This window comes from Lissotriton helveticus, chromosome 9, assembly GCF_964261635.1.
Source record: "Lissotriton helveticus chromosome 9, aLisHel1.1, whole genome shotgun sequence".
Lineage (NCBI taxonomy): Eukaryota > Metazoa > Chordata > Amphibia > Caudata > Salamandridae > Lissotriton > Lissotriton helveticus.
In genome coordinates this window covers 312369772-312441860 of record NC_136070.1, presented here as the reverse complement: position 1 = coordinate 312441860, position 72089 = coordinate 312369772, and positions in this window count along the sequence as shown.

Below are 72089 nucleotides of genomic sequence, written 5' to 3'. Positions count from 1 at the left end.
AATTGTGTTGTATCTCCAAATTTACCAACCAAAACTGGCAGTTGGGATACATTTAGCTTTCTCTCTGTCAAGAAGAATCTTTATCAGCTTTTGCCCCAAACCATGAAAAATCCCGTAGGCTAAAGATAGCTCTGTTAAAAATTACTGTGTTTCTCTTTATCAAAGAATGCCAACGAAGGCCTGAATCTAATAAAATTCCAGTTAGAAATTGGGGTCTCTCGTTGGCAAGGGATAGCACTGTAGTGTAGTTCCTATATTCCCAATAGGCTCTGCGCATCCTATAAATTTGACGTAGGACTTAGGTCGACTATGGTCTCTTTCGAATATATTAGACTTAATTGTGAGTGTCAGCTAGCTCAGAGGTCACTAGAAACTTTCTCGAATACACAAGAAGGGATTCGTTTCTGACAACCGCATAAACATGACAACTTTGTTTCCCCAAGAATAAAACTGATCTTCAGAGTCGTGGAAACAATAGATAGATATTTTACTCAGTCATTCGTGCATGCTTCGTTTCATCGGAGGTGCAGAGAAATAGAGAGACGGGCATTTTTAATAAAAGGATTTATTGAACAGTCTTCTTTCTCATGCAAAAGAAATGTACTGCTACAATCGTAATACAGGTTGCAAAGTATAATGCGTACAGTAAGAAGAGTATTATAAAATAATACTGTAAAAGCATAGTAGGGTTTCTAAACCATAGATAAATACATACACAAATAACAAAGGCTAAAACGTACTCAACTGGTGCTTCTAAAATACGCCTACCCCGATGTACCTAACCTAAGTCTAGTACGAGGGAAGAAGTAAGTGAGGTGTAGCTTTGGTTTAGTTTGTCATTGCCAAGAATCTAACCAAGATTTCTCTTAGGGTCTAATCAGCTCCGTACCTTGGTTTTAGAATGAAGGAGGTCTGGTATCTCTGTCTCTAGACTCGATTTCCCAACACCCCGCAAGGGGAACTTGGAAACACTGGAGCTGGATTCTCCATGAGAGAAAGGACAGCTTCTCTGTCAGTGCATCAGCTGGAGGGTCGGCTTCCTTCGGCACTTGCTGTAGCGAGCTGCGTCAGGCAAGTAGATAGTCGAGCTGCTCCAAACCACCGTGTGTTTGGTAGGGCAAGTGTAGGCATATTTATACCTTGAAGGTTCCTAGTTTGACGTAAAGTCGGACATAATAACGTCACCAAAGAACCCCAAGGGAATGGTAGTTCTTTGAAAACGCCATGATTTCTAGGACAAATCAATATTCAAGTAAGGGGATGTCCCTGACTGCTGAAGCCGAGTTTTCCAAGAAATCGTTGTGGCTTTTTGGAACTAGTAGAAGGAGCCATGCCTGTATTTGGACTGGATGGGTTATGTCTAAATATGGGTATGGTTTCTATGCCTATATAAGGGCAATGTGAATTATACCTGTATAAGGGCATGAATCGGTAAATTACGCTTGATTCTAAAATGCTTCACAAAACCCACTCCACTTTATTATGTTCAATATTACTAAATTCTAAGCTATTTTAAACATATCTAAAGCAAGATGTGTGAAAAATCCCTCCCAAAATACATAGAATGCATTTGAAATGGTTGTACATGAAAGATGAGCATTTGTGCTGTACGCATTTTTAAAAGGCAATATTTTCATTCAAAGCATGTAGTGTGTCATGGAAAATACTTATCAGAACGAATCACAAAATTACATTTATGAAATGGCTCTTAAGTACAGAAGAAAAAAAGTTGAGACCATTATATGACAGAATATACTGTTTAGGTTGTGGACAAGGTTAAATATTGTCTCTTGGAAGTGTTTCAAAGAATTCTTGTTCTCTGAGAATAGTTCTACTTTAAGCAAAAAACGTTGTGCCCAAAAAAGTTTAATTTTGGAAAAGTCAAATCGTAGAAAAAAAAGAGTTCTTAAAGTTGGAAGGTTTGTTTTGAAAAGTGAAGGTCGAATACAGAGTCCCATAGAACGCTGTGTGCTAACTTCAAAAATCATTCGCGTTGTTAAGAGAAAACATCAAATCTTCTAAGCTGGCAAAGAAATCGTCTACCACAGTAGGTGAAAGTTGGACCACTTCAGTAAGTAAACCGAAAGCATAAAAATGTGAAGCATCGCGATCAGCGTTAATCGCATTAGCAATGTTTGTCGGAGATGGAGATGAAGGTGGTACCTGTGTGCCTGTCGATCCACGTATCTCACGTCAGCAGATGGTGTCTGTGAGATCTCAATGAATGCCATCATCAGGATTGGTAGCCGCTGGGGACAACACGATGCATGGGCCGTTACCGAACCAAGCAGGGTATCAACATCCGTTGGCAGTGCTGATGGAAGTGTTAGACAGACATCCAACACGCATTCTTCTCCACATATCAGGCAGCGTAGAACAGGTAAGATGCAATCTTGCCAGATTTTTTCGGAATGATAGGAACCACATGGTATTCAGGTCTCTTAACCTAGCCAGGCCCAGGATCTGTATCATGCGCTCACGACACTTCACTGCCAGGAGAGTGTTCTCAATGGTAATCTGGGTGTCGTTGCTGACCAGACTTGCTATATCGGAGCCCTAGAAACAAGAATAGTATTCCTGCTACGAGTCCCAAAATGAGAGGCAGGCCGCCGAACAAAGAGTGCATGAAGTTTGGAAAAATGCAGAGGACTGCTTCAAAAGGTGCTAACAGTCCCGAAAAAACTGTCTTAAATAAATGTACTATACCACTGGTATCAACATGTTTAAGATACGACCTAACATTTCTACGATATATATTGGACAGTTTGTGGCTAAAAGGGCATGTATCTCTGCAGAGGACCTTGCAACTTGTAGTTCATACGTGCCTTTGGACGAGGTCAGTGGCACAGTTTTTTGTAAAAGAATGGCTTTCATTCTGCTTAAAGTATCAATCCGAATAGAAGAGATGTTCAGTGAAGGCCATAGCGGCGACTCCCCGTCTGTCTTAGCTTTAAGAAACAATACTTAGGCTATTCCTGGCATCATTCCACAACAGCTGTGATCATTCAACATTATATAGTTCCCGTTAGAAATCTGCCTAAAAATTGGATCTATCACTGCTGCTGGAGAACCTTGCAGGTGGCAGGATAAGTTATTTGAAGAACCTTCACAGGCCCATGTAAATTAATACCCTGACATAAGAGTGTACCACTTAGTGCACTTTTGCTTTGTGTACCACTAAGAAATACCTCTTTTCCCTCACTCCAACATCTGTGTATGTATGGTAATTCCCAGGTTGACTTTATGTATTCCTTACCCAACCTTTCATACATGGCAACTGGTATATGTTTCAAACAGTATTGAAAGTTGAAAATTGTGACAGGCAGAGTGATTATCCTGTGTATTATCCATTCTGTTGCAGGCTTTTCTGAAACAGTTAATGGTAATCTTTCCAGTTTTTCAATGCTCAGCACCGTATAGTCTGCTCCTTTCTGTGTCAAGCTGATTTGTTTATCTGTAAGGTTAAATACTGAAAACAGTGATGTGGTGTTGATTAGACGCCATGGCATATATCCAGAACGAAGATTTTGTAACGTCCAGCCTAATAGCATTATAGAACGTAATTGCGACTGTCCATGCTGTAGCATAAGCAAGTCCTGTTCCATTATGTCAATGGCAGAGGATACAATGCTGTCCGAAGAACACATTCTGGATGACAGGGTCGTTAGCCCATTGTCAACTATGGAAAGTGCTTTCTCTAAATTAATACAATCAATTTCTTGTATTCTTTCTGCAGTCTCTGCCTGTGTTTCTTTACAAGCTTCGTTATAAATGGCAGATATACCTGCGTATATGAAACGTTAATGACGTTGTTTTGCCGGACCTTGTAAGAAGTCCTTTAAATCAACGCCTTCTTTAAGTAAAGATTAGTGTTTATTAACCTCTGTAAGTGTAGATTTTTGTAGACATTCAAGGCAGAGTTTCCCTACACTGTATGTTGCTACTATCCCTGGATGTTGTCTCTGGACATATCTTGGATCTGCCCTAGTTACTGTAAACCCTTGTGTCTTGTTCAGGAATCTTGACAGTTATTCGTGTCTCTGGGCCAGATTAACCATTTTTTCCAATCAGGATCAGTTCTGTTTTTAAGTAAAATAGGTTTTATGTCCATCCCTCCTTCTGAAGTGTTTTGACTATTAGATGTAGATGTAGGTATGGATGGTTTGTTTAAGTCTTTTATCTTGGCCAGGCCAAGGCAGGATGTCTGTTGAACAGTGTCATTCAAAAACATTATTTGTTCCGGGTTAATGCAGGCTCGAAATAAAGCTTCTATTCCCTGTACTTGCCAGTCTTTTGAGCCCCAGACAGTTTTTGGTTCTATGTTGTCACTCCAAAAGTCAAAGCCTAATGAGGACAGCTGGGCATAAAAGGCTGCTGAATAAATGTGCTTTGTATTTGTTAACACACTTTTCATTCCTGTCGTATTAACATTTTTAAAGTAAAATGTTTCTGTATAAGAGGTAATAAAACCTGAACAGTCTTCTTTCTCGTGCAAAAGAAATGAACTGCTACAATCGTAATACTGGTTGCAAAGTATAATGAGTACAGTAAGAAGAGTATTATAAAATAATACTGTAAAAGTATTGTATGGTTACTAAACCATAGATAAATACATACATAAATAACAAAGGCTAAAACGTACTCAATTGGTGCTTCTAAAATACGCCTACCCCGAAGTACCTAATCTAAGTCTAGTACGAGGGAAGAAGTAAGTGAGGTGTAGCATAGGTTTAGTTTGTCTTTGCCAAGAATCTAACCAACATTTCTCCTAGGGTCTAATCAGCTCCGTACCTTGGTTTTAGAATGAAGGAGGTCTGGTATCTCTGTCTCGGGACTCGATTTCCCAACACCCCGCGAGGGGAGCTTGGAAACACTGGAGCTGGATTCTCCGCGAGAGAAAGGATAGCTTTTCTGTCTGTGCGTCAGCTGGAGGGTCGGCTTTCTTCGGCACTTGCTGTAGCGAGCTGCGTCGGGCAAGTAGATAGTCGAGCTGCTCCAAACCACTGTGTGTTTGCTAGGGCAAGTGACGGCATATTTATACCTTGAAGGTGCCTAGTTTAACGTAAAGTCGGACATAATAACGTCACCAAAGAACGCCAAGGGAATGGTAGTTCTTTGAAAATGCCACGATTTCTAGGACAAATCAATATTCAAGTAAGGGGATGTCCCTGACTGCTGAAGCCGAGTTTTCCAAGAAATCATTGTGGCTTTTGGGAACTAATGGAAGTAGCCATGCCTGTATTTGGACTTGATGGGTTATGTCTAAATATGGGTATGATTTCTATGCCTATATAATGGCAATGTAAATTTTACCTATCTAAGGGCATGAATTGTTAAATTACGCTAGATTCTAAAATGCTTCCCAACAGCACCTGTGCGTAAGTAGGGACCCTTCCTTCTAGTCAGGAAAAGGGTTCTACACTCCTTAAAGAACCCCTGCTCACCCCCTTGGTAGCTTGGGACTAGCAGTCAGGCTTATCTTAGATGTAGCGTGTAAAGCATTTGCACATAACCAACAGTAAACAGAGAAAACATTACAAACGGACACCACACCAGTTTTAGAAAAAATATCCAATATTTTATATACGTAAACCAAGACCAAAACGATAAAAATACACAATACAGCACTTAGAAATCTTCATTCGATAGCTCCATCTTGGGTTATCACGGCGTCGTGAACAAATACAAATCCAAACAGTTCTGGCTGACCGTGGCATTGCGGGCCAGCTACGGTGTCGGGAAGACCCGCAATACAGTACCTTGAAAAACGCAGTGCGTCGGCGACCTCATGTTGAGTCCCAAAAGGCTGTTGTCTGCAGCCGTTAGTTCTGGAGGTCAGTGCAGGAGTCATTGGGCCCTTGAAGTCACACGCATTGCAGATCGAACACCTAGTGGTAGAAGTCGGGAGCGCCGGTGTCGGCAGGCATCAGGTGCTGCGGTGCGGAGTGCAGCGGTGCAGCGTGTGGTGTGCAGTGTCCTCAGGTTGCGGTGCAGGCAGTGGCTCGGTGACGGTCGTCCAGGGCCGTCGTGAGACCAGGGTTGTGGTGCGAAGTGATGCAGTGCTCGTTACAGTGCTGGCAGGTCACGGTCGTGGCAGAGGCGGCATCATTGCTGAAGCGCTGTTGTCAGCTGACAAACTTGAGTCTATGGCGCTGGGTCAGTAGGTCAAGGCTGCGGTGTGGGATGAGGACAGTGCGTCATGTAACTTACGAGAGGGGCCCTCGGATCACAGTACAAGCATCTGCATCGATATCAGCGTGGAGAGGTGGCATCGGGAATACCACGGTGATGACGTGAAGCGAGGCGGTGTGGAGTTTGGTGCCCACAGTGGCGTCAGAGTGCAAGCAGTGGCTTGGTGGTGGCGGTGGCGGTGAGACCAGGTTTGCGGTGCGGTTTTGCGGCAGTGCCCTCTGTGGTGCCTTCAGGACACGAAGTCAGCAGCGGCGTCATAGACAGTGTTGCGTTGCTTTTCTTCTGTTGCAGCACAGAAGAACTTGCAGAAGAACTTGAACTCTTTGCTGCTCCTGAGACTTCTTGTACAAGGGTCAAGCTCTACCTCAAGCCCTTGGAGAAACTCACAAAAAGAAATTGCAGAAAGTTCAATCCAGTCCTTTCACTGCCCAAGACAGAATCAGCCACTGCAGGCCATCACAGCAAAGCACACAGCAAAGTGGTAGTCCCTCCTCACAGCTTCTCCAGCTCTTCTTCTTGGCAGTATTCTTGGTTCCAAAAGAGTTCTAAAGGTTAGGGGTTTGGGCCCCTCTTTTTTGTCAGTTTAGCCCTCTCTGGCCCAGCCTCCCAGCAGGAGGCGGAGACAGCATTGTCCAAGGCAGACAGGACCTTATTCAGGTGCAAGGAAAAACTCCTCCCACCACTTTAAATGCAGACCGGGCCTATTCAGGTGCTAGTGACAACTCCTCCCTCTACTGTGAATGCAGCCCAGGTCTAGTCAGCCAGGCCCTGAATCATCCAGACTCTCTGAAGACACTGCACATCCCCAGCCTCTGTCACTCCAAAGTCAGACAGTCAATACACATCCTAGCAGAGGCACACTGGATGGCTAAGCAAGAAAATACCTACTTTCTAAAAGTGGTATTTTCAAACACAGAATGTAAAAATCACCCTCACTAAAAGAAACATTTTAACATTTTGAGTTCAGGCATACTAAACTGTACTTCTCCATCTTGTAAAACTCCGCCAACTGCTGAGTGGTGGGGTTTGTCTCACGCTTGGCTCTCCAACATTAAGTTGGCGAGCGTGAGTGTGAATATGCGTCTCCATCCGTCAGGTTCAGATACTAGAATGCCTCCCAGCAACATTTCTCAATGTGGGCGACCGCGACCTTTTGTGTTTAGAAAGTTGCCACTCGAGTAGGAATTCTACTGGAGCGGCAGAAAAAAAGCAGTTCCCTCTGGCAGGCCTCGTGATGCTGTTCACACTCATTTTAAAGCATAAACAAGTTCCCTTCGCTAAAAATCAGAGTGAGCTGTGCAACGTACTGAATTCCACCTGCTCGCTTAACTCTGCTGAATTTTGTGGAGTTCTTATGTAACTCCGTGGAATTTCATTGAGTGAGATTCCATGAGTTCCACCCACCCCATACAATATTTGTGAAGTAACAGTGCATGCACCTTTTTCCTTTTTTGGCTGTAGTGCACTTATTCGATTTTTCCATACTTTATACATTTCACTTTCACATAGCAACTGTCCACTCACCTTCACTCAAAGCATGTACTTTTCCAACTTTATTTTCATGTCCTTCAAATTATTCTTTTCCAATGCATTTTAATACAAAGTTCGCTTTTCACGTTGAATTCTAAAATCAGTAGCTCCTACAAAGGTCCAAACTGTGCATATGGCAGTGGGAGACTTGTGCGCGCGTTGCTTTACGTAAACGCCCCTGAATTTAAATGTCAAATCGTTTCAGTTAAAACTTGGCAACTTACTGCGTTACAGGCATGTGTGTCTGAACGCAGGAGTCTACTTACCCGTTATTCTTGAATAGGAATCAAAATCAGCTCTCCAAAAAATACCATACCTGCAACCCACTTAAATCAAAGCTCCTGTGCTACGATATACAGTACCAGTAGGGCATGATGTACTTCAATTATTGTACCAGAAAGTAACCTATCAAAAATTCTGTGCAACATAACTAAATAAAACCAGATATGCTTCAGTTGTTTTTCTTGTTGAGCACTCATATACGAGGGTGTATCCAATGTATACATTTGCACATACCTGACATTTCAAGGGTGCTTTTCGCTAGTCCAGCCAATGTTATTAGGGTGATGCTTAAGTATTCTTTGATGCGGATAACAAGATGATTACCAAAGTGAATAATCCATGGTTAAGATGCTCAAGCACGTGCCTGAATAGTGTTCAAAACCAACCTGTCAAGTGTCACTGTTAACGCTCAAACAGGTCCGAGCTGCTAACTACGCCAGGAACCTCTTCACAGTTAATAAAAGTGCCATGAGTGAGTCAGGTGCCTTTTACCTTCAGGATATTATTCTCCCAGGCACACAGCTCAAACAAAGAAAATAATCACGAGTGAAGATTTTGCTGTCGTCCTACTATCCACTTTGCCCCAGGATGGAAGGGACACAGTGCGAGACATTTTTCATATGCATACACTGGGGATGTATTTTAAAATATCGTAATCTGACCTAAATATTGTGAGTACTGTATTCTAAATATCATTGAAATAAATATGCCACTGGTTGTACATTTTCTCATATTAACTTCAATGGGATGACTTTTTAGTAAACAATATTTTGGACACACTTTTTCTGCCAGATCATTGTTTGGATATTATGGTAACACAACACCCACTTACTGCCACATTTCTAAACATGATAGGTATGCGTATTTCTACTTTATCAACGTTATGATAAGCTCCACTCTCATGCCAGTGTACATTCTTTTGCCCATGATACACATTAAGCTGTGCCGATTTCCACACTTCCCACTCCGACCTGGAAAGCACACTTCACCTTCCAGTTTTCAAAATGTTCCTGTATATAAGGAATGCGTTGACATGTCATGTTATGCAAATCCCAAAAGTACTTGCCAACCATAGGCCTCTCTATCTTGTTCCTCTTCAGGCTAAAATCTTAGAAAAATGGGTCAATTCTCAACTGGTCATTATCACTGTAACTTCTGGTGCGCTCCGCCTGGTGCAATCCATATTACCTCCTCGTTAGTCTTCCTCGCCACATGACTTACATAGTGAGCTTCAGCTCCACGACAGAACCCTCCAAAGTAAAAAAAGCCTCCCCTCCCCTCCCAACATGGCCGACCAGTCACCCCTGACCTCTATAAGAGGCGGGCCGGCCCAACCAACACCCTGTTTTTTTTGTTCTGCGCGATTCTCTCCAGAGGCGCTGTGCAGGTAAGTTGGACCTGCTCTAGCTGGTTCATGGGTTTTGGGTTGGAGGTCCTGCCTTAGCGGACCCTGGGGCCTAGGACTTCAATCCCCCCCCCTCTTCCTTCCCCCGGTCCTGTGGGGCCGGTTAGGTGCTGCTTTAGCGTGCCATGGGTGTAAGGGGGGGGGTGGCCGGGATTGTGGGGTTTTGTTTCCCTTAACTGTTCCCAGTCGTTTTTTGTGGACCCTCGCCCTTTCGGGCTCTGGTGCCCGATGCTGGGGGTGCCCCTGATGTTGCTGGGGCTCCAGCTGCTTGCAGGCCCCTTGCGTGGGGCGGCCGCCGTTTTCTTTTTTGGTTGACGGTGAGCGCGGGACCGGCCTCTTTGGTACAAACGCTGTGTGCCGCTTCGCCGTCTTTGCGGCGCGTCCCTGTCTACCGCGTTGGTATGTGTTTACAACTCGATCTATCTGCGGCTGACCTCTGGGGCGCTGTTACAATGCTCCCCTCGGTCACACGTTTCCCGGTGCGGGTGCGTGATTATGTTTTTTGGTGTTCCGGTCTCGAGCTGGCCCCGGGTGTGGGATTTTTTGCACTTACCTTCTGCCGGTCCTGGTGTTTCGTTTCACGGCGCTGGACGTTGCCGCCTGGAACGGGGTTTTCTAGCCTTCAACCCGCTGCTCTGTGCCGCTAGGATTGGCCCTGGGCGCGTCCCGCCCCTTGTGGGTGGAGTTTCGCGCCAGGTGCTGCTTGTTGGTTTATATGCCTTCTGCTGGGTTGTGTGTCACTCTCTCCCTGCTGGCTATTTATTTACGGCGTCCTGGGTGCCCCTGAGTTTCTCCATTTTCTTCTACGAGGTGGTGTTTTGCTCTGGGATGATGGATCAGGATCCTGTCACGGCGGGGTCAGTGGCTGACTCCTTGTCTGCGATGCCTTTTTCTGCACAGTCCCTGCAGTTGATGATACAGTCTGCGGTGGCCGATGCCCTTGCGCTGCGTGATGCCCAGGGCCCTTCCTCGCCGAAGTGTCCTCGCAGGGACCCCACTCCTGTGTCTGACGCGGAGGGGGAGGAGGACGATCTCCATGGCCGTTGCATCCAGGGTCAGGAGCTTCGTGGGGTTCTTTCCCACATCAAGGATATCTTGGCTTTCCCTCCTCCTGCGGCGGAGGATGTTTCCGAAGTTTCTTTGTCCGGTATCAGCGCATGGCTCCGGATTCCCTTCCTCCGCATGCGTCCGTCAAGAATGTCTTTGAGGGGGAGTGGTTGGATGTGGCTAAGCAGTCCTTCCCACGGTATCTGTCTAAGCGTTACGCTATTGTTGAGTTCACTAATGTTTCCCTCCGGCGGTGAAGGTGGACTCTCTGGTGGTGGGACTGTCTTCCCAGGGTTCGATCATCTCGGAGGACGCCTCCCCGTCTGACCCTGTGGACAAGCACGTGGAGGCGGCTGCTAAACGGTCCTATGCTGCGGCAAATTTCACCATCAGGGCCTCGGCCTATTTGTCTTGCACGGTGCAGTCTTTGTTGAAGGGCTTCCAGTCCCTGGGTGGGCTCCTGGATCGGGGGGCTGATGTAGTCCCGACCCTTGCCTTGATGGTTCAACAGACGCGCCTTTTGTCGGACATCTGTCGCGGCCCGTTCTTCGTTAAATCCCGGTCTCGGCCTGCTGCTGCCGCTTCCTCTTCCACCCCTTATTCCTGACTGTTGGCCGTCTCCCTCCCGGGTGTTCCCTGTGGGGGGCCATCTCTGCCATTTCGTCCCGGCCTGGGAGGAGTCTGTCTCAGGCCTTTGGGCTCTTCGGATTGTGAGGGAGGGATTTTCCATCACCTTCTCCTCCCCTCATCCGGATTTTTTTCCTCGCTACACCCCTGCCTTCTTCCCTGGTCAAGAGACGGGCCTTGCTGGTCGGCGTCCAGGACTTGCTTGCCAAGCGGGCCATCCGCCCGGTCCCTCCTTCGGGCATCTACTCCGTCCTTTTTCTGGTATGGATGGATTCTGGGGATTTTCGGCCTGTTTTGGATTTGAAGTGGTTGGATTCTTACATTCCACATACTGAATTCAAGATGATCTCTCTGCAGGAAATTCGGCCTCTTCTGGTTCAGGGTGAGGTGGTGGCTTCTCTGGATCTCCTCGACGCCTACCTCCATGTCCCGGTCCATCCGGTTTCTCAGTCCTTCCTCCGGTTCTGTGTTGGGGGTTCCCACTGTCAGTTCCAGGTACTTCCATTTGGCTTGTCATCAGCCCCGAGGGTGTTTACTAAAGTCCTGGCTCCCCTGGTGGGTATTCTTCACCGGGAGGGGATCAGGGTTTTTTCCTTACCTGGACGATTGGTTAATCTCTGCCTCTTCTTTTTCCAAGGGGATGCTGCACGTCGGACGGGTCTGCAAAGTACTCTCCACCCACGGCTTCCTGTTCAACGAGCGGAAGTCCCTTCTGTCCCCCACTCAGGACTTGAACTTCATTGGGGGTCGGCTGGACATGGTGCTGGGGAAAGTGTTCTTGCCTCTGGGTCGCCGGGACACTTTGTGGCGGGATCTGGGGTCCCTTCTGGCTCAGGGATCCACTCCTGTTCGCCTTTGGCTGATGGTTCAGGGCCTGATGTCGGCGACCATCAATGTTCTCCCCTGGGCTCGCCTCCACCTTTATCCCTTGGTCAACCATCTGCTTTCCCTCTGGGATCCCCGCTCGGAGGATTATGTATTCCTGGTCCCGGTCTCCCCTCAGCTTCATTCGGAGTTGGGTTGGTGGTTGGTGGAGTCTCACCTCTCCGAGGGTCTTCCCTTCTTGATTTCCCCTTCCCGGGTGGTCACAACCGATGCCAGTCTCCTCGACTGGGGGGCTGCCTTGGGCTCGGGGTCGGTTCGGGGTCGTTGGGATCTCCTCCAGTCATGCTGCTCCTCGAACTGTCGGGAGTTGATGGCGGTCATCCTGGCCTGCCTTCATTTTGCTCCTTCTCTCCGGGGTCGCCATGTCTTGGTCAGGACGGACGACCAGGTTGTGAGGAGCTGTGTCGACCACCAGGGGGGGAGCAGGGTTCGCTCCCTTTGGTTGCTGACTCAGGAGTTGTTGTCTTGGGCGGAGTCGTCGGTCCTGTCCCTTCGGGCTATCTATCTCCCGGGGTCCGACAATGTGGAGGCGGTTCGTCTGAGTCGGTTCTTTCCGTCTTTGTCATGTCTCTCCCTGACTCCGGTGGTGTTTCACCGCCTGGTGTCTCGCTTCGGTCTGCCTCTGGTGGATCTGTTCGCGGACGGGGAGTCGGCACTCCTGCCCGGGTTCTACTCTCTCCTCCCGGTTCCGGGGGTGTGTGGATGCCCTGTCATTCCCTTGGCCCTCCGGTCTCCTGCACGCGTTTCCCCCCATCCCCCTGATCCCTCACGTCCTCTGCAAAATTCGCATGGACCGGGCCAGGGTGCTTCTGGTGGTTCCCGGCTGGGTTCGCCAACCCTGGTACCCTCTCCTTTGCGAGTTGGCGGTTCAGGCCTGCTGGCCGATCCCGGTTCTTGCTTTTGCATTGAGGGGCCCCCCGCTCCCAGGGTCGGTGTTGCGCCGGCTCCATCTACAGGCCTGGCTCTTGAGCGGGTGACGTTGCTCTCCCGTGGTTGCTCTTTGGGGGTGGTGGATTTGCTACAGGGCTCTGGCGGGTCTTCCACCTTGTCTTCCTATGCCCGGCACTGGTCTTCCTTCTCACGTTGGTGCGGTCTGCAGGGTGCTTAGCACGCCTCCGTGGATCCCTTGCGGTTCTTGGATTTTCTTGCTGTGGGGTTTTTCCTTGGGTTTGGCCTCTTCATCCCTGTGGGCCCAGTGGGCGGCCTTGCGGGCCTTCCGCAGTCCGGATTTCGTCGGGCTGGATTCCCTGGTGGCTCGTTTGCTCCTGAGTTGTTTTCTCCGTCGCCCCGGACGCTCTGCCTGTCTCCCCCTTGGGATCTCCCCCTCGTTCTGCGGGCCCTTCAGGGTCCCCCCTTTGAACCCCTGGCCTTGGTGGCTCTGAGGTTTCTCACTTTTAATGTGATTTTCCTGGTGGCCATTGTGTCTGCCGGTCGGATGGGCGAGCTGGGTTCGTTCCTCCGCTCTCCTCCCTTCTTGCGGGTTTTGCCTGACCGGCTGGTTGTCCGTCATGACCCCTGTTTTCTTCCCAAGGTTCCTTCCTTGGTGAACCGGTCTCAGAGGTGTCGTTGCCTTCTTTCCCTCCCGACGCGGATCCTTCCCTGTCCTTGCTGGATGTCCGGCGTGCTGTTTTGGTTTACCTTGAGCGCACGTCTTCCCTTTCCCGGTGTGATAGCCTGTTCGTGGCATTCGGTCCCGTTCTTCTGGCCGCAAGCCCTCTCTTTCCACCTTGAGTCGCTGGCTTACGCTGGCTGTCCTCCTTGCCTATGCTTCACTGGGTTCAGTTGTTCCGGTGGGGGTCCAGGGTCGTTCCACTGGGAGTGTGTCTGTGTCCTGGGCCTCCTTCTAGGGTGTCTCAACTGAGGAGATTTGTCGGGCGGCGACGTGGTCATCCCCCCACATGTTCATGGAGCATTATCGTGTTATCCTGGGTGGTTCTGTTCCTGGGGATTTTGCTGGGGCCGTACTGTGTGCTGGAGCAGTAGCTCCTTGATGGCCCTTTGTTTTCTTGATTCAGGTTTGCTGATATTCCTGTTTTCTTTCTTTTGTACTGAATAAACCTTGTGTGGTTTTTCTACTTCGCCGTGTGGTGTTGTTTTCCTTGTGGTCAATGAAGCCTTTTGGCTTGGGTATTTGCTCACTATGTAAGTCATGTGGCGAGGAAGACTAACGAGGAGGTAATGCCCCGGTTACTTACCGGTAATCTTCATTACTCCGAGTATAGTCTTCCTCGCCACATGATTTCCCTCCCCCCTCCCTGTCTGGCTATCGGCTTCATTGTTTGCTTGGTGGTTCAGGCTGTTGGTTGGGCCGGCCCGCCTCTTATAGAGGTCAGGGGTGACTGGTTGGCCATGTTGGGAGGGGAGGGGAGGCTTTTTTTACTTTGGAGGGTTCTGTCGTGGAGCTGAAGCTCACTATGTAAGTCATGTGGCGAGGAAGACTATACTCGGAGTAATGAAGATTACCGGTAAGTAACCGGGGCATTAACAGCATAGCATGGCAGACACATTGTCACCCTGTCTGCTCTCCATAATGCTCCTACCATCTTTAATGAGATCAACATGACTGCCATGATCCTCCTAAATTACTCTGCATCTTTTGATACTGTTGACCATGATAGTCACATTGACAGTACTCATTAGAGGTCTGATGTATTATTCCCATTTGCCAACCAGGGATGTATAGTTGGCACACCGACTAGCTTGAAAAGCAGAATGCAATTTGTGATACAGCCTATGTCCATTCACATGACGTCTCAAAACAACCTGCCTAATGAATAACATTAATCAAGCAGTTGTAATTTTCAACCCCCCATGATTGACTGTGAATGCACGAATAGGGGCTTGCAAAGGACAGCAGACCTTCGTTCCTGGATTTGCATTCACAAAGAAGTACTATGAAGTTTCAAAAAACAGCCAGTTTCATTTCAAAGGGCAGTTGATGCTGTTAAAAATAAAGTATTTTGCATTTGAGCTAACATCGGGGGAAAGGGAAGGGTAAAATGCGATGCAGCGCGTGTTATAAAATTCGTTTTATTTATTTAATTGTTTACTTACCTCCAATTATCCATATTCCGGTGTTTACTACCCCCAACCCTTCCCTCCCCCAGCCCGCCTTCCTGCCCCACGGAACTCCCTCCACGGGCCGCAACTGCCTAGAAGCATAACTTGATACAGTCAGTCAGTCAGTCAGTCAGTCAGCCTTCACTCCAGTGCGCCAGATAAAAATGTCTGGCCATGCTACTGATCCTTAAAATATGTAATGCTGCCTCCGCCACTCTAATTGTCAAACTCAGAGACAGGGACAGAAGTCCTCTGTTTCTAATGACGATATGCTTGGTGTCACCCCTCCAGGTCACAGGACAATTCCAGGCCTATCATAGTCAGATACAAGCATTAGTCTTTGCGCATGCACACAGAAAAATAGTTTTTAATTTACTTTGTTTGGGTGAAAGTTTTTCAAAGCTGAAAGGAAAGCACGTTTTAGTCAGTTGTTAATCAGTTATGTTGTCAGAACGATTGAAATAGTTTATACTTTTTAATTGAAATTTCCTCAGATATATCCGCTGTGATATTTTACATATTCTTTATTTTAAAACTTGACATAGTACACTTTGGAAAACAAAGAAGGCCATTTGCAGCCTTTCATTGTGATGCTATAGAGTGGATTTCTTAAAGAGAGTTTGTTCGGGGTTTCAATATTATCATAACATGTTTATTTTGTACTGTAAATTAATTTACACAAACTATAAAACTATCAAACATAAAATGTATGCTACACTCTTTTTGCTGTGCAAAAATACGATTCAGCAGACTTAATCTCTATAAAGGCAATACCAATACTGGTGTTACTACTTCAGAGTTGCGTTATGGTACACAGCTACTATGAAATTAGCAGTTTTATGCACAAAAGAATGGGAAAATAATCAAAAAATTAAGGCATTCGAAACTAACTCTTTAATCATTTTTGGATTGCTTCTTTCTATGCACACAGACATGCAAGTCAGTCCACTGAATCTAGGTTACACAATTTAAATGTATATTGTTATGAAGAAATACGCCACTTGCCTTACTTACGACGACATTCAAAGCTGAATAAATATAACAGACTATTTGGTTAGATCACATACAAATTGTAATTGTAATTGTAATTGTAAAGGCATTTGTAGAGCGCATGGCTCCCCTGAGGCCTCCCAGCGCTGTGGACTCTGGACTGTGAATGCTTCATTTAGCTCGATAGAAATAGCATTGTTTTCAATAGTTTGTGGAAAGCCAGGTTGTCGTCCACCAGTCGTATGTGGTCTGGGAGGGTGTTCCAACTTCGGACGCCTCATAGGAGAAGCGCTGGCCTCCACTTCTAGTTTTCAAGATTTGTGAATTGTTGCAAGACGTTTGTTGCCAGATCGAAGAGCTCTATTAGGATGGTAAGGTACAATCGTTGCCTGAAGTATTGGAGGGCTTGTTCAAAAATTGAACATAGCTTTGGAAAATCTAAATAGTATTGTTTAGGGTTGCTGGATTTCGCTGTTAAAGATGAAATCAGTTAAAGACTGAAAAGCTTCCAAATTCATATTTCAATTTGGGTAGCCTATGGTCAAGATCAATCAGGGCTCCCACTCCCGACATTTAGGAACATCTCAACAATTGACTACATATTTATTAGCGACCTGCTAGCACTAGACTTCTGCAACTTTGATATTGATGACCAAGAAGAGAGTGACCACAGACCCCTTAGAGCGTCCTTTAGACTCTCTACAAAAGCAGCACAAAAGCTCATCTCAATTGAAAGTCCTGCGGGGGAGGAATATGATAAAGTATTACGTAGAATGGTCCACAAAGCTAATTGCCCTAAACTAACCGCTTGGATAACTATCAATGAAAAACTAAGTCTAACAAAGAGCCCTGAGGTCCTACTAGAGGATTGGTCCGATCTCCTAGCCAACCTACATCCGGCATTGATGGGAACTCTGGATGCCCCATCACGGCAAGGGAAAACTCAAATTAGAGGCCCCTGTATTATGAAGTAACAGAGACATTGGCAAGTAAGCAGAAGCTTTGAATGGCCCTAAAGGTAAAACGGAGAGGCAGCAACGCATCCCAGTGCCCAGCTCTCATAGTCCTTTGAGCCACTTACAAGGAAAATGTTTGGGAGCAACAAACTAAATGGATAGAAGTAGAATGGCTAAAAATATTTTCCCTCCTCAAAGAACAAAATGTATCCCTCTTCTGGAAGTACATCAACCAACTCAGCCACCATGGTCAAAACGGAGTAGCATTATGCATATGGGTTAACTATGTTAAACAGCCCTACAGCAGAGAGACGGGTGAGACTCAAGCAAATTACCCCACACTGTCATCAAATCTCCCGGACATGCAGGACTTAACAATCCCAGAAGCTGAAGTAATTAAAACAATTAAACAAATGAGAAATGACAGAGCACCGGGACCCACTGGAATACCAGCAGCAGTGTTAAAATCAGCCCAAATATTTTGGGCCAGTCTCCTAACGCCGCTTTTTAATTACGCCTTCCTCACAGCCACAATTCCACTGACATGGCAGGTATCATTCTTACATCCAATCCACAAAAAGGGAGACCTCACATACCTGGCCAAACTACAGACTAATAGTTCTACTGGATATTGAAGCTAAAGCTTATGCTTGTATCTTACTGAACAAACTGGAAACCTGGGTAGCATAAAATAGCATCCTGCCCAGTACCCAGTCACTATTTATACCTGACTCTGCAACAAGTTATAATATATTAGTTAATTCTGGCCTATGTATCGTGGAGAGCCAAACAGGATTAGCAGCCACCTCTATTTTGCTGCTTTGTGGACTACAGTGCGGCCTTTGATAGACTTCACCGGGGAACCTTATAGTACAAATTAAATTCTTGGGGGATTCTCCCCAAACTCCTCACAGCAATAATGTCACTGCATCAGGGGACATGGGTTAGGATCAAAACCAGTGCCACAACAGTTTCTGCAAAAATTCCATCAAATAACGACATTTCAAACTTTACACCACTGATTTGCCTAACTTTCCGGAAGGTGCAAGTCTAATTATGCCAAGATTAGGGAGCTTACGCCTACACATTCTGCAATATGCAGATGACATCATCATCACAGACAAAACAAGAACGGGTATACAAAGAGCCCTCAATGCCCTCAACACGTACAGTACGAGGAACAAACTCCTAGTGAACCAGTCTAAAACCAAAGTAATGGTCATCGGCAAACATCTCCAAAAGAAATCCATGTAATGGCAGATAGGTGAACAATAAAAATCCACCTGTACCAGCTACAGCTACCTTGGGGTCTGGTTCAATGAAAAGGCAACCTCCGTAGTCCATCTCAAACATCACAGGTCAAAGGTAGCTGGGGTCATACACAGTATGAGATGCTTAAATCGCCAACTACATAGCTCAACAGCCGAGCCAGTACTAAACGTTCTACAAGCCAAGCTAGTGCCAGCACTGTCCCATGGTTATCTTGCCTTTTCAGGGAAATAGGGCTGATGTCTAATGAACTACCCAACAATGGCATACAAAAGAATATTTTCCAATCCCCTGCACCCAAGGAGGACTAGGACGAGTCTAGAGCTGGGTCTGTCAAGCCCAGAACTCCATTGTCTAGGAGATCTAATGAAATATTAAAGACCTCATTACGATGTCAGACAGAAAGCCTCCCTCTGACAGTTGGTTCCCCTAAACGGTGTCAGAACCCTTCCGACTGCCTCAGTCAGTTTACAATCCAACCGACCGATTACGATGTTCCTGGCCAGATTGTAAACCGCACGGTCTTTCCGAATCGGTTCCAACCAGCTCTTGGAGAGTTTCTGTCAGTTGGAGCCGCATCGTACACCTCTAAGGACTGCGTTTCCGACTGAGCGATTACGATGTCGGTTTCCAACAGCGTTTCTGAGTCGGCCTGTCTGACAAGAAAAAGTTGTCCAAAAGTATCTTTGAGAGCCCCTAGCAAGGCCCCCTTCACCCTGCGGCCTCTGTTTGGGGGCTGAGGGGGTATCTAAGGGACCCCTGTAAAACCCTGCACTCTGTCGCAGGCACTATTGGGTGCCTGCGACAGGGTGCAGAGTTTTCCTCACACCCTCATTTTCCCCATAGGAGCCTGTGTTTTGTTGGGCAGAACTCGGGCTCCAATAGAAGTTAATGGGAATCTGACCAAACAGTATTCAGTTGTATCGTAATTGGTCAGATGGAACCACCGACCGATTCGGTCGATCCCGATTCCGAGATGGTGTCGGGCGGAAAGTTTCCCCCGACATCGTATAAGGCCATCCATTCGTACCTTAAGTACCCCGGTCCTATCCCTGAAAGCCCAAACACAAGCCATATTTGCAGGCAAGCACTCCCCATGGCATTTACAGCTTCATCTAGCCATTAGCACTCCGAAGATCAAAACAGCAAATTTGCCTAATCCAACTATTCCCCTGCTAACATTGAAGAAGACAGTAAATACACAAATCACCTAAGCCTCATAGGAAGAAAATATTGAAAGGCTTCAACACAAGCCTCTTTTTACAATTCTGGATACTTCTTACATCAAGGGGAAAGCTCTTCCATACTTCAAATATCCCCTACTTCCCTAGTCTCATAATAAAATCATATACATGAGGCTGCTAGCCATTCCAAGCTTCGATTTTAATCCACTATGGGCTCGTAGGGATGGCCAATCACATTGTAGGTTGTATGATTTTCACCTTGAGTCTTGGCTACACTTGCTGTGTTGCTGTCTCCACTTCTCCAATGATGGACCCCATCTTCTAACTCCTCTTTGCTGAAGTAATGACCTCAGACGCTGCAGAGAAGTATCCGACTTGTGCTTTACCAATAATGCTGCACAAACTCTCTCAAGGTTAGAGAAATTTACCAACATCATCCAAACCGCACTGCATGCAGCCCAGCCCTGTAAGTACAAAACGGGTTGGAATGGTGACATCCCTGGAAAAATTATCCAAGTCTTTATCAACTGACCCTGAGAGATGGCCACAGCAGTTCCAATCCACTAATTCAGCTGACAGAAGCACCAGGATGCACACAACTCAGATCAGTGAGCAGAAAACGAACAAGAACGGTAACATCTTCGGTGAAGAACATCGAAGCACTGAGAATGGAAATCTTCACTGACTGAGACTCATGTGAACTCTTTCCAGCCTTCCGTAATTCGCCTTCATAACAAGATTGCTTCAAAATATCTTCCACCCTGATTAATCTTTGCAGCGGTGTCAAGTCACTGGTTCACTCGAGATCTATGTCCTGATGTACTTTTTCTGTTAAACACCTCTAGCCTTATAATTATTCAGGGACTGCCAGTATGCACTTTGCACTTTCCATCTTATCCCTCTTTTGATCTTAGTTGATTTTTATAGCACAAGCTCAGTCATTTTTTATATTTTTAATTTTACTCTACTATCTTAAAAAATCACTCTTAATTAATGCCAACGGGTGTGACACTTTCTTAAAAATAAATACATCAATGGTAGTTTTTTAAATTTTATAGGAAATTTTTATCATATACATTGGCAATTTGTACCAAAGGGTAACCGTCTAACCCGGCCTCCCACATGTAATGATTTAAATTAATTGGACATGAATAAACAATTATTACTACTACTACTACTACTACTACTACCACCACATGTCAATTAGACACATAAGATGATAGTTCATTTACTACCACTTTCACAATGATAAACGCTTCAGAGTAGTTGACAATAGTATATATAACAAGATATAAACAATCCAATAACCACATCCTGTTCTCATAATTTCTAGTTGTAACGAACCCACACAACTGTGAATGTGCAGTTGATTGTGGTGCCATGTATATTGGCACACATATTTTACCATAAGACTCAGCCTTCTCCATAGGAAAGTACATGTTTCGACAGATGGTACGCCTTCCATGCACAGAGCTAGCATCTAAGCCAACAATCGATAACCTACTAATTACTTAATTTCAGACAGGGTCATCACTCAGCATAATCTATAAAGTTCTGGTAAACTCTGCCATGTTATTACTGATCAACAAGCAGCTCGATAAACTAAGGTGTACATAACTTAGATGACACACAACTCAGGATCCTCTTTCTGGACAGCCAGTTTTGCTGGAGTGACTAGTAAATGAATAACATTCTGATCATCATAAGACTTTCTTACAAAGGTAAACTATCCAGATATCTTGTAGTGGGGAAGGAGTAGTGACTGAGCACTTCCGTTTTCAGTTTGACCTTTTTCTTCATGTTTATTCCTATGTTTTCATTCAGATGTGTCACAATGAGTACAATACCATATCAAGACATTTGTATCTTCAAGTGCATTTTCGTCAGATCATGACTAATGGGGACAAATGTTCCATTTAGCGCTAACAATGAGCTAAACTGCACTAGATTTCAATGTGATCAGTGTGTATGAACAATATGCATTAAAGAATAAATGAACATTTTTGGGTTTCTTTTAATTCTATATGGTAAGCTGATTTCCAGTTCTTTTATTCTCCAATGTGTGCACTCTTTATCCTGAAACCCTGGGCATTGTGTCTGTGAGAGTGAATCATCAACAGCCACCCTGTTTGAAGGAGAAGAGGGGTATGATTTCCAGCATTTTATTGGTTGACACGGGTAATTATCAGTCAGGAGTGAGCATCTCTTGATCATTCCCATCTCTTCTTACAGTAAAGAAATTTCAATGGTGATAAATCTCCCATCGGTCAATGCAGTGCAACATGAGAATGAATTAAGAATATTTGAAGATACTTACCGGATTTCCAGGAAATGAAGACGTCTCCTCTTCAAATGATCATCCACTACCAGAGCAGGTAAAATGCCATCAATACTTTAAAGTGTCAGTGCCACATTTGCTAACAGTCTCTAGATATTTGGCCTGTGCTCATGGTGACTTCTCTTTTCTGAATACTCTCCTTTTTCACCCCCTGGCACCCTTCACTTTTAGCTAAGCTTTGGGTTCTGAACCTGTTTAACAGAGAATGAGGTTTTGGGTCCTACCAGTTGATTGACGACGTGGTTCAGTGGAGATTTGTCATAGTGCCAAGTTGGGAATCAAACACTGGACCTCAACTGGGTACAGGGACATTGTAGAGCAACTAACTGGGTAATTGAGAGTAGTGGAAAACATTGTATCATGTTGTGTATTCAATATCTCGCAGATATACGCAATGTTGGGTTTGAATTTGGCAGAAGCATTATCAAATTGCCTGTTTTAGAAACAAATTAGCCACTGTCTCATCACTGTCTGTAAAGCTACCCTATGCCAGGCTCATCTAGTCCTCTTTGTATCTCTGTCTGTTGGTATTGTTTATCCTCCATTTGTAACTGTTACAGTAGACTGTAAGTACAGATCGCAACGGTAAACACACACAATTGGATTGTGATCTAGATCCCACCCCTAAGGGTACAAATTTGATGCAGATCACAACAGAAAAACTAAATATGGCAGGGGTTTGGAACCATGCTACCAACAATGGGAAATTATTTAGAGTTTATAGAGGTTTGGAAAAGAATTTCTAAAATAGTAAAAAGAAAGAATAATAGACTTGGATTTATTACTGTTAAGACACCACTCACCTGAAAATCAGATTGTTCATTTTGAGAGTTGAGACGCTAGTGAAATGAAAATAAAATGAAATTCAGTTTTATAAAGCGCACTTCTACCCTGAGGCCTCGTAGCGCTTAGGACGGGAGGGCAAGGCCAGCAATCGGGCTGTGCAATTTAGTGGAAAAGAAAGGTTTTCAAAAGTTTGCAAAACTTTTGTAGATCAGATTCGCTGCGCATGGTGGGGGGCAGGGCGTTCCAGTAGTAGTAATAAGTAAGTATACTTGTAAAGCGCACTGTTACCCCATCTCGGGGTGTCCTGGCGCTGTATACTGCTGGGGAACCTGTCCTGGCTTTCCCTGTGAGATGGTCCCTCCAGGGCACCTCCAAGGTTAAGCCAGGCATCCCCGACGCTGATGGGGCCGTTGTGGAGATTAAGCAAGCTATTGCCCAGAGTTGCAGAGTGGGACCCATGGTTAGCGTAGGCACCTCGGCGAGAATTATCGAGTCCGCGGACATTGACCCAAGACCCTGCCGTGTCGGAAATTGAACCCTGGTCCAGGGCCGATCTCTGCTTCAGGGTCTGCCGCTTCTAACCAGTGAGCCATACTTCTCCACAAGAAGGAGGCAGCATTCCAGGAAAAGGAGCGACCTCCCCATCTAGCTCGTTGCACTTTCCGTGAGACTGCAAGAAAAGATCTACAGATTTCTGGAAGGTTGATAGGGGGTCACTAAGGAGTGAATCATAGCCGGCTATACACATCGCCTTAAATCAAATCCTAGCCTGGATAGGCAGCCAGTGAAGTTTTTTCAAAGCAGCTGACCCTAAGTATCTCCGAGGCCCCTTCAAAAGTAGGCGTGCCGCCCAGTTTTGAGTCACCTGAAGTTTTTTGATGGTGGTCATCGGAGCACCCAGGTACAAGGCGTTCCCGTAGTCTAGACCCCATTAAAAAATAATCTAAATACTATAGAACCATTTATTACACAGTCCTGAGTTGGAAATTAAATCTTACCAGTACTTAAATTGTAAACACAATATCTGTGGATCCTGTGGGGAAGTGAGCTAAAGAACGATGATGGATTTAACCCATCATCGTTCTATAGCTCACTTCCCCACCCCAGTTCATACACAGCTATATGCAAATCAGTCTTTACCCTGTACCTCATGGGAACAGTCCAACCCAAACTGCCAAGCCATGTCTTCCCTCGATCGGAAACAAGCATTCTGGGACCAAATTCGGGCTAACAGCCCTCATCAGCCAAACTAGCTTGAATCCAGTGGCAAAGTGAGCAAGGGACCCATGTCTGGGCATATCCTGCCAACTTAGGGCAAACAAAGAAAACACAAGGAGATGATGGACGGAGTGCTGAAACTTTTCAGACACTCACCCCCAGTCACAGATCTGGGTTAAATCCATCACCATTCATATGGCTGGGTTCAAACTGGAATTGTGGGTTCAAACTGGAATGGAATGGGGAGTACAACAACGATGGATTTAGGCCTGAATCTTTGTACTGGGGTGAATGTATGACATTGGTCTGCATTCTGTCCATTCATTGTTTTTTTTGCATTTGTCACCCCGAGTGGGACAGGTATGCCCAGACTTGGGTCACGTGCTCTCCATGCCCTGGAGTCAAGCTATCCTTGCTGAAGAGGGGTGAAACCCCGAAACTGGTCCTAGGATGCTTGTTTCCACTCCAGGGAGGACCTGGCCTGGCCTGGCAGATCAGACTGGGCTGTTCCCTTCGGGTGCAGGGTCAAGACTGATTTGTATATGGCTTGGTTCAAAATGGAATGACATGGGGAGTAAATAAATGATGGATTTAGGCCCAGATCTTTGTATTGAGGTGAATGTATAACATTGTACTGCATTCTGTCCATCAATTGTTCTTTTTGCATTTGTAACCCCGAAGCGGACTAGTATGCCCAGACGTGGGTCCCGTGTTCTCCATGCCACTGGAGTCAAGCTATCCTGGCTGAAGAGGGGTGACACCCCGAAACTGGTCCTAGGATGCTTGGTTCCAGTCCAGGGAGGACCTGGCCTGGCATTTCGGGTTGGACTGTTCCCAGTGGGTGCAGGGTCAATGCTGATTTACATATGGCTGCGCTCAAACTGGAATGGCATGTAAAAAAAAATAAAACAATGGATTTAGGCCCAGATCTTTGTACTGGGGTGAATGTATGACATTGTTCTGCATTCTGTCCATCAATTGCTCTTTTTGCATTACTTAAATTCGGTAATCACCCTTCAACATTATAAAAAAAATTCTGTCTCTTTAACACACTTTCCCCCAATACTTTCTTAGTTCAGTGTACCAAGAAACCCAGTGGAACCAGTAGGTCGCAAGTGCACAGTACATTCTAGAAGGAAGATGCTGCTTCCAAATAACATACAGCAGTTGTGCTTTATTCCACAGAGTCAAAAGCATATGCATGTCTGTATTACATTTCTTTTTCAAACAACAACCAATATTAAGACTTCTTGCTCAGGCATCCAACACACTACCTAATTTTATTCACTTTCAATCCAATGAAATATATATATTTTTTTTAAACACCTCCATTTTAACTGCTTTTCCTTTGGAAAACTCCCTCATTCAGCTCCAGACTTCTCCTGACTACTATTGTCCCTTCACTTCAAATATTGTTTGTTTGATTGTGGGCCACAGTTATATCTATTGGGCTAAAGAAGCTGTACAAAAGAGAGGTATTGACAGGGACTTGGTTTTGCCAGAGAGGGTTAAAGTTTCATCAGTTGCTGGCTTTGGCTAAATCCATTGTGGATTCCAAAGCTCCTCATCACATGATTGTGCACTGTTGTGTCAATGACTTAATTTTCAAAGACAACGGTCCTTAGACAGTAGGGGGATTTTTGGAAAAATAAATATAGACCAAATGGAACTATATTATTACAAGAATTGCCCAGCCGGACAATTTATTATCCTGATAGAAACAATCATGAAGCAATAAAACACGGAGTGTGATAGAAGCAGGACACCAGCCGATGTCTGACTACCACACTAGAGAACCACAAACAAGGGAAAAACTTTTTAAACAGGCAAAAAATAGGTCATCTGAATATTGTAAATCATACAACAGACAATCCACAGTAATACACATATGCATGTAAAATTAGTGTCAGCTATGCATTTAGTGCATTTCAGGGCGACGACGTTTCGAACCGTAAACAATATTGGTTCATCCTCAGGACAAGAATAATTGCCTAAAGAGTTAGCAATCAAAGATTTTTTCACAGGGGAGTGGGGCTGTTAAGAATTGAAGCACAGACCACAAGATAGGGCTGTCTTCGGTTGGAAGAGTCCAATTCTGCATGCCGCAGATCCGTGAGGAAAATGCCTTCGTTTGGATATCAGGTAATTTCTGGAGCAGGTCCGCAATGGGGTTCCTTGCTAGCGTGCAAAATAAACACGTGTGCACGCTAGCAAGGAACCCCATTGCGGACCTGCTCCAGAAATTACCTGATATCCAAACGAAGGCATTTTCCTCACGGATCTGTGGCATGCAGAATTGGACTCTTCCAACCGAAGACAGCCCTATCTTGTGGTCTGCGCTTCAATTCTTCACAGCCCCACTCCCCTGTAAAAAAATCTTTGATTGCTAACTCTTTAGGCAATTATTTCCTGAGGATGAACCAATATTGTTTACGGTTCGAAACGTCGTCGACCTGAAATGCACTAAATGCATAGCTGACACTAATTTTACATGCATATGTGTATTACTGTGGATTGTCTGTTGTATGATTTACAATATTCAGATGACCTTTTTTTTGCCTGTTTAAAAAGTTTTTCCCTTGTTTGTGGTTCTAGTGTGGTACTCAGACATCGGCTGGTGTCCTGCTTCTATCACACTCCGTGTTTTATTGCTTCATGTTTGTTTCTATCAGGATAATAAATTGTCCGACTGGGCAATTCTTGTAATAATATAGTTCCATTTGGTCTATATTTATTTTTCCAAAAGTCCCCCTACTGTCTAAGGACCGTTGTCTTTGAAAATTAAGTATCCACCCAAGGTCCTTAGCTTATTGCGCCCTGGGTTCCCTTGTTTTGTTCAAATAATAGTGTCAATGACCTAGGCACATTGACTGAAGTAGGGCTGGAAATCCTAATGAAAGACAGCTTTGCTGAACTGATGTCACTTTGTGATGTATTCCTATAGGTTCTGTATCGATCCCCCTATTCCTGACCCTGTTCTGGTTAACAAGTTAACTAGCAGCCATCCCATGATGCAGAAACCGTTATCTGATGAAGCCACACCACGGCACAGGAACGTGTTATCTGATTAGGTCATAACGCTTGCCATCTAATTAGACAAGCAATATTCCTCCAGCCCCTGATAAGGCATACGGAGTTCTCAAAACAAATCAAACCTACGACAACCTGGAAAAAACCCTGCGGCCATTGTTTTGATTTCACCGAGAACTTCAGCAAAAGAATGTGCTAACGACCAGCTCGTATGACATCCTTATTGACATATCTATGTCCATCCTTACGTCAATCTCGGCACCGTACAGGTATAAATATTACCGGTATTCCCTTAAGCAAACACACGCGGTGGTGGTGACGAGATCGGAGCAGCCAGACTTGCCGAAGCCCAGAGCAGAGCAGACCCCGCTGGCGCAGCCCCGCCTTCCTGACGCGCTGAAAACGAGACGCTGCTTTCTCCTGCCGAGAAATCCAGCTCCGGCGCTTCCGGGCAGCCCTCGCAGGCAGCCTGGAATATCGAGACCAGAGACGAGAGATACCATCCCTCATTCATCCTAGATTCCAGGTACAGAACTGAATAACCCCTTGCAGAGAATTCTTGAGTCAGTCACTTGGCAAAACAAACTTAACTTAAACTGCTACTTTCTATTCCCGCCCACGTATTAGGCTTAGGTCAGGTACACTGGGGTAGGCGTAGTTAGAAACACCAGTTGAGTACGATTAGTCAAATGTATATGTATATGTATCTATTTTATCCATTTTAAACCACCTTATGGCTTAGAAACCATATAAATGTTTTTACAGTATTATTTTATACTTCTGCTTTTATTGTATGCACTTTACTTAACCATAAGTATTGCGATAATATCGATCCATTTCTCTTGTATGAGAAAAGAGACTGATCAATAAATACCATCTTTTATTGAACACGCCCGTCTCTTCCTTTTTCTCTACAATCTGTTGAGACTAAGAATGCACGTACTGACTGAGTAAAATAAGTTGTCTTTTGTTTTCACACGACTCTAGAGATACACTCTTGATTAGGGGAGAGCAAAGTTGTCATGTTCTATGGTTGTCAGAAACTAAATCCCTTCTTGTCTATCCAGGGAGGTTCAACTCCTCCTTGCCTATTCGAGAAAGTTTCTAGTGAACTCTGAGCTAGCTGGCAAACCCAAAACTTTAAGTCTAATATCGACAATAGAAGACCTAGTTAACGTCTGGTCTAGGCCTATACTATTGAAGGTATTATTCCAATGCGCAGAGCCTATTGGGATAATAGGAACTACACTACATGGCGCCCAAACGTTTGGAAAGGCGATAAAACTAACGCAAGACATTAGAGTAACTCAGTTGTGCTTTTTCACTCAGACCTCTTTTTTCCCATAATACTCCAAAGACGTCTGGAGTGGGTGAAAGGTCATATCCGCCAAACCTCGCAGGAGGAAACTCCTATGTATGGTTCTTGGTTTAGTCAACGTTGAAGGATACACTGTTCCAAAATATTGTGCATCTAATCTTTGTTTCCATAAGAAACCTGATCTGCAAACAAACGGAAAAACCTTCCTGTCGGTAAAATGGTAGACAGTGATGAAGAAAGAGAGACAGCTAGATTAGCAGCTGAACTCGTAGCAGCTGATAATACTATGCAAGAAGCAGACCGGGATATAATACTCATCCCGGTCAACAAAAGGAAATCTATAACTTTAAAACTTATAGAAAATGGACTGACACCGAGAGGTGGCACAGTCATATTCGTAATAGAGGCACACGAATATCGGCAGACAGAGGTATTCTATTCATGGATACACTTTCCAGCAGCAAATGCTGTAACAAAGGTCTTCCACTATTACAAAACAGAGGAACCTCCTGATGAATACACTCCTTTCGAGGAGGTGGAAGTACCACTTAAATTTCAAGAGCACGTGCTCTTGTTTAATGGCGCCCTAAAACACAATAATCACATCACCAGGCTCGGTCCACTAGGTAGACCAGGAGCAACGTGGCCGGTCCTAGCCGGATACACACCACATCCAGACATCGACGGGATGTCTGCAGCAGATCTTTTAATACAACTAAAACAATTAATAAAAGTACACAGACAATTAGTCCAATATGTAATGCGGACTTCAACAATCCAACCAGCAATTAAAATTCCACAGCTGACCCATCAGGGGAATACAAATAAAATTACACCACAGAACATACAGTCCTGCCTAGGTAAAGTACCAGCTAAACGGGAACAAATACCATTCTGGTTAGCACAAAAAATCACCCAAATTGAGGCGGTGTTTCCAGACACCACCCCGTTAGAAAAACACAGGATTCTGACTATCTGTCTTCCAATGGGAATCGCACCACACGTGGAGGACTGTGACACTTGGGGCACAGTCTTTGCTTCCATCTACACAAAAACGCATGGTGTTCCATCCATCTCGGTAATACCAGATGTGCTAAAACAAATTCAAGATGAATACGGTCCAGAACCCGCTTTAACTCTTGGTATGAAATTACTAAAAGACTTCAAGCAGGTCTCGGCTATATTACTAGCCAATATAAAGGGAGAAGCAGCAAACGTGGCGATCCGCCAAAGGTTAAAAGAAACAGATATAGCAGACCAACCAGCTGAAATTGCCAGAATTATAGAAAAATCCTATGAGGAACTAGGTAGAGATAGTTTAGGTGGAATACCAGTAAAACCCCGACTGATTGAAAGTCCTGAAAAAGTATTTTTTAATAATAATTTAACATCACAAAAAAAGAGCTGGGATGGAAACAAACAATCCAATCCTAAAGAAAAGAAATTCCAGTCCAGAGGAAGGTCTCCTCGGCGGAGAGAAAGATCTCCAAACCAAGGACACAGGTCTCCCCAAAGTGAGTCCTCTGGGAAAAGATACAACCTTAGAAATAGGGATAATATTAAGAAGCCTGATAGATATCAAGAAATTGATACACGCCTCTCTCAATCTTTTCAGACTTCCTCGCAGAAATCGGAAAGAAGAGGATGATCAGAACAAAGAGAAGAGCACGTCAAGTCCAAAGACAAGGAACCTGCTCATCTAAAAAAGAAATTACAATTTCCAAAAAAGAAGGTAGCCAGTATTAAAGTAATTAACAATGCCGAGAATACTGAGGACACAACTGAAAAACGGAGAATGGGCTCAGACAATGCTAGACAGCGCAGCAGAAGTGAGCATAGCTCGCAAAGTCCTTATGAATCATCTGGAGACAGTGGACACGAATGAATACCTTCAAGTGGAAACTGCAGACACCAGAGTTAGCAAACCTCACAAAATATATGAAATAACATTACGTATAGAGGGGGATAAGACTAGAAAAATAAGGGGACTATTTTGGGATAATCTCTCCAAGGGCTATGACATCCTTCTAGCTGAAAAAGACTGGCCACCAGAGTTTGTCAGGGACTGCCCTCATGGTGAAGAAATAATTATGCCTGCCTTCTCAAATCATATCCCAATTCATAAAAAATACACACTTGCTAGAAAGTGGGCAGTAGCTCAAGCTCCTGCTTTATATAAAAATCACGTAGGATGGGATGAGGACTCTCCTCCTCACAAAATCCAGTTAAAAACACAACCTACTGCACAAAGACAGTACCCAATTAAGCAAGAAGCTAAAAAACAGGTAAAAGAAATCCTAGACCAATTAGAATACCAGGGGGTGATTGAAACTTGCACCTCACAAATGAACAACCCTTTGTTTCCTGTCTCCAAACCAGACAATTCATATTGTCTAGTTTTGGATTACACACACCTTAACTCATGTTGCAAAACTTTTGCAGTGCAAAACTCGCATAGTGCTGCACTAATGAATAACATAGTGCGCAAAAAATACAAAACAACATTAGACATCTCTAATGGATTCTTTTGTCAAAACATAGCACCAGAGAGCAGATATTTGTCCGCATTCTCAATAAATGGCGCTCAAAAACAATTCTGTCGGTTACCCCAGGGGTTCAAGAACAGCCCAGGATTATTCTCAGCGAGAGTAACAGAGTTACTACAAACATATGATGATGAAGCATTATCTTATGTCGACGACATATACCTAACAGATGATGACTTGGATACTCACTTGAAGAGAGTGAACACCATAATACTTGGGTTCGCAGCAGAGGGTTACAAATTCAACTTTAAAAAATCTAGAATTGCCCATCTAACAGTCCTGTTCTTAGGATATGAATTATCAAGTGAAGGCAAAAGCCTGGCTGACAATTTCCTAGAGAAATGTGCCGTACTCCAAGCACCTAGAACACTAAAAAACCTACAGTCAATTCTAGGCTTCCTAAATTTCGGAAGAACATACATTGCAAATTACGCAGAAAGGGTCAAGCCCCTTTATGATCTAATAAAACCAGATTTTAAAAGAACCAATTGGACTCAAATACACACAGAAATTCTGAGATCCTTACAAACTGACATGTTAATAAAAACAAAATTAGAAACACGTGATAACACACGCAATCTTGTGATTCGAGTCATCCCAGGAAGATGCGGATTCACATACCTGACCTCTAATGAGGGAGAAAAGGTACCAATTGCATTCAAATCACACTTGTACACAGAGGCTGAAAAGAAGCTCAGTATTAAAGAAAACATTGTTCATGCAGTTCAAACCGCAATAGCTAGAGAAAAAGATAAAGCTGACGGTAAACGTATCACAGTCAGAACAGCAGAATCAGCCTTTGAGGCATTGACAACACCGTGTAATTTACCAACAACAGCATTGAATCCGGAATGGATACAATGGGTGAATTCAATTGCTACAGAGAAAGTATACTACTATTTCGATCCAGAATTACAGGAATTAAAAAACATAGAATATGAGAGAGAATACCCTCTGCCAATCGACATTCTGCCCTTACGACAATACGCCTGTGTAATCTATACAGACGGACATGCTCAACCCTCCGTTTGGGGAGAACAAGCATACAACCCCACATGTGAGATTACAAAAGAAGTGTGGCGCGGAGGTAAACTAAGACCTCTATTAACAAAAACACACTCAGTAGAAACTAATTCAGAACAACAGACTGAAATAATAGCATTGAAAATGGCGCTAGATAATGCAGATCGCGAATTCCCGACACTTATAGTGTCCGATTCATATTACTGCGTCAAATCATATAACAACGATTTGCAGACATGGATTCAAAACGGTTACAAAGATGACACAGGTGCAACAATAAAGCAAAAACTGCTTTGGGAACAAATAGTTCTGTTACAAAAAGAACTACCAAAGACTCACGTGATACATACACTGAGTCATCAATGTGATGGCGTTCACGTTGCAGGGAATTCATTGGCTGAGACAGCCACAGCGGTAGCAACTAAATCGGCTTCCGTAGCTAGAAAAAAGCGTACAGTGAAATACATTGACGGTGAAACAGTGCTGGCGGTGAAAACGTCATCAAAAGGCGACTGCTCAGCGCTACCGATCAACTATCCACTCAATTATACATACATAATCGATGCAAACTCCGTCCCTTTTGCTCGAATCCCTAGAGTGGGGGATAGAGTAATTCCAAACAAGGACAGGAGAACGTTGTTAATAGCAGACGCACATATGGGCGAGGGTCTCAGACACCTCAAACTAAAAGATTCTCTGGAAGAATTACAATCAGTGTACTGGTGGCCAGGCATGAGCCTGCAGCATCACATTTTTTAAAAAAAATGCCCGGACTGCAACAGAAATCGCAGTGGCGAGAGAAACGGTATACTACCGTGGCGTTTCACTCCAGAAAGGATCAACAGTAAAAAGCAAAGCGTCCGATTAACATATACAGGCTAGTTTCCACTTATAATGTAGATCCCCAGCACTCGGCTGACGTCTGGACTGTTATACAAAGATTTACGAGTCTAAATGGCATATACGCTAGGAGCATGCTACGTTTGACCAATGTTTTCACTTTAGCCCTCAAGCCTGTGGGGAAACATGGCTAAATGAGCATAGCACAGCGGGATTCTTCTCACTTCCTTCCTGAGGGATACGGGATGGTGTAAAGAAAAAACCAAGGCATAAAGCTATCTATAACGGAAAGGATATTAGGTTCGGGAGCTGGGTGGGTCAAACATCTAATAAGTGTCCAACGTAGTCTAAACAACCTGCCAAGAAATTCTCTGAAGGGATTCAGTCCGTACGAATTATTGTTTGGAACTAGGATGTTAGTCTTAGATCTTGACAGTCAGACTTCAGTGGTGAAGGAAAAATGCTTTGATATCAAAGATCGTTTGGCTATTTTGCAGGACTTAAACGAAACAAGAAAAGACCTGAGCAACATAAAGTTGAAACAGCAGCCAACAACCACTGAAGAACCACCACCTGTCGCAGCAAGACCTGTCTGGATTCCAAAAGTCGGGGATCTAGTCAGAGAAAAGATCGCGGTAAAGAAGGAATTTGGGCCTTCTTACAGAAAAGCAGTTCCTGTCTTGTCTATCAACGGGACAAGATCAGTAGTACTACCGCCGCTTGCTGGTAAAAAGGAGAACCGAGTTGTATCCATCGACCTGGTAAAACCACAATCATGTGGCCGATAACAAACGGTAGGCCAAGTGGTCTCCCGATAAGTAGCAGAACACCAAGGTTTGCTACCAATACAGAGGTCCTAAATAAGAGGCTAATCACATTCGAAACGCCTACAGAACAACAACAAGGACTATGCAACAATGCAATGGAACTTAAACCTCTGAAAACCCAAATAAAAACATTTAGTAGAGACACACCAACCTACAATGAAGTAACAAACGAATATGCAAGAAATAGTAATCCTGAAACAATTGGAACAATTGACAGAACTGCATCCGGCTACTTCATAAACTTCGATGATTCCTCTGAAGACCTCAGTGAATCAAAAACACAGCCATCAACAAAAACCTTTAAAGACAAAGCTAAAGAACTTTTGAAACATCTGAAAGAAACATATCTAATTTCTCCATGGATTGAATTTTGGGTGGGCTTTGGTGCATCTATCCTCATACCTTGGCTCATCATGGTACTAACTTTGGGACGCTTCATTGAGGGAAAATATGCTAAAATGGACACAGCAAGTCAGAAAATCAACTTGATCCTCAAGCTACACACATCTTCACACGTCGAGAAAAGAGAACTTTCTTCAGTCAACTTCACAGCCAATCCTATACCGGGTGGGGTAGCATGGGACAATACTGACTACGAAATTTATGGTCCGGTTGAAATCCTGAAATATCCACACCAAATCAAGATCTCGTTAAGTGACTTTGTAAAACCAAGCTCATTTGCTGATGATTGGGACTTTGAAAACATAAATGATATGATGTCTGACTTAGTGATGTCTGCTAAATTTACCAAACATGATTATTTGCAGGGTTCGACAAATTATGATAGTATGTACTGTTACAACCACTATGGTAACCATTTTTTACATAAATCGGCACAACCTAGAAATGTTTTAAATTATAATCAATGGGAACATTGTGCAACCCCTCCAAAAGGAAGCTCAAGAACCTTTTACAACAAATATTCATACTTTTCAGGGTTCAACACAAGTAATGCTGAAACATTTTATTTCAAATTGTCAAATAAGACAGGGACAAAGACCATGATAACAAACACGAAATTGATATATTCAGACTCATTTTTTGAACAAATGAATACTTTTGGTTTTGATTATTGGGACAAAAATGTTGAAGTAAAAAGTGTTTGGGGTACAAAAGAATGGCAAGTACAAGGTATAGAATCATTGTTTAGAGCCTGCATGATCCCAGAACAAATTATATTTTTAAATGACACTGTTCAACAAACTACCTGTCTTGGCCTAGTCAAAATCAAAGACTTAAATAAACCGTCTATTCCAAAGCCAACAATGAACAGCAATAGCTCTACAGATGAAGAGATCGACGTAAACTATGTATTAAACCAAAACAGAACACATCCTGATTGGAAACAATGGTTGATCTGGCCCACAGATACTAATAACTGTCAAGATAGATTCCTGAACAAAACACAGGGGTTCACATTGACCAGGCCAGACCCTAGATATTCCCAAAGACAACACCCAGGGATAATCACCACCTACAGTGTGGGCAAACTCTGCCTTCAATGGCTACAAACTTCCACACTGGCAGAAATTAAGCAACACCTAACTTTACTTACTGATGGTGCTGACTTGCGTGATTTCATTATGGGACCACGCAAACAGCGTCAAAAACGCTTCATAGCAGCCTCTATATATGCAGCTTACAACGAGGCCTGGAAGGTGACTCAAATTGAGACAGCAGAAAGTATACGGGAAATTGACCGTATTAATTTGGAAAAATCACTTTCTGTAGTGGACAATGGGTTAATGACTCTGTCCTCCAGAATTTTTTCTTTGGACAGCATTGTGTCTTCAGCAATCGACATATTATCGCAAGACTTACTGTTGTTACAACACGGTCAGTCTCAATTGCGTTCTATTGTACAGCTTGGCTGGACGTTACAAAATCTGCGTTCAGGCTATGTGCCTTGGCGTTTAATCAACACAACGTCACTATTCAATATCTTTAACCTTACTGATAAACAAATCAGTATGGCACAGAAGGGTGCTGATTATACAATCCTGAGCATTGAGAAACTTGAGAGATTACCAGTGACAATGTCAGAACGACCTGTCAGTGAATGAATAATACATGGGATAATTAATATTCCTATATCAACCTTCAGGTTTCAATACTGCCAAAAATATATACAGGCTGGCATGTACGAAAAATTGGGAAAAGGGTACATTAAGACAACATGGAACTTGCCCTATTCACATGCATGTGTCAGTAATAAAGGACAGAAAGTGTTTCTTAGTGGCAATAATTGTGCGATGTCACTAAGCGGTACACTTCTGTGTAATGGAATTAGTTTGCATGGAGCCTGTGAAGGGAACTCAAATAACCTTTCATGTCACCAGCTAGGCACACCTGCAACAGAGATAGAACCATTTTTTCAAAGACTCTATAATGGGAGTTACATTCTAATTGTGGACCGCAGATGTTGTAGTCTTATGCCCGGGACTCCTTATCTCATAACTACGACTGCGAAGGTCAAGTGCTGTGGACGCTTATTGTTCCCCAGCTCCTTTCCAGACAGGGAGGCAAGGGCATGGCCCAACTTGAAAATTACTTCTATTCGAATAGACACTTTAAGCAGAATGAAAACAGTGCTTCTTCAGACGCCGACCAGGCTCACGTCATCAAAAGAAACGTATGATCTCCTAGTCGCAAGGACGACTGCAGAGATTCACTCATTGTTATCAACTAATTCCCCCATACATTTCGCAGAAATCCTGAATGAAATCTTAAATATTTCTGATACCAGTGGAGTCTCAAAAGTATTTAAGACAGTATTTTCGATGGCATTAACACCATTCAAAGCCATACTGGGTATTTTTCCAGATTTCGTCCATTCGATTTTTGGCGGACTTCCCCTCATTTTGGGACTAATTGCAGGAATCCTATTCTTAGTCCTTATATTTCGTTATGGCAAACCGTGTCACAGACAAAACACCTGCGACAAGGGAAGAAACAATCCGAGCCATTGGATACCGGGACCGGATATCAAAAATCCTGGGACTATCCCGCCTTAGAGACCTGAACATGACTTGGTTTCTTTCATTTCGACCAATGTGGCATCGATGTGTTTTACCTGTATTAAGGTGCTTGCTGTGCGGAGAAGAATGCGTGTTGGACACCTGTCTGACGCTACAATCGGATGCGCCTATGGATGCAGAAACATTGTTGGGTCCGATAACGGCTCATGCTTTGTGCTGCCCTCAACGGCTACCAATCCTGATGACGGCATTCGTGGAAACTTCACCACTACGATTAAGGGGTAGTGAAGTCCAAGATGAAAGCAGCATCGATCAGGTACGACCTTCTGTCAGCAATACTAATCGAAGCGTCAGTGGAGACAATCATGCGCACGAATGCATGGTTACACCTTTTTCCGAGTTAGTGGAACTCTCCCAGGAAGCTGTTGACAGCTTTTTCGACAGTCTAAATGATATGATGTTCTCACCAGAGCAGAAATAGAGACTTTTGAGCAAGCTAGCACACGGCGTTCCCAACACCCTGAATTTGGCCTTCAACTTTAATAATAAAGTAGCATGAACAATTTCCCCTCCAGTTCACGGACAGCAATTTTTCAGCAGCCCCAAAATATTTTTACGATTTTTTCGGGACACTTATCATCTGCTTAAAGTAAGAACTATTCTTAGAGAACTAAAATTTCTATTTTTAGAAACTTTATAGACATTAGCTGCCCGCTTGTATGTTCATAATTATTTTATTCTGTGATGGAATGGTCTCGAACATTTTTTCTGTATTAAGAGCCATTTCATGTGTAATTCTCATATTCGATTACTAATAATGTATACATGCGTGATTAATTTAGCATTAGTCTACTGCTTAAGTGCATATAGTACATATGGCTATTTCATTTTCCCGTACATTACATAATTTCGAAATGCATTATATGTATTTTGGGGTGGTAAGGTATACACGATACTCTACAGTATGTTTTACTATGCCTAGATTCGTAAACATGGCCATAGTTAGCGTGGAGTGGGTGTGATGTATTCCTATAGGTTCTGTATCGATCCCCCTATTCCTGACCCTGTTCTGGTTAACAAGTTAACTAGCAGCCATCCCATGATGCAGAAACAGTTATCTGATGAAGCCACACCACGGCACAGGAACGTGTTATCTGATTAGGTCATAACGCTTGCCATCTAATTAGACAAGCAATATTCCTCCAGCCCCTGATAAGGCATACGGAGTTCTCAAAACAAATCAAACCTATGACAACCTGGGAAAAACCCTGCGGCCATTGTTTTGATTTCACCGAGAACTTCAGCAAAAGAATGTGCTAACGACCAGCTCGTATGACATCCTTATTGACGTATCTATGTCCATCCTTACGTCAATCTCGGCACCTTACAGGTATAAATATTACCGGTATTGCCTTAAGCAAACACACGCGGTGGTGACGAGATCGGAGCAGCCAGACTTGCCGAAGCCCAGAGCAGAGCAGACCCCGCTGGCGCAGCCCCGCCTTCCTGACGCGCTGAAAACGAGACGCTGCTTTCTCCTGCCGAGAAATCCAGCTCCGGCGCTTCCGGGCAGCCCTCGCAGGCAGCCTGGAATATCGAGACCAGAGACGAGAGATACCATCCCTCATTCATCCTAGATTCCAGGTACAGAACTGAATAACCCCTTGCAGAGAATTCTTGAGTCAGTCACTTGGCAAAACAAACTTAACTTAAACTGCTACTTTCTATTCCCGCCCACGTATTAGGCTTAGGTCAGGTACACTGGGGTAGGCGTAGTTAGAAACACCAGTTGAGTACGATTAGTCAAATGTATATGTATATGTATCTATCGTTGGTGCGTGCATTCGCTTTTCACGCGAAAACTTCGCAAAATATCCACTGCCAGAAATATTGCTATCATTTTCTTTTTCAATTTTGCAAAAACTACAGAACAGATTTACACCAAATAGGCAAAAGGCACTTCCTTCACCCAACATCTACCTCCCTGCCAGAGTTGATCTAAGTCCATTAAGCAGTTCGGGCTGTAGGTGTGGCTAATGGTTCCTCCGTGAATTAACATTACAAACGGACCCTTATTTCGCACCCCAAATTCTTGGTTCGCGCTGCACGAATCACCCCCAAACTTTCCATGAAAATATATATATACCTGATTTTGTCATTTTTATTAAATTGTTTCTTAATTATAAATTTTTCTATCTACTTTAACTGTTTTCAGTACAGCCTGCACTATGAAAATTAGGACGTTCAGTATGCTATTTCACCATGCAAATCATAACACCTACTATAGGATATCCAGTTCAGAAGTTTAGTGAAAGGGATCTAACAACTTTTTGAAGGACAAAATACTACTGTTTGATTTGCACTCATTTGATGTACCTCGTGGGATTTAATTACGTTATCTGATTTGTCTTATTCATCTCTAATATGTTTGTAATTATTTTTTTAAATAAAAGTTAATGACACTTATGTCCCATTCCCCACTGTCTCACCGCTGCCTCCAGCACAAGAACGCCTGTTTGTCTCTGTGTTCTGCCTCTAGAGGGTATCTTGACCTTTACCTTTCGATGCCCTGATGTCTTAGCGATATCATTTCTCATTAGCGATGATATGCTCACACAAAGCGCTAATTGACAACATCAGATGCTCAAAGGACATCATGTAAATCCAACACTGATAGATCAACCTTCCCGGGAGGAGCGAAGAAAGGCATAGGTTTGAAGCCACCTCATTTGCATACTATACCTTCCTGGATCTTAATCTAATCATTCGTCTTTCCAGGTTCCCTGTCCCTCCATCTCTCCCGCCAAGGTTGCGCGACACAGGCAACCAAGAGCGTGAATCACTGGAACACGGAAAAATATATATTGCAAAGGTCATTCCAGTGCATGTGGCTCTGAATATTAAGCACTCGCAGTTGTCTTCTCAACCTGCCTTGAGTTACACGTGCTTCATCATTTCCTGCAGGGGAAACTAAACGTGATTACCTGCGATGTAATTTTTAAAAACATGCAGAGATGTTGAGGAATTGTTAAGCCGAGCAATGAGCCTGAAGGGTCAATCGCAATATTTCAATGAGAGAAATAAATAGCCTCAGTGGTTGTGACGCTGATAGAGCAGCGCGTACTGCCCTATTTAACCCCTTCAGTGCTAATGACAAGGGTAACTCGTCATGGAGTTTCCATTGATTTCAATGGAAAGTCAATGGGAAGAGGGGGATGTACCTTAGCAGCCAAGTGGTTAACCTAGAGTACTTCTTGGAAGGTAATTGTATGTGAAACAGGAACCAGAGTTCAGTGATTTCACCTCTCAAACCTCATCTCTCCTGATGCCGGAATAAAGTAAAACCTAACAGCCTAATTAGAGAAACTCAGAGCAGAAAATGGGTCATTGTTCAGGAATGTTACACATTTGATGGTAACATTTTGAAGCAATTGATAGACAACTGCGAATAAAATGGAGAACATATGCAGGGTAGCAGCTAATAAAAGGCACATTACTCTGGGAAATGTTGAATTTTGCATCGAATTTGATATTTATTATGCTAGGAAAGTTTGCATATATTGGATAGAAGGTGTGCAATACTTTAAACTTTAAAATTATTAGATATCCACAGCTCTTACAAATAACGATTGCCAATGACAGCAGCAGACCTGTGCAAATCTTGTGCTCAGAGGTTCACGTGGATTTGAAAATCTCGAATACAAATTTGAAACAATCTGCTAATTTTGCAAACCAGGCAGGTTAAATAAAACTCGCTGGAAATTGCGACAGAGTATGAGGAAGATTGAAGGGAAATAGGATTCCCTAAATGTTCAGAAAATGTTGGTTTTTGATACTGGAAAAAAACATAACATGAAATGGAGTGAAGTCACGAGGGAGGTAGAACTAGGAGTGGGCGACAAGTTCTGCCCCATCGTTGAAGTTGGCAAAAATCAGTGTTCTGCTTGGAATGCAGAGTTTTGGCAAAAGTCTGCCAACTGCCAAGTGCCAGAGGTTTTTCTAGCACGCGATTGACCAATGCTAGGTTGGCAAGTAAGAATTTGCTGCCTCTAGCACGATCCACTGGCACTAGAACGCCTCCCATAGAAGATTTCTCAATGGTAGCTGTCGCATTGAGAATGTTGCTGCTCGAGTAGAAAAGCGTTTTGAGAGGCAGAAATAAGCAGCCCCCTCTAGAACGCCACTTGGTTCCATTCGCACTGATTTTCCAGTGTAGGATAAGCTCTTGGTGCGAAAAATCTGTGCGAGTAACGTAAAGTGACAATTTCCGCCAGCTCATGGGAACTACGTGGAATTTCATAGAGTTTTCATGTAAATCAGCGGAATTCCATGGAGAAAAACTCAGGGAGTGCTACCCACCTCTGGTGGGAAATTGAGAAATATGAGTGAAACTGAAAATGTCAATGAGAAGAAGAGCTACAGAAGCAAGCTAGTCTTTGAGTAGCATGTTAAATTGTGCAGTGAAGTAGCACAGTGGCTTAATAATCATGTTTCCAATCAGAAGATAGTTCGTTTTATGAAGGCACAAAAGGTGATGGGATCAATGCATGCAACAAGTCTAAGCTCAGGGGTAGCATTTCATCCCATTGTTCTTATGACCACCATGCCACCTCAGTTTAGACCCAACCATATGGAAATCTGCTCCAAAAGGTCTAGCCCCGAACTGCCAGGCTTAGTCCTCCCTGAAACTGAAAACAAGCAAACCAAAATTGGTTTAAAAAAAATTGGCTTTAACCAACTAAAGCCTTTTATATTTCCAAAGTTGATAAAATAGTACTTTTTCAATACAACTCTTACTATTAAATTGATTTGTTTTTGCCTGTGTAATTTATAAATGATCTGTAATAAAAGGTTTGTAAATGTTATGGTTAACCTCTTATGACTTAAAGAGGTTGCTTTCATCTGCAGTGCTTTTCTGTTTGATACAGCAAAAACAGAATTTTTGCTGACAATTATATTGATTCTAACTTCCTGAAGTGAATCGCTCCCCTTTCTTTCAACTGCTTTCTGTTTGATACACACCCTCACCATTTGTACTTTAAAAAATTACGGAATCTTTGCAGCGCCAAGGGACAGTTTTCATCGAGGAACAATCCACCTACCTCTATAATATTAAAGTGTATGATTCAATCTTGTGCCTTTTATTAAAACATATTTTTATTGGCATTTCGTGTATAACATTACATTTTCAAAGATTACAGTCGTATCTTCTAGTTCCTTATTTGACAGAGCACTAGAAAACATTGTTCTATGTCACTCCTGGTTTACTCTATGTTGATTACCAACTTGAGTTACAATATTTTTTTGGGCTAGAAAGATAGTCTAAAGAGGCAACCCCATACCTGTTGCATAGTTGTTCCGTCTGTACTCGCTTCACATATTATTGGTAACCAGATGGGCAGTCTTCAACAGTTTCCAAGGATACATCAATACTATTCATGTTTAGTGCATATACTGTAATTGCTAAACTAAAACAAAACTTAAACTTGTGTAGAAGGGTGTCATGTACAAAAATCTTGCAAATTACATTAGGAGGATTTCAACGCAAAGGGCTAATAACAGGGCTGGTGGGGTCTCCCCTCATGTGGCCATTCACCTCTCTCCCCTCCACTTGTTCCCAAAAGTTTAACATCTTGGGGCACATGGACTAGTTCAGCTCCATAATCCCTCTGGTAGGAAGGGGCTGTTGTACTCAGCGCCTCTACATCACACTACTCATTCTTCCCCTCCTCACTACTTGTACTTGCTGGTCTTTCCCAGGACACCATAAACTTCTTCCATTGGTCAGCCATGGGGCACTTCTGCATTCCTTTAGTCTCCTCTCAGCTTAGTGCTCTACCCTCCACCCCGGCCCAGACAATCACATCTCGGTTCTGAGATTCTACTTGGGGTCAAGTCGCTGATTTCCATTCCAATGCTATTCTTCATTTGGCAAGTCTATCAGCCTATTCACGACTTTGCGTTTTTGTGGTCAAGGGAAGAGACCGAGCAGGCATACCTGCACCGTTACGGCCAATACCCTTCTCAGTATATTTTTAATCTTGGCCAGGACTGCCTCCCAGTGAGGACGTATGCACTGGCATTCCCAAGTCATATGCATAAAATCTACATCAGTTTGAGTATATCTTGGGCATTTTCACATCTCCCCCATAAGTAACATTAAGGAGGTGGGGCATGTGTATATAGTTGAATTGAATATACTTTAGGCATGTACTGTGGGAGATCTTTTTAGTGGACTGAAATATCTTACCCCATTCAGCTGTGTGCATGCAGCCCACTTGCCGTACGGCATGGACTTTACAGTCTATACTGTGCAGGAAATGTTTTTGGCATTCCCATTGTGGTGCCCAATGACAGAGCTACTTCCATGAGAATGCCAAAAGCAACCCATCAGACACGGCAACACTCGTAATCTGGTGGGCAGCCGACCATGGGTTTTGTGGTCCAGGAGCAGGCCACCAGCATGGCAGTCCGCTACTGCACCCACAAAATCGTAACCAGGCCTTAATTGTGACACACAAGATAATAATATTTGCTCTCTTGATGCTTATTCAGAAATGTCACTGCAGTCATCATATTAAATTGTACAAATATTTTATAGACTTCAGAATTGCTTTCAATGGAGTTAACAGATCCATATTTTAGAATAAGTAAACAAAATTGGGACATTACCGCAAACCTATTTCAGGTGCTTATGATGCTGTACCAAGACACCTGATGGCACGTTTGTAATATCCACTAGAATACCCACACATTTTGAGATGAAACAGGGTCATACATTTGTGTACCCTTTACATTGTTGTTCTTGGGTCAGTTTAAGTGAACTCAAAGTCTTGTCTTCGAAAGCTTGGAATCCATTGCATTTATTCAATGTGTAGATCAGACCCAGATCTCTGTACTGGGGTGAATGTGTGACATTGTTCTGCATTCTGCCCATCAATTGTTCATTTTGCATTTGTTACCCCAAGTGGGATGGGTGTGCCCAGACGCAGGTCCCGTGCTTTCCATGCCACTGGAGTAACTAGCCTGATTTATGAGGGGTGAAAACCAGAAACCAGTCCCTGGATGCTTGTTTCAAGTCAAGGGGGGATCTGGCCTGGCAGTTCGGGCTGGACTGTTCTTAAAGGGAGCAGGGCCAAGACTGATTTGCATATAGCTGGGATCAAACTGGAATGTCATGGGCAGCAACAAAACTATGGATTTAGGCCCAGATCTCTGTACTGGGGCGAATGTATGATGTGTTCCGCATTCTGTCCATCAATTTTTCTTTTTGCAATTGTTACCCCCAGTGGGACGGGTATGCCCAGATGTGGGTCCAGTGCTCTCCATGCCACTGGAGTCCAGCTAGCCTGGCTGATGAGGGGTAAAACCCTGAAACCAGTCCTAGGATGCTTGTTTCCAGTCCAGGGAGGACCTGGCCTGTCAGTTCGGGCCGGACTGTTCCCATAGGGAGCAGAGTCAACACTGATTTACATATGGTTGGGTTCAAACTGGAATGGCATGGGAAGCATAATAACAATGGATTAGGCCCAGATCTCTGTAGTGGGGTGAATGTATGACATTGTTCTGCATTCTGTCCATCAATTTTCTTTTTGCAATGTGTAGATTAAACAGTACTGTTAGAAAGTCAAGTGTGGGACTTGAACGCTTCCAGGTTGAGGTTTACAGCAAAATGGATGCAATTATTGTGATTGCTATCACTGTCAGATCAAATGTACTTGTGTTTGCTTGTAGAATCAACACACAAAAGAAATAGTATATGAATAGCAAGAAATGGAACACGCTGCTTACTATCAATTCTTGGGTGTTCACTTTCACAGAATGAAGGGCATCACTATATTCTGGTTATTTAAGCTTCAAATTATTTTGCCTAAATTCACTTGGCCTAGGAACTGACTTTGCCCTCACTAAAATCAATATTAAGGGTCCGATTAAGATCTGGGTCACAAAGCCTCTGACCTTAGATCGGAGGCTTTCCGACCGAGATCGTTTGTTTCACTTCCGACCAGCTATTTACAATTTAGGCAATTTGAAGTGAAACTGGCCATTCATTTCAGTTGGATTCCTTTTTTTTTTTTTTTTATAAAGAAATTTTTATAATATTTTCTCAAGAAAACCAATAGAAGTTACATCACACTTAAACATTTTAAATCCTTACAGTACTGACATTAGTGTTTGGAGGTAATTACAAAATACAATCATGAAAAACAAAAGAATAACAGTTTGCATACTTTTCAGCTCGTGTCTACGCTGTATATGCCCTAGCGGCAACCTCCCCTTGCTGGTTTATCAACCCCTTTTTCCAATTTAGAACTGGATGCCAAATCTTCCTGCCCAGAGTTCTACCTCTTTTTCCTTTTCTATCATATTTTGCTTTTTCTAAGTTGTAGGTTGACAATAGCCACGCAATCCACATTTGGAAGGTTGGTGGGGCCCTAACAAGCCATAATGTTGCTATGCATATACGATAGACTGCGGATACCATAAACATAAACTCCATGGGAATATCCTCTGTCCCTACCAGTACCCCCAACAGTAATAAGTCGTCAGTAAGCTTAATTTTGAGACCGAGCGATACATCAATACATTTCTCAATATCTTTTTTTAAAGAATACAGTTGTGGGCATTGCGAAAACATGTGAACTATGTCTGCATCGGTCGAATCACACCATGGACATGTTACTCCTGAAGTGCCTCCCCATTGTGCAATCCTGGCCGGGGTATGATAGAGCAAGTACAGTGTCTTATAGTGCTGTGACTGTAGAGTCGCAGAACATAAGACTGTGTGGCCCAAGTCTAGGGATAAGTGGAAACCCTCTGATTGTAGATCAAATTTTTCCGTCCACTTCCTGGCATATTTATCCCTATCGTCACTTTTGTATATACCCAGTTCTGCATATAAGTATTGGATTGTACAGTGAGTACTATGCTCTATATAATCCATTATACGGCAAGTACCAAAACCCAGAGCCCCACCTTGTTTATTTGAGAGATAACTTCTAATCTGGAGATATTTAAAAAAGCTATTGTTTGCTACCTTAAATTTACTTTGGATCTCGTGGAACTGCAGGATTCCACCCTGTTGATTGAAAAGGTTCCCAATCTTCTTGATCCCTTTATTATCCCAGTCCCTCATCACTGAGTCCCTGAAAATATCTCCAGGTAAAGATCTGTTAGTATACAACCGTGTGTAGCTATTTTGTCTTCCCAAGCCTATTTTCTTTGAGATCACCTTCCAGATGGTATAAGCAGCTTGTAACGTTTTAAATCTAGTATGTTTGAAGTAACTGAAATCAATTGTGTTCAGAAATCCGTTTGAAGCTGCATTGCCCAACAGTGCAGTATAGACGTTGGTGAACCCTTGTGTGTCATCTCCCTGTTCTGTGCCGCCACTGCCGATTAATCCCTGGAAATACTGCATAGCTACATTTTGAAGTGAAACTGGCCATTCATTTCAGTTGGATTCCAGTGGGCTTAAGGACCCAGTCAGCCAAACAGAGACCAGTCTGTGTTCCATATGGACGGCGTTTTATGCCGTATGGATTACCAAGCTCAGTTTCCGGCTGGCTTTCAGACATGGAAAACCTGTCGGAGAGCGAGTTTATGGGTCCTAGTGGGCCCCCTTCTGTTTGCCGCACCCGGTTACAGTGCCTCCTTGCTCATCCCTGCACCTTGTGGCAGGCACCCTCAGGTGTCTGCCGAGCAGTGCAGGCATGAACCCAACCTCCCATTTCCCTATGGGAGCTTGTGCTACAGCCAATTTACTGCTGTAGGACATGCTCCCATAGGGACATGTGAGTATGCAATCGCACCATGAGGCCGATTACGATGTCAGGAGGAAACTTTCAGCCTGACACTCTCAGAATTGGGACCGACCAACTCGCACTTGCCAGTTCCGCCCACCCGATTACGATGCAACCAAACACTTTTCGGTCGGAGTCCAATTGTTTCCTATGGGAGCCTGTGTTCCAGCCAACAACCAGCCATTACACAGGCTCCTATGGGGAAATGGGAGGTGTGCAGAAAACCCTGCACCCTGTTGCAGGCCCCCCATTGTGCCAGCCACACAGTGCAGGGTTTTACAGGGGGGTCCCTTAGGTACTCCCTCAGCCCCCAACCGGAGGCCTCAGGATGAAGGGGGCCCTGCTAGGGCCCCACAAAACCAGTTTCTGGCACTCTTTTTTTGTGTCTTACACACACAAAGGAGCTCTGGAGGGAAAACTGATCAGGTCGCCCTCCACTCAAAGCAACCAACAAAAGGAAATAGACCTGATCAAGTAGGGCACTTGGGGCCAGATGTAGGAGGCCATTTACCGACCGGTAAATGGGTATTTGCGATGTAGGGGCATCATTTTACAGATTTGGTAAATTTACAGAATCGGTAAATTTACCGAATCTGTAAAATACCGAATCGGTAATTTTACCGATTCGGTAAATCCAAGATGTAGGTAGCACTGTTTACAGTGCTACAGGCCTTCAGAATTCGGTATTTTACCACACAATCCTATTGTGTGGTAAAATACCGAATTCAGGTGTGCATGCACATCTGTGCATGCACACCTATGCCATGTGGGCATGCCCTTAGGGCATGTCTGTGTGCCACATGGCGCACATGCCTGTATTTGGGGTGCTAGAGGGTGTCACAGTGACACCCCCTGCACCCTTGCTGGAATCGGTATTTACCGAATCGGTAAATACCGATTCGGTATTGCCCATTGATTCCTATGGGCTTCAATGCCCATAGGAATCAATGGGCATTACCGAATCGGTATTTACAGAATCGGTAAATACCGAATCTTAATGATTCAGAAATACCTACATCCCCCCTCTATTTTACCACTTGTTAAATACCGAATCGGTAAAATTCGGTATTTAAGAAGTGGTAAAATAGAATTACCTACATCTAGCCCCTGATTCCTTTGACTTCCTGAGTGGGAGTGGGAGTTCATTTTCTACCCCAACAGCAATCCTTCAAATTTCGAAGGTATTGTCCCTACTCATACTAGCCCTGTCTTTTTATTTAATATAAAACTAACCTTCAAATTAACAGTCACTTTGTTACACACAAATACCCTCCACTTTGACTGGTGTACATAAGACAAAACATTATGAATCAATTTGTGGAAAAATTATGAAAAAAAGAGATAGCACCTCACGTGCGCAGCACCAAGAGAGCTTACTGGTAAATTATTAAAATTGAAATTGGGTGGTATTCATAACGAGCATGGCTACCCGGAGGCATCCCAGCGCTGACAGAAGCAGAGGCAGATGTGTCAGGCCAGGTTTAAGGGAACAATAGAGTCTTTAGGGATCTGCGAAAGGTGAGATGATTGGGTTCAGCTCGGAGATTGTGAGGGAGAGAGTTCCAGAGTTTAGCAGCATTCAGAGAGAATTGTCGACCTCCACTTCTAGCCATTTTAATCCTAGGGACGGAGGCCAGGTTTAGGGATTTGGATCGAAGGCTTTTGTTGGGCTCATAGGGCTGAATGATATTGTTGAGAATGGAAGGGCCTGTATTGAAGAGTGATTTATGGGCGATGCATAATGATTTAAATTGAATTCTTTCCCGTACGGGAAGCCAGTGGAGGGATTTCAGGGCTGGTCTGGCCGATTGCAGTTTGGGAATGTCCAGCAACAGTCGGGCGGCCCGATTCTGGACGGTTTGCAGCCTGGAGATTGTAGCCATCGGTGTCCTCAAATAAAGCGCCTTTGCGTAGTCCAGCCGGGATCAGTCGTACCCACGTGGAGGAAGCAATTTTCCCTCTCTGGTAACTATTTCCTTGTCCTTCTTAAACATGTTCTTCAATTTCTTAAACCATGTAGGTTTTTCTCTTTCTTCTCCATAATGGAACTCCATTTTTTGATTGTTTCCTGACTTTCAAACAATCGCGCACTCTTCCACAAACAGCTTCGCTACACCAACCTATCACAGCGCGATTCACACTATCGCACATATCAGACTAAGATACGTCACAAATCGTTTCAACCAATGCTTACACAGCCTTTACTAGCGCACCAACAGTGCTTACTATGTTCTAGTCACGTGGACCAATCCCAGCGCGACACCTTTACCGTCAGGCCTGCTCCGGCTTCTACAGCTCCGGCCGACTCCTCCTTTACAAAATTTATCGGCACGCTGTATTTACACCTTTTTACATTTAAACCCAGTTAGTAACCACATAAAACATTTCCATTTCCATTCATCTGTTTCGCTAAAACCAAAGTGGCAGTTTACTCAAACTCGCAAGAATTCTGTATTTCCAGTAGACAGAGCTTATCTCTTCTCTACCACAGAATTTTAGTTTCGCCGATAAAGTAGCACTTCTCTCTACCTAACCCTTCTCTCAAGGTCCGGTAACAACTCTGCTACTCTCTTAGGGCTAAGTTTTAATCAGAATACATTTGACTCCTGTGCTTAGAGACAAGATTTTACAGATGTCCTTCGCTATGCATTCTTCACTTTTACACGTAAAATGTCCCTAACTTGAATTCACAACAATATTACTTTTTTGAAACAGACTATGTAATGTGCGACTTACTTGCCACACTTTCCTCTTCCTAGGCAGAGTAACCAGCTTCCTACTTCCCAGTAGCCTCACAATTCCGACTACACATAACGTAATACAGACTCAACATATAATGTTAGTCATGATTTCTGTACATCAAAACTCTATATACACATTACCCTGCTAAATCTATACATTACCTGTCCAAGTTAACCTATAACAACAAGACTCCTGCTGCCAAGAAAAACTGATCCAGCGCTGCTCTAAAACATACCTCCAAACCATCACTATATATCCTAGGAGCTATCACACTTTACTCATTGGTGGGGCCCATAACACCGCGAGTCACTCATTCACACAAATCACCCTGCTCCCAAGATCAGTGAAAACCAGAAGGATGACCTGCTGTAATAGCGGAGTGTCCAACTTCATCTATTTAGTCTAAATTGTACACATTAAGGGGCCGATTAGGATGGAGGATTTTCCGCCTCCTCCGGGCCGGCGGAAGCCACCGCCGGCCCGGAGGAGGCAGAAAATCCTCTGCGGAGTCACCAAAGACCCACCGCCGCATTACGATGGCTGGTGGGTCTTGGTTTCTGTCCGCTGCTTTTCCGACGTGGTCGGATTACAACCGCGGCGGAAAAGCTCTCATTTGGCTGGCAGTGTCTATCAGACACCGCCAGCCAAATTAGGATGCATTAGTAAACATGCTTTTCCGCGGCGGTTTTTCCGCCGTGGAAAAGCATGTGTACTTTTGATTTTGGGGGCCCGTTGCGGGCCCCCAGGGTGTAGGCGGGTGGCGGGTGCACATGGGCGGTACCTATGGTACCCCCCAGTATTTACATGCACAAAGCGGCAGGCACCGCGCGGTGCCTGCCGCTTTGTGCATGTAAATGTAAAACATGCACTTTTAACATTGCGGCGGGTGCTGCTTGAAGCAGCACCCGCCGCAATGTTAAATATCCAGGATGTGACCGCCAGGGTGGCGGTCACATCCTAATTTGCACGGAGGGACCGCCGCAGCCCATGCGGACGGTCCCTCCACCTCTGGGATGGCGGACGGACACAAGTCCGTCCGCCATCCTAATCGGCCCCAATATACATATGCATTTTATTAGATCTTACCATGGTTTTAATTCTCGAGAAAACATTTAAGACACCCCACTGTTTGGTCAATGGATCAGCTAGTAAAAGTTAACTAATGAACAACAAGACCAGCCTAATTCTCCATTTATTTAATTTTTATTTTTAATAAATGTTAAATCTCCTAGCATGACTTTACTTTATAAACCTTTAGTTCGAATTCAATTAAACATTTTTATTAATTCACCTAAAGAAACAGATAATTATTTCAATCTTCTTGGCAATAGAAATCAGGATTAGAACAGCAGAGTTCCCAAATACTAGCCTCTCTATTCTTTCTCGATGTTCACCACCCATCAAGACTCCGCCCCGTCAAAAGTTAAAGTCAGGAAAAAAGTCAGAGTCTTTGCACCAAGGAAAAATCGATCAGTCCGTCAGCATGTCGTGGTGCGAAAAGTAATTCAAAAGCAAGCTTTTTTCTCTCTTCCAAACGACCTCTTTTATACCCTCTTTCCCTAACTATCTAACTACTACTTGAAACTTTTAGGGTCCACATTCAATTCTCATTGGTCCATTCAAGGGGTGGATGAGGATAACCTCATCTCCTTATTGTCCATATTTCCGTCTAGTCATAGTTCTAAGCAAAATAAAGTTCTGATTGTTCTTTATTGCATTCTTTCACCCTTGTCCTTTAACTTGTCACTTTGCAATACTTTCCCAGGCTCACAACACGGACATCTTAACTTGGCACCATTCTGCTCTTCAGGCCACGCTGACCTTGACACCAGCCGCACAGGCACAGACTGCTTGCACATCTCTCGAGCACAGTCGTGCATGCGTAGAAAGACATTGTCTTAGAGTCTCGCAAACCCTCTATGTTTTACTAGGTCGCACGGGCCATAACAGAAACTATCATACAAACAAACACAATTAAACTTTAGATTTTGAAGTAAAACCCTTCTGTTTACCTCCCCCCATTCTAAGTTCACCCTGTTACTGATTACCTAGCTCAAAAGCCACATATATGCGTTGTTTTCTTACCATTCTCCGTCATTTCTGACACAATTATACTTTTAAGAAGCATACATGCATAGCCTTTCATTAGATTATAGCATTTCCGCACTATGGGGCAAATTACGATGGAGGATTTTCCGCATCCTCCGGGCCGGCGGAAGCCACCGCCGGCCCGGCAGATGCGGAAAATCCTCTGCGGACCCACCAAAGACCCACCGCCACATTATGATGGCTGGTGGGTCCTGGTTTCAGTCTGCTGCTTTTCCGCCGCGGTTGGCCTACAACCGCGGCGGAAAAGGCCTAATATGGTGGCGGTGTCTCTCAGACACCGCCAGCCATATTAGGATGTGAGGAGTTCTATGCCTTTACACGGCGGCATTTCCGCCGTGCAAAGGCATACGGATTTTTGTTTGGGGGCCCGTTGCGGGCCCCCCAGGGGTGAAGGGGGAATGGGAGGTGCACATGGGGGGTACCTATGGTACCCCCCTGCATTTACATGCACAGAGCGGCAAGCACCGCTTTGTGCTTGCCGCTTTGTGCATGCAAATGCACAGCTTTCATTTTTAACATTGCGGGGGGTGCTGCTTCAAGCAGCACCCGCCGCAATGTTAAAATTAGAGGAAGTGACCGCCAGGGTGGCGGTCACATCCTAATTGCACATGAGGGAACGCCGCAGCACATGCGGACGTTCCCTCTCCGCGATCGTAATGGGCCCCTTAATTAGGAAGACAGTTTCACATATTTAATGGATTACGGTTTGCAACACGAGCAAATTAATATCCCACATGTATTTGTGTGTGTGCTTTCTATTCTATGTTGGTTCATTTAAAACCACCGGATTAATAAATATTACAGTTATGGGAAGGTGACTTCATGAGGGGTACACAAACACTTTTGTTTTCATCCTCGCTCCATCAGTAGCAATACATGAAAAGCACATTCATGTGGCTCATTTGGCTGAAAAAGTTAGCCACATAGACTTAATACACATCCCTATGAGTCCACACCCTAATTTTCTTGTTTAACAAAGTTATTCAAACTCATGTTGTGACAAACAAGATAAAGCAGTCACAATGCAAAGATCAATAGACTTATCCACACTCCCACAACCCAAAAGTCCTAACACTTGTGGCTGTGCTACTGTTTGCACAGGACACATCATACCAGGACATTTACACACACTCAACATCAAGTGACACACAAACACTCCTTGACAACCCCGTGTTAAAATCTAGATTGTGGCGTAAACATTATCAGCGCCATCTTGTCCCCTTTCCGATCCATGCGTGCGCGTAAGCAGCAGCCATTTTGAATGCCATGACCCCTCTGCCCACTGCCGATAGCCAGCGCGTCTCACCCCCTCACACCCCGGCTTCGCAAGCACACACCCCCCCCCCTTTTCGACAGCCCCGGCCTCTCCTGCTTGGCCCTAAACGCACCTCCAGCGTGACCCTGCCTCCGAGCCACATCCCGCGCTGAACCCCCTCACACCCTTTCATCTCATTCATGAAACAGGCCCCTTTGATAACCTCTTCCTCCTTGCCCGATTGTTCGGCCAGGCCCCAGGCCCTCACTTAGCCCAACAGATGCGGTTTATTGCCTCTACAGTAGGACCTCGCCTCACTTCAAAGGAGCGGGGATTAATCAATGCCCTCACACCCCTAGAACCGATTGATTACCCGCATTTCTGTTCCCAGCGGAATACCCAGCTGCGCGACAGCCAGCATGCTGAGATTAGGGGTGGGGACTCCTACTGTAGATATGTGTGGGAGCGGACCTGAACCGGGGATTCCAAAGACGCCTTTCTCCGGACTTCAAAGCATTACTAAGAATGTGTTGTATGTAATAAAGTAATAAACCAGTGTATAAGAGGCCAGGCCTCAGAGATGTCGAGAGAGCACCTCGAGAAGATACCCTGTTGTCTGATTTGACGTGTTCTGTTCCGTCGGAAATAAACTCCTGTTTCCTGCCTTCCAGTCTCCAGCGCCTGCCTCTTTATTTGGGTAATCGTGAGTTGGGTGAGAAGCGGCGAACGCCGGGCAAACCTAGAAAAGGGGTAAACGACCTGATCTGTCTGAACCCTTTTTCCACAATTGGCGTCCCAAACGTGGGGCCCATCAGCGACACGTGGATCCAGTGGGAGAGGTCCCGACGACGGAGTGAACGACTGCAACGATCAGGAAGAGCTCCTGCCCGATAGACCCTCGTCTGGCAGCCGATCATCCGAACTTCACTGGTTCCGAACAGACCTCTCTCGAGTGATCTACGGTCCTGACTGGGAACCATCAGGAGTGCCACAGCAATTACAGAGAATAGAGGACGATCGGTCGCTGGAAGCGGAAGACGAGAAACTGTCCATACGGTCCGGGTAAGGTCGTGTAACACGACAAACTAGGAAATATTTGATTGTTTGATTGAAAAATACTAGTATTGCTCTCCGAATTGTTGGTTCTCTTGGAGATTCTCTGTCTGCAAACTGAGAGGGATAAAAGTATTCTCTCTTCCTTTGCATGCAGTGAAGGGTAGGTAACGCAGGCTTTTGCCCCCGTTGTAATCCGTCGTGCCTATCTTTTCTCCCCCACTGATTGATTGCTTGCCCGAACATTGCTTGTTCGAGGATTGTTTTTTTCTCGAGAATTCTCTGTCTACAAACGGGGAAGGGTAAAAGTATTCTGTCCTCCTTTGCAGATAGTGAAGAATAGGTAACGCAGGCTTTTGCCCCCGTTGTAACCCGTCGTGCCAATTTCTTTCTCGCCACTGATTGTTTGATTGAACGGACATTAATTGTTCGATATTGGTTCTCTCTTTGGGTATTCCCTATTTTCGAATACTGTAGAATAGAAATATTCTGTCTAGTCTTCGCGAAGTAGTGAAGGATAGGTAGTGCAGACTTTTGTCCCCGTTGTAACCCGTCATGCCTATCTTCTCCCCATTGGTCAGTAGTAAGCATGGGCGTAAAATCCGCTCCGCTCGCGGATTTTTCGGATTTTCGGCAAATCCGCAATCCGCGAACGCTCGCGAATTTGTCGAAAATCCGTGAATCCGCTCGCGGCGGATTTTTTGCTTGGTTGCGGCGCGCGGCGTGGTGCACGGCGTTTACTTTCCGTCATATTAGCGTTTGCCGAGTTGTTTTTCTTTGCGAGTGACGCGCCATTTTAGATCTTGCTGCGTGTTCCCGCGGGAGTTTGTCGCCCGCGAATACGTACTCGCGGCTTGCCACCTTGCACAGCACACCTCGCGAGAGTTCGCAATTGCGAACACGTAGTTGCGGCGGAAAGGAACAATCTCGCACTTGCGAAATAGAGATTTTGCAATTTCGCACAAGAAAATCACCAGCAAACAGGATAAACCTTCAGAAAATTATGATTTTTATCAGAATCACTCCTCAGGTTGACATTTGCATGGCCTTTTTTTTTTGCAAGGAGTCCATTTTGGGGGGGGGAGGAAGGAAGTGCCCCACAGTCTCCAACTTCCTGTTCCTGTCCAGCAGGCTCCTCCCAGTGCTTTGTCCATCTCCTGGTCACTTTCATTTGGATCTGGAGCTGGAAGGATTACTTTTTGTGGGTGCTGCTGGATATTTGGATTTGAGGCCTTTTTGACTGTCTTTGGATCACTTTTGGATTAGAAATCAACTTTCACAAGTAAGTTTGTTTGGGGCATTACAGTTGCTGCAAGTAAAAATTTGGAACTTTTTCAGAACATTAAATAAATTATATTGTGGGTAGCCACAGTATCCAGTAGGACCAGGGTTGGTTAGGGGTGCATGATACAACTGTTTTGTTGAATTTAAACACCATTTAGGCCATGGATGGGCTGGGATTGTGCTGATTTTTGTCTTTTTTTTGGGACTGCTGGTGGGGCCCTTTGCCCAGGGGTGGTGAGTGTTGCATGGGCCTAGTCTTTCTGTGGGGTGTCTTCTTAAATGTAAACATAATTGAGGCCATGGATGGGCTGGGATTGTGCTTATTTTATTGTTTTTTGTCTTTTTTGGGGGGCTGCTGGTGTGGCCTTTTGCCCAGGGGTGGTGGTGCATGGACTGAGTGTGCCTGTGGTGTGGTCTCACTCTCTTTAATGTAAACATCATGGATGGCATTGGATTGTGGTGATTTCTGGCTGTTTTTCTGTTTTTTGGGGGTGTACTGTTGATGTGGACTGGTCATGTGGGTGGTGGTGGTGGCCATCTTGAGTGCTGGCTGGTACAGGCAACATGTGCCTGGGGTGTAAGGGGCCATTTTGAGGAGAGGCAGTGTCTGAGGCCTGCACTTATTTTGCCTACTTTTCATCCATTATGCCCAGGGGTAGTGAGTGTTGCATGGGCCTAGTGTTTCTGAGGGGTGTCTTCTTGAATTTAAACACCATTGAGGCCATGGATGGGCTGGGATTGTGCTGATTTTATTGTTTTTTGTCGTTTTTTTGGGCCTGCTGGTGGGGCCCTTTGCCCAGGGGTGGTGAGTGTTGCATGGGCCTAGTCTTTCTGTGGGGTGTCTTCTTGAATGTAAACATAATTGAGGCCATGGATGGGCTGGGATTGGGCTTATTTTATTGTTTTTTGTCGTTTTTGGGGGGCTGCTGGTGTGGCCTTTTGCCCAGGGGTGGTGGGTGGTGCATGGACTGAGTGTGCCTGTGGTGTGGTCTCACTCTCTTTAATGTAAACATCATGGATGGCGTTGGATTGTGGTGATTTCTGGCTGTTTTTCTGTTTTTTGGGGGTGTACTGTTGATGTGGACTGGCCATGTGGGTGGTGGTGGTGGCCATCTTGAGTGCTGGCTGGTACAGGCAACATGTGCCTGGGGTGTAAGGGGCCATTTTGAGGAGAGGCAGTGTCTGAGGCCTGCACTTATTTTGCCTACTTTTCATCCATTATGCCCAGGGGTAGTGAGTGTTGCATGGGCCTAGTGTTTCTGAGGGGTGTCTTCTTGAATTTAAACACCATTGAGGCCATGGATGGGCTGGGATTGTGCTGATTTTATTGTTTTTTGTCGTTTTTTTGGGCCTGCTGGTGGGGCCCTTTGCCCAGGGGTGGTGAGTGTTGCATGGGCCTAGTCTTTCTGTGGGGTGTCTTCTTGAATGTAAACATAATTGAGGCCATGGATGGGCTGGGATTGGGCTTATTTTATTGTTTTTTGTCGTTTTTGGGGGGCTGCTGGTGTGGCCTTTTGCCCAGGGGTGGTGGGTGGTGCATGGACTGAGTGTGCCTGTGGTGTGGTCTCACTCTCTTTAATGTAAACATCATGGATGGCGTTGGATTGTGGTGATTTCTGGCTGTTTTTCTGTTTTTTGGGGGTGTACTGTTGATGTGGACTGGCCATGTGGGTGGTGGTGGTGGCCATCTTGAGTGCTGGCTGGTACAGGCAACATGTGCCTGGGGTGTAAGGGGCCATTTTGAGGAGAGGCAGTGTCTGAGGCCTGCACTTATTTTGCCTACTTTTCATCCATTATGCCCAGGGGTAGTGAGTGTTGCATGGGCCTAGTGTTTCTGAGGGGTGTCTTCTTGAATTTAAACACCATTGAGGCCATGGATGGGCTGGGATTGTGCTGATTTTATTGTTTTTTGTCGTTTTTTTGGGCCTGCTGGTGGGGCCCTTTGCCCAGGGGTGGTGAGTGTTGCATGGGCCTAGTCTTTCTGTGGGGTGTCTTCTTGAATTTAAACATAATTGAGGCCATGGATGGGCTGGGATTGGGCTTTTTTTATTGTTTTTTGTCGTTTTTGGGGGGCTGCTGGTGTGGCCTTTTGCCCAGGGGTGGTGGGTGGTGCATGGACTGAGTGTGCCTGTGGTGTGGTCTCACTCTCTTTAATGTAAACATCATGGATGGCGTTGGATTGTGGTGATTTCTGGCTGTTTTTCTGTTTTTTGGGGGTGTACTGTTGATGTGGACTGGCCATGTGGGTGGTGGTGGTGGTGGCCATCTTGAGTGCTGGCTGGTACAGGCAACATGTGCCTGGGGTGTAAGGGGCCATTTTGAGGAGAGGCAGTGTCTGAGGCCTGCACTTATTTTGCCTACTTTTCATCCATTATGCCCAGGGGTAGTGAGTGTTGCATACTTGCATGTCCGTAGTCTTTCTGTGGGGTGTCTTCAATGTAAACATCAAGGATGGCATGGGATTGTGCTCATTTTTCTGTGTTTTGTCGAATTTTTGGGGTGTATAACTGAACTGATGTTCCTCTGTCTTCCATTGCTTTTAGGTGCACAAGAAGACTCAAGAGAACCACCAGTGCCAGGAAGAAGTCCTGCAGCGGTGTGTGCAGCATAACGTCACGCGACGTCACGTCTGGACACAGAACCCTCTGCAACTCGTGCAACTGCTGCCTGCTGACCTGCTCTGAAGAGGATGGCCCCAAAAAAAGTAACCCGTAGCTCCTCTAGCAAGAAAGGTGCCAGTAAGGAGCAGAAGAAGCAAGTTACCAAGGAGACTGGTGTGCCGCCCGCCCCTTTTTTTGGGAGTAAAAAAAAAAGTATGCCTGCAGCAGCAGCAGCGGGATCTGCTGGGGACCAAGCTGGCAGCAGCACCCCCGCTCCATTGGGCTCAGTGCCACCACCACCACCACGCCAACTTAAGTCCAAGCCCTTGAGTGCTGCAGAGGCAGCCAGTATAGTTGTTCAATCACCATCGACCAGTGATGTTGGCTCATCGCAAGAAAGCAGCAGCAATGTCCCTCAATCAACACAGGTTGTTGTAGCTCATCTGACGAGTGTTGAACAACCACAGCCGCAACAACAATCACATGTGCAAGTACAAGCCCAAGTACATGTGGAAGGAGAGGCAGCGCAAGGAGATGCGCAAGCAGAGGTGCATGGAGGGTCACAAGTGCCCACAATAGTTGTTCCTCCCGAAGTAGGGGCACATCAGGAAATCGACAATCAAGGCGAGGTATCATTTGAGGAAGCCACTCCTCCTGCTGATCCTTCATTGTCTTCCACAACCCTAGCAAGGAAGAGATCAAGGGTGGTGTCTACATCCTCTTCAAGCACACCTCCTTCTGATGATACGGATCAAACTTGGGAACCAGCACCACAGCCGTCTGAGAGTGAGGCACACCATGATCCAACAAAGGTACTTAAGCGTAAAAGGAAGCTCGTCCAAAGTCTCAGACTTATGGAGTGTGATGAGGCTCAACAAGAAGTGGCGGATACTGCTGCTGATGAAGACTCTGCCAACGACGACCCAGTCATCATAAAGGTCACTGCAGCCCCAGCGGGCATGCAGCAAACAGACATTTTGACCCTAGCCCGAAGAGCTGCTGCGCGTGATGATGATGATGATGATGTTGTCGATGAGGAGGCAGTGGAAACACCACAATCATTGGAGTTAAGTAGTACACCAACTCGTCCCGCTTCCATATTTCTTTCTGGCAAGAAGAGACCTGCGTCAACCTCGACCTTAATTAGTGGCGGTGAAAGTGGAAAACGTACAAAAGTTGGGCAATCCAGATCCTCCACTTCATCTGGCATTAGCTTCATGACCACCACCACCAGTATCGCCGCCTCCTCCAGGTCCCACAGACACTTCAAGTCCCCAGTTTGGGACTTCTTTACTGTTTGTCCCAAAAATCCAAAGTTTGCCATTTGTACCCTTTGTAAGCTTGCAGTTAGTCGTGGTAAGTCAGGTACCAACTATGGTACCGGCGGCCAGAGTGGTCATCTTGAGAGAAAGCACGCTGTCCAATGGTTTGCGCACCTAGCTGCGATCAAGAAAGGCCAAAATCAAGGAAACGTTGATGTTTCATCTGATGTTGACGAGCAGGAAGAAGACGTGTCAAACACTTCCCTTACACCCAGTACCCCTGTCAGCAGCACACCCAATGTGAGGCACACTAAGAGTGTTGGAGCGAGTGAGACACCAACGCACAAAAGTTCACCAGCGAGCAAAATTGGGTCAACGAAGTCATTATCAGCCCGTAAATGCTTGGTCCAGGCCAACATTAGAACAATGCTTACTTCAGACGTGCCATATGAACGCAACCACCCACTGACGCGTCTGTATAACACTAAGCTGGCTAAAATGCTAGCTGTGGACCTTCTACCTTTTTCTTTTGTAGAAGCGGTAGGTTTTCTTGAATTAGTTGCAACGCTCTGCCCTAAATGGAAGGTTCCGAGCCGGTTCTATTTTGCCCGAGTTGCGGTTCCAGCACTACATGAAGATGTGCTGCAGGCGATTGGGGCAGCTTTGCAGAAGAGTGCTGTTCACACAATACATCTGACAACAGACATGTGGACCAGTGGCCCAGGCGATGATTACATGTGCATCACTGCACACTGGGTCTCTTTTTCAGGTGTTATAGCAAAGCTAAACGCAGGTGTTGACCCGGACCAAGTTTTCAAAGCTGCTCGGAAACATGCAACACTAGCCATGTTTGGCTTGGAGAAAAGTCACACAGCAGAAAACCTTTTGGAAGAGTTTAACAAAAAGGTCTTGACAATGCTATCCCCCCTAAAACGCAAGATTGGTTATGTTTCCACGGATAATGGCGCCAATGTAGTTAAGGCCATGTCGAAGGGTGACCATGTTAGAGTGCCGTGTTTGGCGCACTGTATCAACCTGGTAGTTCAAAAATTCTTGAGTGATAAAGAGAGTCCAGCGTTCGAGGTAATGGCCACCTGCCGCAAAATGTGCAACCATTTCAGCCATTCTTTTAAGGCCCGGAAGCATCTGCGGAGACTGCTACTTGAACGTGGAATGCCAGTGAAAGCACTCATCCAGGAGGTGGCAACACGTTGGAACTCAACCTTCTACATGCTTGAGCGTCTGTATGAGCAGTATACGGTACTCGATTACTATTTCTTGACAGAGGCTACATCTCAGAAGGAGGACCTGCGGATGAGTAAGGTGCAATGGGCCATAGTTAAAAGCCTGACAGACATGCTTCGTCCTTTTGAGTTCTTCACGCGTGCAGTCAGCCAGGAGGACTGTAATTTGGGAAAAGCTATCCCATTGTTGTGCATACTGGAGCACCAACTGATGGCGGTTTCTTCTGAGTTTCAAAAAGATGAAAAAAAAAAAACCCATTTCATTTTGTCTGAGAAATTATTACATCGCCTACGTGGTGATGAACGTCTTAAAAACATCAACTCAGATCAGCATTACATTTGTGCTACTATTCTGGATCCACGCTACAAAAAGGCGCTGGCAGACAACGCATTCTTTCCTTTCGCTGATGCAGATGTTCAAAAGTACAAACATTGGTTAGCCTGGTCAGCCAAGAGGTTTGAAAAAGAACGGCAGGTTATTGAAGGAGAAGCCAGTACATCAGCATCAGCATCAGCAGGCCATCCGCAGTCACAAGAATCCACTTCTGCACCTGTGGCTGGGGCACAAGTGACCTCTCAGCCGTTAAAGACACCGGCAACTGGATCATCTGCATCACACACAATGACAACACTAACAGTGGCTGGGGAGGAGGATTGGCTAAGTTTGATGGGGTATGGTTCTCGAAAAAATGTCACACCCAGCACAGCAAAAAGTAAGCAAAGTGGAGGAACAGTTGATGACCTTGAGTCGATGGTGCAGGACTATCTGAATGACTCAACAGTGGTCTTTCTTAATGAGGAGCCATTGCAGTATTGGCATGGCAAAAAACAATTGTGGCCACAGCTCTACAACCTGGCTATAAACTATTTGTCTTGCCCACTCGCAAGTGTGTCTTCTGAACGTGTTTTCAGTGCTGCTGGTGGCATTGTAACTCCCAAACGGAGCCGCCTCTCGCCCAAAAATGTGGAGCGGCTGACAATGATCAAGATGAATCAGCACCTCATACCACCAGATTACAAAGTACGAGAAAGCACGCCGCATGAAGACGAGGAGGACAGCAACGTAGATGAGGGGATTTTTTCTCTGTTCGGTGCCACTGACCTCATCCAGCCTGAATTCGCAGAGTATGATGACGAAATCTTGTTCTTATTCCCTGACACCGAGCCCTGAAAATGAGACAATCAATCAAGAACTTTCTTTTTCGTCCTTATTCACTTTTATTCCTGTGTGCTTTGTGTCTCTCTTTCTTTGTTTTGCACAGTTAATTTAATTCAAACTTTAATCACCTAATCCCAAAAACAAGACCATCATCAGAACTGTCTTCACTTGTTTGCTTATTGATTTGAAGGTGCCGCAGTCTACATTCCTCAGGTTCACAAGTTCTGAAGAACATGCTCCTCTATCCTCCTCCTCCAGACTGCGATTTCCCTCCAAGCAGAGTGCTGGATTACGCACAATGAAGAAAGACTCAGCACTTGTGGGGGTGTTGTACTTCTTTGCGGGTGAGTTGACGGTTTTGGGCCCATTGCTGTGAAGCTCTAATAATGGACAAAAGTGTTTTGGACCAAATATGAGGTGGAAATTTCTTGCCGTTTTTGCTGACTTGCTTGCCTTTGAGGTGCTCTTTGGCGGGGTTCCGGGGGTTTGTGTGTAATTTTTGGTGTCTGTCGAAGCACTGCTGCGACAGTCTAATCTTGATTGCATTTGCTTTTCAGGAAATCCGTGGTGGAAAACAGGAGTTATGATGATTGATGATGATGACGACCTAGCTGCACAGCGCCGCGTTTGGACCGAAGGCCGAGAGACATTGTAAGTATGAGATTTAGCTTTTCCGCTGTTTGGGGGTGTTGTGTCGGGGGTTTTTTTGCGGGTGGGTTGGCGGGTCTTGCCTGGGGCATTCCTGGGAAGGTCTAATACCGGATACAAGTGTTTTGGACAAAATCCATAAGGAACAGCCTTTTTTTTGCCATTTCTTCAGACATCTTGCTCAATGTAGCGTTTTGGGGGGCTTCCTGCTGTTCGTGGGTGGGTTGCGGCCGGGGTCTCTGTCGAAGCACTGCTGCGACAGTCTAATCTTGATTGCATTTGCTTTTCAGGAAATCCGTGGTGGAAAACAGGAGTTATGATGATTGATGATGACCTAGCTGCACAGCGCGTTACTTTGGACCGAAGGCCGAGAGATATTGTAAGTATGAGATTTTAGCTTTTTCGCTGTTTGGGGGTGTTGCCGCGTGTTTTTTTGCGGGTGGGTTGGCGGGTCTTGGCTGGGGCATTCCTGGGAAGGTCTAATGCCGGATAGAAGTGTTTTGGACAAAATCCTTAAGGAAAAGCCTTTTTTTTGCCATTTCTTCAGACATCTTGCTCAATGTAGCGTTTTGGGGGGCTTCCTGCTGTTCGTGGGTGGGTTGCGGCCGGGGTCTCTGTCGAAGCACTGCTGCGACAGTCTAATCTTGATTGCATTTGCTTTTCAGGAAATCCGTGGTGGAAAACAGGAGTTATGATGATTGATGATGACCTAGCTGCACAGCGCGTTACTTTGGACCGAAGGCCGAGAGATATTGTAAGTATGAGATTTAGCTTTTTCGCTGTTTGGGGGTGTTGCCGCGTGTTTTTTTGCGGGTGGGTTGGCGGGTCTTGGCTGGGGCATTCCTGGGAAGGTCTAATACCGGCTAGAAGTTTGTTGGACAAAATCCATAAGGAAACACCAGTTTTGGCACTTTTTGTAAGTTAGGGTTTGTTAGGGTTAGCCCTAGCAGCAGGATTGCATGTGTTTAGGGGGGTTCTATTGCAACGCGGTTCTGTTGTTGTAGAGCACTGTTGGAGCGATGCTGGCTATGGATACTTTTGCTTGCAGGCAAGTGGTTTGAATACAATCCACGGTCTGTATTTGGGTCTACTGTTACTTTCAAAGTACGTTTTGTAACCATTTTTCTGCTAGGCATCGTTTTTGGAGATATGATTGGGTTCTTCTACATTTTTGCGACTGGCTTTAGTAAGGGTCTTGGTGGGAGCATTGCTGGGAAGGTCAAATTTTGTTCTAAAACACAGTAGTACACCCACCTTGAGGGGAAAGATCCGCTATAATATTTTGGCCATACTTATTGATCCTTAAAAAGGTGACTCAGACAGAGCACGCAATTTCAAAAATATTGTACTGTCTATTAGGGAAATCAAAGTGTCACTTTTTGAACCACACAGCGTACATACCTTTTATTTATTTATCAGTGGTATTGTAATAGCACTTCCTGTTTTCCGTTCAATAATTACAGGCCGGGTTTCAGTCAACATCCGCCAGGCAGGCAGTGGACAGGGTGTCTCTTCTGTCAGTGGTCACCACCACATTGATGGACGAAGCGTCAGCTGGAATGGAGGAGTGCCGCCAATAAGAGGAATTGTTTGCTGCATGCAACTTACTTACCAATTTCAACAGGACAACTCCAACAACATACGCAATACAGATACAGTATCCATTGTTGTCTTTTATTCTATGAGTGTGACTGCATGTGCTTACCTTTAGTTTGTAACCAAAGATTGTCTGTAAACTCTGTATCTTCAATTATTGTTTGTCCATGCTCTGCTTTTTTTTTCTTCTCTCAACAAAACCTACCCAAAAAGAAACCCCCATTCCCATCCATTTTACAAACCCTAACCCTCTTCCCCCGGGCTGTGTTGTTTTGCTTGATGTCTGACTAAAATGACATCAATAATTCCACACACTTGCTGGGGAGGATAAGGTGATAGCAGCAACAGGCTGGTGAAGGAATACGAGGATATCTTCTAGACTTACTCAGCTTCAGTACTATATCTTCTAGTAGTAGTAGCCAATGTCAAATAAATTCAACGCAAGTACTAGTTATACTTGCAATACTTTACCATTTGTTAGGCTACATTATGGCACTGTTCTAGTGTACTGTCACCTGCTATTTTCTCGATCGTACCGTAACCGTTGTAATGCTACAGTAAGGAGTACAAACAAGGTTTCGTTTTCTTTTTTTCCATAGGCATGCAACTGCCACTGTGTCACACCACTAGTACCACCGCAATGAGGAAATGTCACCCGCCCAGGAATGACAACGTTAATCCCCATTTCACCTGGAGCCAGCCCTGGGCCTAGCCCTAATTTCTAACACAAATTACAGGTAAGATAAGCGTTTGGTGGGAGGTAGTATAATGGAGTATTATTTCGGAGTAGACAAGAGATTGACGGTTGTACTACTAAAGTCCTACGACTGTTCAGGAAAACAAAGTTACTGTTACACCCCCGCCCCCCACCCACCAGACTGAAAAGCAGTAAAAAACAGGTATGGTCAGATAAAGTTGAAAAATATATTTATTTATCCCTAACAAAATAATCTCCCTCACCCACCCTAACCCCAACGATTGTCTCTGAAACGTCCCAAAACGATCCCAACTCCCAAATCCCACCCCCCAAAAGTCTATAAAAAAAAGGGCAAGGGACACTCCACTACTGGAGGGTGCTGGTGCTGGTGCATGATGCGGCATGGGCATCATACTCCTTGCGGAGGGTGGCAAGCTCGGAGCGGAGGCCCTTAACCAAGGTCTTATACCTCAGGACCTCCTGCTCCAGGTTGGACATGCGGACTCGTAGGCGGCGTTGGCGTTCCTTGCAGCTCCTGTGGGGGGCAGCTGGTATTTCGGTTGCTTGGCGGTGGCGGTCGGCTTTCTTAGCCCGGCTCGGTCCCGCTGGCTTAGTCACGGAGGAGGATGCAGTGGTCACAGTCGAAGATGTTGCCCCGCTCGACTGCGTGTCCTCCTCCTCCTCCAGGGCCACCAGCCGCCGATACTTTTACGGGTGGCACTGAGAATACTCTGTTACAAGGGCTACTGCTTAATTAATTTACCTTTCACCCTACAGTGCAAATGAGTACTAGAAAAGGAAACTGAAGAAGCTAACTAATTTGATTATCTATCACTTCACATGGGACGTATTTAATGACAGATGAGATGACTTTAGGTGCTTTGCTTAATATTGAGTGAACAGTGATACACCCACACATGAATGACGTACTACAAGTAAACTAAAGTTATTAAGAGAGGTACGGAGTGTCCACCGTAATAACCAGATATATGCTGTGAATGCAAACGCAATACAAAGTACTGCTACTATTCATGGTAGTATTGGACACATTTACAATTTCTTTTCCTTGCCTTCCCTGCACTGGGACGGACGTGGTACATGCTCTTCAAGGTAACACTTACTTCACCTGGCGACCATCTACTCTCTCTAGATACACATGTGCTATGTAAGAGTCAGAGAATACCATGCTCCAGGCATCCATTCAGTCAAAGTATACGCACACATACAGTTTCTGTTTCACCCACCCAGGCTGCTGTCCTTCCACCCATCCTTGTTTCATCATTGACCCAGCCATGCACCATACCATATTCTTTCCTTCCCAGCCACCTCTGGGTCCAAGCAAACACATATCGTTCTTCTTTGCCAGCCATCATACAAGTTCGCGTCCCACTTACTTACACCCTTCTTTCGCTTTTCGTTCATCCCATCCATCACGTTCGTCTAAGAACTTATTGGGATTCTTCTCACCAAAAACTTCACAGCTAAGTCGAAGTACATTTCGAGGAGGCTACTACCTGGTTGATTTGTAATTGTAATACACCCGTGCAGAAAGCACACTATGCAGTCTTCAATCTCAATAAGTAAGGAATATATAGCTTACCTGTTTCCGCCACCACCGTTTGATCCCCCACAGGAACGGCCACCAGCTCTTCTAACGCCGCCTCCTCCCCAGAGGCCTCCGAGTCCAAGTCCAACACAGCCACCTCCGCGCTGGCCCCGTCACCAGATGTTACACCTACAAAGTACATTTAAGAAAGTTAGAATACACCACTCACTACTATATAATATTTGGTCTAGGAGAAATGTTAAAAAAACAGAATACAATGTAATAATTTGTGACTGTCTACTCCATAGTAAAAATGTCCCATTTTCCAGGGAAGGCTGTTGTCTTGCTGCACTTTTATGCACAACTGATGAATGCTTGCTTTTGATTTTTAACACGCACCACTTTTTCTCCTAACAGACAGAAGCTTGACTCCTGAGTCCTAAGAACACGACCAGGATCAAGTTCAAACTAGGTGAGAGTTCGGCTCGACCACAAGAAATGTGTCCAATTAATCGTCAGCACTAACCACTTTTCCGTTTACAGTTAAATAGTTTTATGACAAAGTAGATTTTAATAAATGTGTTTACTTTTAATAAAGCTTTTACACTTAAATAGACTCTGTGGTTTTTGTTCCTCTAGACTAGAGTGGATGAGCTAAAGGTTTTGGAATTTTTGCAAGCATGAGTGCCTCTGACACTTCTTGACTGTGCTGTGACTCCGTACTACTCTCTTGTCCTGCGTACGATAATCTAGAGATCATTGGGGATCTATAATCGGTGACTTCGGGAGCTGAATGACTCTGCCACACTATCTAGTCAGTAAGGAGACAGTGCATAGAGGTATTGCTGAATATAATGGGAGTCCAATGGAATTGCCAAATGTCCAATCTTAGTTAGCTACACAGACAGACTAATAAGAATAGTCTAGTAATACCACAGGGAGTCATATTCGAGGCAGGATAAGAATTTATATCCAGTCTACAAGAAGATCAAAGACGATTTAGAAAAAATCGAATGAGGAACGCTAGGAAAAAATAGGTACTGTTTATTAAAATGTAAACTTACTGGGGCCAGCAAAGGAGCCCTCGCCTGCCCGATCCTGGCCTGCATCCTCAGCACCCTCCTCCTGTGTCCTCTTGCCCTTGGGGGGAGCTGATGTACAACATGAAAGAAAGAAAAACCATAAAACATGGATGAGATTTTTCAACCAAATCAAACATTTCAAAAGAACAATAACAACATATTTTGGAAAAATAGCAAATAGATAGACAACTATTCCACGGGATCTATCTCATGTGGTATACTACGTTATTCGTATTGCCTGATTTGCGGAACGTTGACTTAGAAAGTTCCTATGTAACTCAATAAACAGACTACTAAAGAGGTTTGCCTAGGCCTGGCACTGCAGGCAGTAGTGCACAACACGTGACAGACAAAGTCCATCCTGCTTGCAGATCAGTGAATACTCAAACTATCAATCCACCCGCCACCACCGCCACTATTTCTTCTGATAGCCATGTGACTGTCTAAAGGAAGGACACTGGACTTCAGTCTGTTGGGGCTGATTTATAAGTCCCTTGCGGAAGTTGCGGCTGATTTTCCTCCATTGTTGCGTGCCTTTTCTGACGCAGCGGCAGAACAAAAGACTCGCCATGGTGTTGGTGCGGCGTATATATTAAAAAAAAAAACACATATGGGCATATGGGCGATGCATCACGTTGTAAAGCCCTGCGCCATCAGGGGGCGTTCCGGCGCAAGGGAGGGCGTACCTGCGCAGGAACGAATCCTAAAAGTGGCTGAGGGAAATCTACAAGATGTCAATCAGTCATTTTTAGGACAATGATGCATGACTCAAACCCTGCGCGCTTGAAGCCGACGTACGGCTTGATGCAGCATTGGGGAGATAGGGTACCCCAGAGCATTGCTGGAGCTGCGCCATCGTTGGCACGCAACTCCAGCAATGCGCTGCCTTTACGGCACAGATGCGTAAGGCTTCTGTGACGTTTTGGGCCAATGGGTGGTGGTGGCATGGCACACAATTACTGCCGCATCCCTGCTACTTTGCAGGGATGTGCCGGTAATTGAAAATATGACCCTTACTGTCTAGCATTACGCAGTTCTTTTCTTTACAGTACACTCATACATAATTTCTCAGGCCAATGAAATGCTTCTGAACACAACATACAAAACAAAGAAGCATAGTAGCAAGCAAGGCTACTGAGAAGGAGAGCAGTGCACCTGAAAATGAAATGCATAGAAGATTTTGAAATATAATTTACCTCAATGTAATCGGCAGCATTATTGCTCTTGGTAAAGAACAAAGATTTGCAAATAACAGAGCAGGATAAAACAGAGTAGTAAATGTACTACTACTACTACTCACCAAGCCCGGGGACCTCTACGCCGAGCGCGTCCAGCAAGTCCCGCTCCCGGTCCATGACATCGGTCCAGCGGTGGGTGGCCTGGTTATATGTGCGCCGGACCCCAGAGATCTTGTACATGGCCCGGCACACCTTCTCCCACCGCTGGCGGCGCTCCCGGATGCCATAGCCGGTCGCGATCTTGCCGCCTCCCAGGATCGTCTTGGGGAGGCGGCGCTGGACATGGAAGATCAGTGCCGCCACTTCCTCCGCGCTGAAGATCTCCCTCGGGACCACTTGCTCCCCCCTTAAACGCCCGCACGGGAGCCGGGCACGGGGTGCGGGACCCTTCCCCTTCTCAGGGTGCTTCCCGGCTCCCTTTACCATGGTCTGGGCAGAAATAAACTTAAATGATAAAGAAGAAATAGAATAGTGAAGAAGAAAAGAAAAGAGTTTAAAAAAGTAGTTTAAAAGTAAATAAAAGCTGCAGAAAACACAAAAATATAGAGCTAGAAAAATAGAGGGTTAGATAATAAGTAAAATTAGATCAAAAAAACTTCAAACAAGCAAAGGATGGCAGAGATTGAGAGAGGATACAGAAAGCATGCCCAGAACCATAGCAATGAATGAGAAACAAGATGGCCGCGCCCGTTCACGACCGCGTGGGTAAGTTCGCGCGAGATTTTCCTTGCGAGTACGCGCAAAATTGTACTAGCGAGCAGCACACTTTGCGAGATTACACATAGCGGGCGGAAACGGAATTACGTCACGCCAACAAGATGGCCGCGCCCGTGTACGACCGATAGGGTAACTTGGCAAACGAATAGCTAGAAGCGCCTCGCGAACACGCGCAAGATCACGCGAACATACACGTCGCAACAAAAACAATTTTGTATTCGCACGTATTCGCGGCTTCCGAAATCGATCTCGCACGGATTCGCGCCCCAAATAACGCGCGAAATTGCAAAAAAAACGATTTTAGCTAAAATGAAAGCAATGAGCAGGTGCAAAAGTTCAAACTTAACATTAGTAACATTCAAGGTAGTGCTTCCTGATGGGCCCCTCCAGAGTTTGCAACAATTCTATGACCCTGCTATGACCCAAACAGCAGGCTCATAGAATAGCACCATAAAGGTCCTGTAAAAAAAAAATTTCACTGCAACAAAAAGCAAATTACAGATAAGGAAGGAAGCAGGTGCCAGCCAGACTGGAACTTTCAAAATTACTGACACATTAATGAAACACAAATTAATTGATGGCAGTTGAAGAAGGGCAGGTGTGCTAGCTTTTTTCAACCACCATAATCTACAGTAATAAATAAACCTAATAGGTGCCTGTGAGGATGTACTAGAGGGTGGCATGGGTGTCCCAGAGGGTGGCAGTGGTGAAACAGAGGGTGCTGTGAACCTGTGATGATAAACCAGACGTAGAAACAACATAGTCGCGGCCGTTGCAAGCCGAAAAGTAAGTTCGCAATTGCGAACTTGTCCCAAAATCGGCGCGAACACGCGCCAACACAAAAAACGGAAAAATCCGCAAATCCGCTAGAGTTCGCGGATCTTCGCGGATTGCGAATCCGTAAATACGCAAGTTCGCGGATTGCCAATCCGCAAAATCCGCCCATGCTTAGTCAGTAGTTGGTTCAGCCCGGACCGCTTATTAGAGGTGGATCATCCGGCTCCTCTGGAGGGCACCCCTAATAAGGATATGTTTTTAAAATATGGACTAGTCGCCGTAGCTTATAGTAAGTTATGGAATAAATATACTAAAAAGGATCAGGAAAGTCAGTGGCCACTGATAGGATCCTTCGATGACACAAAAATAAACGTGCTGGAAACGGCCCTTTGTAACAGTAAAACCACGCCCACTATGCTTGATAGTTTCGGCATGTGGCGCAAAGAAGCAGAACAACGAAAGAAAAGAGAAGAAGCGAGAATAGGAAAACAGTTGCGAAAGGCAGCCCACCTGGCCGCTAAGAAACTAGAAGAAGATATAAAAGAAAGGGAGAAAGCCAGACAAAAACAGGAATCTGAATCGACAGGCCAGTGTCCTGTTAGGACCCCCTCTACGCTCTACCCTGAGCTGACCTCCAAACAACGGGCGAACGATGAGCTGCTGCTAAGTCCTCCGGTCATCTATATGCCCCCCCCTTATGCCCCTCCCAACCCCTAGTACAACACTTGCCAGCTCCGAGTGCAAATGAGAATAACCTTGAAGCTAGTGCCCCAGCCCTCACGGCCTCCGCTCCGGCCGCATTAGTAACGACATCAGATGAACACAAGACTAGCAAACAGCCACCGGGTAGGCTGAATAGATTGAGCAAAGATGAGCGAGAGGGAATTGACAAGATAGCAAAGGCACTGGTAGAACGGAAGGAGAGCGAAGAATATACGATGGATATGCACAATTCGCATGCCGGCAGCCAAAGACGGCATTTGATTTTACGGTTTAGTTACCACACCCTGAACGCATATGAGGACAGGTATCAGAATCGGGGTCCTACTAAACTGACAGCGTTATATAGAAAAGTCGATATTGGGGACGAGGCCGAGCGTGACGCGGCGGACCTCTTCATGCAAACGCTTGAGGTTTTCCGCCACCTCACGGAACAAAAACCGGAAGTTAAGATTACAGTCCCTGACACGACTGGGTCCTCATCAGAAGTAGGCAACACCATGATGCCTATCATAGAAGCCGCCCCTTACTGGGATCCCCCACGAGTCAGGGAACGAACGACGATATCAACCATGCAGATGCAAAGGGGAGGGTTGTGTACAACTGGGTTTATCAACCATGGGACCGGCAAGATATTTTAACTTTTAGGCAAACCCTACCCGATTTAAGAAAGAACCCGACAGCATTTTATACCGAACTAGGTACAGCCTTAGGCTCAACCATAATGACTCTAGCGGACATTGACTTGTTTTTCGGGTTATGTCTGCCGGCTGATGTGTGGAAGCAAATCCGAAAAGCCGACCACACAGATCTGTTCGGACATACCTGGAATCAACTCAGTGAACTAGATAGGCAACGGGAGCCCGGAAAGAAACCGGTAAAAGACATACTGGAACTCCCGGACAAAATAGTTCAGAAGCTAAAGACACTGATCCCAGAGAAGAAGGTAGACTGGTCGGTAGTCACGACTTGCCGTCAGAAACCCCAGGAAGACGTATCAGAATACTTCTCCCGATTTGAGACGGTGTTCTCCGACTACAGTGGCCAAGACATGACCATTGCAACCGGACAACACCTATTCGTGCAAAACTACGTGAAGGGTCTATCGCAAGAGGTCTCCCAAAAGTTACAGACGAGCGAGAGTAGTTGGGGGGCCTCCAAACCTGCAGCTATCCTTCAGATGGCTCAGTATTACGAACACCAAAAGAACGAGAACGAGAGGGCGACTGAGAAAAAGAAAAAGGACTTGAAAGAGCGAGTGATGATTGCTCAATTACAAGGAGAGACGACAGGAAGGGAACGGTATAGAGGAAACTACCAACCAAATGCACCCCCTAGAGACCGCACACCCACACCCGGCGCTCCACGAACAGACCTCGATGAGAACCAGTGTGCGTTTTGCAAAGGATTTGGTCATTGGAAGTCTCAATGCCCGGTCCTCCTGGAAATGCTTAAAAATAAAGAGACAAGAGACATGGCAAATGGCAAATGGCCCCAAAACTAGAGGGCAGGGGCGAGGGCACACCCACGACACCAACAATGACAGACCTGGCAGACCGAACACATTTGACCGCCCCCGACAGAACCAGTGCCAACAGTCTGACTGCGACAACACTCGCGACTTTGCATAGGGCTGCCAAGGGCAAGGAAGGGATCCAGTCGAGCTCTATGTTGACCAGCAAGCTCCTTACGTCACCGCTAAGGTCCTAGGTACGAAGTCTCCATTTCTGGTAGACACTGGCGCGACACGTAGTGCGTTATCTAAACGACTGATTCCAAGGGCACCCTTGTCTGGCTCACACATAACATCAATAGGCTTTGATGGAACGCCCTCCACTAACCCTTTATCCGCACCGATCTCCTTCGACTTGGACAGTAACCCCACTGACACGACGTTTCTGCTTTCCTCCAACACCCCCGATGCCATTATGGGTCTTGATTTACTAAAGCATTTCCGAGCTACTATCAGGTGTTCACAGGACGGGGTTCGGGTCATCCTGTACGATAACCCGACCCTGCTCAGACATCATCATGCACTACACATGTCTTCCATCTCAGACGCTGACGCATCCTTGCTTGACTCTCTACCTCTGTATCTGTGGGCTAAAACGGACGCTGATGTAGGACGAATGATGATCGATCCCGTGCGCATAACTGTCCGCCAAGATGCGATACTCCCAAAACTCCCACAATATCGGATATCGCCCGAAGGTGAGAAGGCATTGG